The sequence below is a fragment of the Beta vulgaris genome, chromosome 2 (genome assembly GCF_026745355.1).
Source record: "Beta vulgaris subsp. vulgaris cultivar EL10 chromosome 2, EL10.2, whole genome shotgun sequence".
In the NCBI taxonomy this organism is placed as follows: domain Eukaryota; kingdom Viridiplantae; phylum Streptophyta; class Magnoliopsida; order Caryophyllales; family Amaranthaceae; genus Beta; species Beta vulgaris.
This window is the reverse complement of record NC_079203.1, coordinates 15,234,782-15,306,870: the sequence shown is the minus strand read 5'-3', so window position 1 is coordinate 15,306,870 and position 72,089 is coordinate 15,234,782. Positions and strand designations below refer to the sequence as shown.

The following is a 72,089-nucleotide window of genomic DNA, read 5'->3' as shown; positions in this document are numbered from 1 at the left end:
GGGCAATTTGCACTTGTTAGTGCAAAAGAAGTAGACTATCCGCATAAGAAAATGTGTTCATAAGTAACACAAGTGTTTTGAGTTGGCAAAAGTGTGCACAAGAGGCACAATTCTTTTTAAACTTTTGAAAAGATGAGTTCAAACTTTTGAAAGTAGATTATCCGCATAAGAAAAATTCTTTTAAGGGGGGTAGACTGTAATCCCCCCATAATTTTAAAGGATTTAAAAAATATATTTTAGTATTTATATATTTAGATTTAAACATAATTGAGTTTTAAAAGATTTGATTATTTAAAGAAGGTAGACTATTTCAAAAAGTCAAATGATATTATTTTAAGGATTTCATAAAGTTAAAAATATTTTAATTATGCATGTTTTGAAAAAGGTTTGGAATACTAATTTGATTTGAAAAAGGAGTCATATAGATGTTAGAAAAAAGACATTTCTTTTATCGAAGAAAAGGGCATTTTTATCTTTTATTACTTATTCATTTTCTCCTCCTTTTGTCTCTTACTTCTTTCGGTCCATTCTTTTTGAGACCCTTTTTACTTTAGTAGGAGGCATTGTGACAGCTACTTCTCTTATTCATCATAATGTGTCCTCTGGCTCTAGTGGCGGGGAAGTGAGCGGTCCTCCGCCTTTGGAGTCCTCCTCCAGCACAGAGTCCTTGGGCACTTACCGCAATATTATAGCGGTCGAGTCTGAGGCGCAGATCTATCAGCGGATCTAGGCGCTGAAGCGGGGACTATATTCTAATCTTCCCCCGCAGAATGAGCCGGGGGAATATGCGGGTATCGTCCGCGCCCACTTTGATCAAGCCATAACTGTAGATCATTATCTCCTTATCTTTGATAAGGAGAGATTTGATCTACAGGTATTGGAAGGCAAGGCCGTCTTGCAAGATAAGCTCTTTGAGCTTATGCTTAGTCAAGAGAATTAGGCCCGAATTTATGAAATATGCCTCCATAATCAGGGAGATATCCGAAAGGAGGCATATTCATTCCTACAAGAGAAGGTGGAACCATTTAGTGACCCGGAGGTCGCTGCTCAGAGGGATCGGATGTCCCAATCGCTCGCGAGCTTTACTCAGCAGCTGAACGAGCACGGTAGAAATTCCGAAATTTACCAGGAATTCTACCGGGAGTTTACGGATGAGAACTTCCGTCGCTCGCTCGGGTTGCCCTTACCTTAGGACCCCTCTCATCAGCTTCCTTCTAAATGATCAAATCCCATTCCATGGAATTTCATTTGTGGGACAAAACCTTACTCACATCAAAAAAAGGAAAACTCAGTTCAGAGGACACCGGGACGCTTTCCAAGTCTCTTCGGGATAGGCCAGTTTCCGATGTGTCTGTCCGAACAGTAAAGGAAAAAATCTCCATTTTTTTTATGACAAATCTGGTTCCATGGCAGTTATCTACTAACCACAAGGATATAGGGACTCTCTATTTCATCTTCGGTGCCATTGCTGGAGTGATGGGCACATGCTTTTCAGTACTGATTCGTATGGAATTAGCACGACCCGGCGACCAAATTCTTGGTGGAAATCATCAACTTTAAGGTAAAGAAGTACCAGCTGTTTCTACCTTCATTTTTAAGGTAAAGGAAAGACGCACCAGATGTTTCTACCAACACAACTTTTTTAAGGTATTTTTTCCTAGTATTTTATATCACTTGAATATGTATCTCCCATTGCTCTATGTAAAAAGTCTCACGTCAACAAGTCCAAAAAATCCATGTTTTAGCTAATGTATTTAAACCAACATTTTAGTTTCTTTGTTATAACTTAGATGTAGCCTGTGTAAAAAAAAAAAAAAAAACATATTTTCACGTTAATCCGTCATTCAAGTTTTTTCTCCATTTTTACTATAGTTCATTTTGTTCATAAACGTTTATCGCTCTTATTCCACTATATAAGTTTAAATAGTCCATTAAAATACAGTCATGTTTTAAAATAATTTTATACTCCCTCCGTCCTCTATTAGTTTACCCGTATTTCTTTTAAGGGTGTCCCTTATTAGTTTACCCTTTTTCTTTTTTTTGCTGTTAATGGGACCACAAACTTTTCATCACACATACATTCAACTTTAATGTAAAATAATAGTTTCACTTTCTTTCTATGACCCATAACATTATAATAAACTAATAGAGGACGGAGGGAGTATTTGTTTACGATCAAATGATAAAAAAGATCTGATTCTCACCAACTCAGAGTTTTTTCTTGATTTCCTTTTGCTATCATAAAACTGATAGTGTAACAAATATAACTTGTGTACACACTAGCTAAAATATGTTTTCTGTTCCGGTATGGGACAATTCACAGGGTTCTGAACCGGTAAGTCCTTGTATTCAAGCTGGGTTGGATTCCTGCAAAATAGAATAAGTGAACTAGCCTCGGGGGTTGATCCGAGGAACGCCCCTCCGATGCCTAAGTCAGTATTAGGTTTAAAGCCGGTAGCTCTCAGGTATAATGTATTGGGATTTGTGTACGTACCTTATGACTCAGATCAACGGAGTATATAGGGACTTGATTAAGCCCATCTCTTTGTTGGGCCCGGTAATCACGAGAGAGATTCCCAAGAATATTCCTTAGGATATATTCTTATCTTTTACTGAAATTATATCCTTTTAGGCCCGTAGGCGCTGCAGATATAAAATGGATCTTAGCCCAGACTCGTAAGCCCAAAAGCTATTAGACCGGTATCAATTGAACCGGTATGGAACTTAGTCAGCCCCCATACAACTAGCCCCCAAGCCGGTATGCCTATTATAGGCGTATCCGGTTTAATAGGTTGCAAACCGTTATGGGAAATGCTGAGTTACTTTTAGCAAGAGAATGTGAATCGTTGTCAGGGAATTCCAACGGTCACCTCGAGCTGCGCACCTACATTGAAAGCTCTTCGAAGAGTGATTGCTTCACAGCTGGGTGCTACTAAAACACGTGGCATGATCATGTCGGGAAGACGAAGCGTCACTTAATCTCAACCGCGACTTTTTCTATAAATACCTCTTGCGTGACCTCCGCTTCTCACTTCTTGCAATCTCTCTCTTGTGATCGCGCTCATATCGGACTTTCTCTCTCAAAAATCCTTTCGCTTCCTTGACGGCATTTGCTTGATCTCTCATTCCGGCCTCACGCTACCAGTTGATTCCGGCATATTTTCCCTTCGCGTCTTTACTTCCAGGTATTTTATCAAAACTTTTTCCGATCTTTCATACCGTCTTATTTATAATGTCATCCAACTCTGAAAATTCTGATTCCCAAGACATATCTAAGTCTCCCTCTATTATGAGTGAGAGTGATGCCGAGTCTGATAACACCTCCATTAGGTCTGTAGAGGTTACCACATCTCCCCGGGCTACTCCTACTTCTGAACATAGGGTAAATAGCCAAAATGGTTGTAGTACTTCCGGCAGGCAAGATGTGGAGCCGGCCATTCATGCCTCCCCCTTAAAGATGGTACTGGGACAAGCCGGGGCTTTAGGTCAGTATGGAACCATGAGAGGTCTAGCTGAACATTCCCCCGAATTATTTCCTTCCGGCTCGTCTCCTGTCAGGCGCTCTACCTTTGAGGTGGGTGAGACATCCCATAGACCGGTACCTAGGGAGATCCCGGCCTCCCCTGTCCACTCCGATGCTGTAGAGAGTATAGAAAGATATGTAGCCGGGACGGATGAGGAGTCTACCACCTTAGAAGCCGAGTCGGATTCTGACCGAGAGGACCCTCCCGAGATAATCCCTGAGGATTCTGATGAGGATACCCTAGCGGAACTGTACATGCCGCCCAGTGATGAGGGCTGTGCTGGTAGTGTCCAATTAGATAGCGGCTGGGCGAGGACCTGCCGGCAAAGCAAATTTCTGATTAAGGGTCCCCAATATTTTGCTTTTCCGGATGATTACAAATTAGTCCTTCCGGCTGAAGGGAGCCGTGTAACAGATTGCCCTTCCGGTCATGTGGCTATTTATGCCCACATGCTTGATTTTGGACTGCGATTTCCCTTGGATCCATTCTTCGTCAAGGTCTTTAAAGCCTGGAACATATGTTTGGCTCAGCTGACCCCTTTAGGATGGCGGAATTTAATGGCCTACGCTTGGGTTGTCCGTTTTATAAGGTTTCCGGAAACCTTGAACCTCTTCCGAAAGCTCCACTGGTTTAAGGAATGGCTCTGCCAAGGGTAAAGGGGCCGGAAGAAGAGGAAGTCCCGTGATGACGAGCTTGAGGGCCGTGGCGGATGGATGTCATTACACGAAAGCGGGTAATTGACGGTTACCCCAAACCTAGCTCCCTCAAGCTCTGGAGAGGCCGATTCTTTTGGGTGCGTGTTCCTGACGACTTCCCTTTTAAGACGTCAATGGACTAAACCCCGTTCTCGCATGGAACATATCAGGGATAGGGTTTAACCCGCCGGGAACGTGTGGCCTTTACTATTTTGCGTCGGACTCTATCCCGGCGCTGAGAGGCAAGAAGAGGGTACCAGTCCCAAGTACTGCTTCCTCACACCAGCTATGTTTTTACTAACCCGGCTTTGTCGGCTTAGGCTTCTGCCGGTCTGACCCATACGGTGTGTTTTGTTTTTGCTTTTGTTTGCTATACTTCTGCTTTAATTGCTGTTTTCTGACCGCGATCTCGTCCTCTTTGTAGGCAAGGACTTCCTGATCCGTGAGGCCCTTCACGTCGACAGATCCTACCGGCCATTAAGCAATATGCCTCCTAAGCCCGCAAGCAAGTACGTCCCCATACAAATGCCGGCTGGTGGCGGCCGAGGAGGGCGCGGTGGTCGAGGATCCGGCCGGAAGTCCGGTAACGAGGACGATGTCAGGGATACCATCCCCCTGCAGCGTCGTCAGGCGGAGGTCTTGGCCCGGAAAAGGAAACCGGAGCAGACCTCTGTGGCCGAGCCGGCGGCCAAAAGGGTTGCCTCAAAGACCGGCAAGGATAAGGAGGCTCCTGCTTCTAACGCTCCTCCTCTTTTTTCCGGTCGTGTGGCCGAGGTGGGCACCTCCTCCTTGCGGCCCAAGATCTATAAACAGCTTACCCTACCGGACATGGTTCCCGGCCTTGAGCCCTTCGCCAAGCCCAGAAAGCAGGGCTATCTGGAGCGAGACCGGATGGAGATGCCGGATATTCTGAAGAGGCGCTGGGCTCGCTCTCCGGTGAAGAACGGCGAGAAGTTCGATCCAAAGATGACCGTTTTGGACGACGAATCGCTGCTCTTGGACCGTCCTCTTGAGGGCGGGAACCTGGGATATCGTATTTTAAAAGCTACACAGCTTAAATACGATATTCCGGCGGACGAGGTTTATACGCTTGCCGCCTCGCATGCGCATAACTTGGCCCTGGTAAGATTAACAAACTTTATCCTTTCTTTTGCAAGTTTGCTATCGGTTTATTTGTTGTCTTGACCTCTTTGTTTCTTTTTGCCTTTTGCAGTCTGCCCAGTCTGGTAAGGAGCTCTGCGTTTCTATCGGTACTTTCAGACTTCTTACTTCAACGAAGTTAAGGAGAACAAGGAGCTGAAAGGTAGAATGGCCGTTAAGGAGCAAGAGCTGCTTGCGGCAGTTACCGAGAAGAATGACGCGCTGGCCGCGGAGAGCAAGGCCGATGCCACCCTTACCAAGGCGGTGGAAGACCACTCTCTGGTCCTGTTTAACAAGGATGAGGAGATTAGGCTTCTCCGGGAGCAAATTTCTGAGGCCAGAGAGCTGGAGCGCGCCACCGTTAGGGAGTACCAGAAGGGTATGGACTTCGTGAGCCGTTTACTCAACCGGTACAACGGTGGCTGGTCTGCGGCCATGAGATGCGTTCGCCATACCTTCCCGGAGCTTGACTGGTCCAAGATCGAGGAGGCGCATACCAACCTCGTCCATGGGCTACCAGTTGAAGGTGAGGACCTGGATCCCGGTGTGACTGAAGCTGACATCGCCAATGCCGACCCCAGGATTGAGTTTGAGGAAGAGCAAGAGGCCGTCAATGACGCCGCGGATATTGCCAACCCTGATGCCGATCCTACTCTAGAGGAGCCAGTGGTTGTTGTTGACGGCTCTGAGGGGGAAGAGCAGACCAAGTAGGCTCTCAGCCTTCTTCCTTGCCCTTCTTGTATTGGGTCGCTTTGTGCGTGGTGTGCTTTACGCTCTCATGCCGTCTTTCTTCTTGGGCAGCCAAACTATCTTTACCGTTCTGTAAATCCGTTCGCCTGTGATTGGTTTTTTTTTTGTTTTTCTTTTGGCAGTCACACCGTATGTGGTTGACTGCTTAGCTTCTAGGACTGTAATTTTTCATTGATTAATGAAGTACAGCTTTTTGATGAACTTTCGTATCGTCTTTTATTATTATTTTTTTATGTTTTTCCGATATATTTATCGTGGTTATTGACCGATTTCACTTTATTGATTAATTCAGCAGATCCACCAAGGTCATTTGCTGATTAATCAATAATGCTTAATTTATGTTTTATACCGGCAGACCCACGAAGGTCATTGACCGGTTTCACACTATTGATTAATTCAGCAGATCCACGAAGGTCATTGACTGATTAAACAATAGCGCTTAATTTGTGTTTTATACCGGCAGATCCACGAAGGTCATTGACCGGTTTCACACTATTGATTAATTCAGCAGATCCACGAAGGTCATTGACTGCTTAAACAATAGCGCTTAATTTATGTTTTATACCGGCAGATCCACGAAGGTCATTGACCGGTTTCACACTATTGATTAATTCAGCAGATCCACGAAGGTCATTGATTGCTTAAACAATAGCGCTTAATTTATGTTTTATACCGGCAGATCCACGAAGGTCATTGACCGGTTTCACACTATTGATTAATTCAGCAGATCCACGAAGGTCATTGACTGATTAAACAATAGTGTTTAATGGGATGGGGCAGCATTGACTGTTGTATGTGGAAGATGCTCATTTTATTAAGATAAAACGGCTCTTCTCGGTTATACCGGAATTATTGCCTACAATTAAGCTGAGTAAAATTTCCGGCACAAGCGCCTGATTATTCAATCCTACTGGCAACATTGCCCATCTTTTAACTAAACATAGTATTTCTTAAGGACACTGGCGTTCCAACTATTTTTCAACAGCTTGCCTGCCATGTCTTCGAGCCGATATGACCCTGGTACTATCTCTTCTTTGACCAAGTAAGGTCCTTCCCAATTGGCCGTAAGTTTTCCGTCCACGTGGGCTTTTCCCGTTGCTGCCGTCCGCCTGAGGACGAGGTCTCCTTTAGAGATAGGACGGCTTCGTACTCTTTTATTGTAGGCTTTGCTTATCCGGTCCTTGTATGCTGCCGACCTCAGCTCTGCAGCTAATCTGACCTCCTGTAAGAGGTCTAAGTCCTCCTTGTGTATTTGTTCATTCAAAACGGGCTCATAGTTCAGAATCCGCCAGTTGGGTAGTCCTACTTCCACCGAGATACCGCCTCTGTCCGAAAGCTAACCTGAATGGGTTTCTCCGGTGGCCTCCTTTTCGGTGGTCCTGTTGGACCACAGCACTGCTGGTACCATGTCGGCCCATGCTCCTTTCAGCTCATCCAACCTTTTCTTAGGGCATTGAGGATTTGTTTGTTAGCGGCTTCAGCTTGGCCGTTGCTTTGCGGATGGCAGACTGAAGAGTAGGCGAACTTGATGCTGTAAGGGCGCAAAAAGTCGCGTATCGGACCGCAATCGAACTGGACGCCATGATCCATCACTATTCCCATCGGGATGCCGAACCTAGTGATGATGTTCTGCCAGATAAATTTCTTTACCTGATTAGCCGTTATTTTTGCCGTTGGCTCTGCCTCTATCCATTTCGTGAAGTAGTCAATACCAACTATTAAGAATTTCCTTCCCCCGGATGCCGGCGTAAAGGGCCCTATAATGTCCATCCCCCACTGTGCGAAAGGGATTGGATTTAATATCGGCTGGAGATCATTGGCCGGCTGGTTGATTACTGGCGCGAACCTTTGACACTTATCGCATTTTTTCACGTAGGTTTGGGCATCTGTCAGCATTGTAGGCCAGTAAAACCCTGCTCGCAGTGCTTTCAGTGCTAACGCTTTACCCCCGATATGGTTCCCGCATATTCCTTCATGAATTTCCTCAATTATTTTTGTTGCTTCGTTGGCCGTGACGCACCTTAGTAAAGGTAGCGAGAACCCTTTCTTGTACAACTGTCCCTGAAAGATGCAATACCAGACAGAATCCCTTCTCAGTTTTTGTGCCGTCATCTTATCTTCCGGGAGCTCGCCTTTGAGCTTATATGCTAGTATACCTTCATACCACTCTGGTTCGGTAGCGATTGTATTAACGGATGCTGGGACAACTTCTATACTTCTGTCTACCAAGGTCTCCACCCTGACGTTCCTTTTCTTGTCGCTTAGACTGGAACTCGCCAGCTTTGATAAGGCATCTGCCGCCATGTTTTCTGCTCTCGGGACCAATTGCACTTCGAAGCTTCGTAGTCCCTTTACCATGTTCTTTACCAGATGTAGGTATTTCTGCATTACCGGTTCTCGGGCCTCATACGTTCCCTCAATTTGGCTTGAGATTAATTGCGAGTCCGTTATCATAATGACGTTTCTTGCTCCAGCCGCAATGCTCAGACTTAGTCCGGCCAGGGCTGCTTCGTACTCAGCTTCATTGTTGGAGGCCTTAAACCCGAAGCGGATGGCATGTTCAAAGATTTCTCCTTCTGGGGATGTCATGACCACTCCGACTCCGGCTCCACTCTGGGCTGCTGATCCATCCACCTCAATTTTCCACCTGCCGGCGGATTCCGCGGGTTCAGAGTAGGCTGTCTCTACTATGAAGTCTGCTAAAGCTTGGGCTTTGATCGCGGTACGCGGCCGGTATTCTATGTCGAACTCCGACAGCTCAATTGCCCATTTCAATAGTCTCCCTGTGGTGTCTAGTTTGTGGAGGGCTTTTTCCAAAGGCTGATTTGTGAGGACTTGGACAGTGTGGGAGTCAAAGTATGGTCTCAGCTTTCTTGCTGCAATCAAGACGGCATAGGCCATTTTTTCCAGCAGTTCATACCTCTGCTCTGCTCCGGCAAGTACGTGACTGACAAAGTATATGGGGCTTTGCTGCCCCTCCCGATTCACCAGTAATACCGCCGCGACCGTCTTCTCGGTCACCAACACATATAGCTGTAGTTTTTCCCCCAACTCTGGCCGAGTTATGGTGGGCAATCGCTGGAAGTGTTCTTTGACCTTTTCGAAGGCTTGCTTCTGCTCTTCTCCCCATTCAAACTTCTTATTTCCCCTGAGTATTTTGAAGAATGGCAAGGCCTTCTCTGCTGATTTTGAAACGAACCTTGTTAAGGCCGCCATCCTCCCTGTCAGCTTTTGAATGTCTCGGATGCTCTTTGGCTCCGGGAGGTCACTGATGGCTTTAATTTTGTCTGGGTTGGCATCTATCCCCCTTTCACTCACCATGAAGCCGAGGAACTTGCCGGACCGTACTCCAAACACGCACTTCTTCGGGTTTAACTTCATTTGGTGTTGCCGGAGTGTTTCGAACGTTTCTTCTAGGTCAACTATATGGTCTTCTTCAGTTAAGCTCTTGACTATACTGTCGTCCACATATACTTCTACATTTGCCTTTTTGGTGTTCGAAGATCTTGTCTACCAGCTTTTGATAGGTAGCACCGGCATTTTTGAGTCCAAACGGCATTGCTTTGTAGGCGTAAACCCCTGCGTCTGTGATGAAGGCCGCTTTATTCCTGTCGGACTCGAGCAAGCTTATCTGGTGGTACCCTGAGAAAGCATCCATGAAGCTTAACAATGCATGGCCGCTAGTTGAGTCTACTAACTGGTCAATCCTCGGCAGTGGGTAACAGTCCTTTGGGCAGGCTTTGTTGAGGTCGGTAAAGTCTACGACATGCGCCATGTCCCATTGGATTTTTTCACCATTACTACGTTTGCCAGCCACTCCGGGTAATCGCAGGGTTCAATAAAGTCTGCTGCCAGCAGCTTGTCTACTTCCACCTTAATGGCCGCGTTCTTCTCTGCTGAGAAGTTTCGCTTCTTTTGCTTTACCGGCCTTACATCCTCGTTTACGTTTAGGCGATGTACCATGAAATCCGGATCGATGCCCGGCATTTCGTCCGCCGAGAAGGCGAAAATGTCGGCATGCCCTCTTAACAGGGAAATTAAGTTGACCTTCACTTCTTCACCCAAATCAGATCCGATTTTCACTGTTCTGTCAGGTCTGTCTTCTTCCAAACTTATTTCTTCCGTTTCTCCCGCAGGGCTAGGTCTCGGCTGATCTGCCGGCCTTCCCTCGAAATTCTCCATGGATAGGTCCTTCCTGACCTTATTTTCCAGCCTTCTCCGCTTTCTTTCCGACGGTGGCGTGTCGGCCGGTCTTTTATGATCAGAGTGTTTTAGTGCGGTAAGGTAACATGCCCTCGCCGACTCTTGATTGCCTCTGATTTTCTCTGGGTTACCATCGTTAGAGGTGTAGATCATGGTAAGGTGGTATGTTGAGACCACAGCCTGGGCATCATGAATTAACGGCCTCCCAATGATGGCATTATACGCCACCGGGACGTCTACAACCAGAAATTCCACCATGAGGTCTTTCGACCTGAACCCTTCTCCTATTTTGACCGCCAGCTTTACCGTCCCTTCTGGGACAACAGATGCTCCTGTGAAGCCGATAACCGGGTAAGAGACCGGTTTCAGACATGTTTCGTCAAATCCCATCTTTTCAAATGTCTCTTTGTAGAGGATGTTGGCGGAGCTTCCGCCGTCCACTAGAACACGGTGAACCATCGCATTGGAAATTTGCAGAGATACTACCAAAGGGTCGTCGTGAGGATAGACGATTCCCTTAGCGTCCTCTGAGGTAAAAGCTACAGACGGCATAGATGGGGGTGCCGGCCATTTTCTGGCGTTGTTATAGTTCACCTGGTGTCGGACCTCTTTGAGGCTGGCTTTCGCTCCGTGAATACTACCGCCTCTAGTTGGTCCTCCACTGATGATGTGGATCTCAGTGATCCTGTCTTTTACCGGCCTTCTATTGCCATTGTCGTCCTCCCTTGGGGGAGTCTTGCGGTCGTTTCTTGATAGGTACTGGGTAAAGTAGCCTCGTCTAACGAGGTCTTCGATCCCGTCCTTAAGGTCCTTGCAATCATCTGTTTTGTGACCGTAATCATCATGAAACTCGCACCACTTGGACTTATCCCGGCCCTTGTAGTACATTTTTCGCGGCCTTTGCCACTTATCGTCCTTACTATGAAGTTCAAAAATCCGGGCCCGGGATATTGTTAGAGGAGTGTAATTGTTGTATTTATCTGGCCTCCCTTCGAACCCCTTTTTTACAGAGTTGCTTTCCTCTTTTCTGCCAGTTGACTCCGCTTTTTTATCCTTCCGGTATTTGTCATCCCGGCGATCCTTATCTTTGTCTTTCTCTTTGTCTTTTTCTATGGCCACTGGCCTTTTTGCGTTAGCTGCCTTGTCAAACTCTTCCCCTCTAATGAAGTCATTAGCCTTTCCCAGAACTTCTGTTAGGCATGTCATCTTTTTTCGGCCGAGATAACTGCGAAATGGGGTGCCTTCTTTCAACCCCGTCATTAGGGCTAGTACTGCTACTTCCTGCTGCAGTGTTGGGATGGTGACGGCTTCGGCATTGAAACCGACATAATCCCTCAAGCTTTCAGTCCCCTTGTTTAATAGACATTAACTCGCCGGTTGTTCGTTCGCGACGCTTGTTGCTGACAAAGTGTGTTACGAACATGGATGTCAGTTGCCGGAAATCGAACACAGTTGCCGGCGGAATGCTTTTAAACCAGGTCTGCCCCAAGCCGGCTAAGGTTGATGGGAACACCTTACACCATACTGAGTCAGTATCAGTGTACAACATCATATGGCCCTCATAAGCCGAGAGGTGATCCTCCGGGTCCGTCTTACCGTCATACTTACATGTCGGCATTTTCAGTTTTTCCATGGGCTCCTGTAGAATTGCAGTGGAAAAGGGGAATTCCGCAATGACACCTGCGCTCTACGCCGGTATTCACTTCGGCTTCTCGGCTGGGAGGAATGCTGCTGAACCTCAGTATCCTGCGCCTCCTCTCTTCTTCCTCCTCATTCCCTACCTGCTCTGTGGGGTCTTCGAATATGCCACCTGATCCTGGTCATGCCGGTCTCGCTCACCTTGGCGGCCCGTCCATGGAGTGCGAAGTTTTCTACCGGACTGTGGGCTCTGCTCAAGGCTCGCTTTGGCCGGGGACCGGTCGGTGGAGTTCCGCTTGCCATTGCCTGAAACATTCTGCTGCGCTTCTGAGTTGCTCTGGGGTGAACATATTCTGCAAGGTGTGGAAGATATTTGGGGAGTTTCAGGAGTTTTCCTAGTGTTCACAGGCGGTCGAGTGTGCCTAGCGGCCGGCAGCGGAGTTGAATACCCCGGGGGTGCTTGGTCAATGGGGACATTATTCTCATCGGTTTCCGGCATCCCTAATGGCTGCTTAGGATCCATAAGGGTTGTTTGGATGCAAGGGATGGCTTAGACTACAAGGTATTGTTCGCCCCCTCCTTCTAGCGCCAATTGTTCCGGTATGGGACAATTCACAGGGTTCTGAACCGGTAAGTCCTTGTATTCAAGCTGGGTTGGATTCCTGCAAAATAGAATAAGTGAACTAGCCTCGGGGGTTGATCCGAGGAACGCCCCTCCGATGCCTAAGTCAGTATTAGGTTTAAAGCCGGTAGCTCTCAGGTATAATGATTGGGATTCGTGTACGTACCTTATGACTCAGATCAACGGAGTATATTATAGGGACTTGATTAAGCCCATCTCTTTGTTGGGCCCGGTAATCACGGGAGAGATTCCCAAGAATATTCCCTTAGGATATATTCTTATCTTTTACTGAAATTATATCCTTTTAGGCCCGTAGGCGCTGCAGATATAAAATGGATCTTAGCCCAGACTCGTAAGCCCAAAAGCTATTAGACCGGTATCAATTGAACCGGTATGGAACTTAGTCAGCCCCCATACATTTTCAATAATTCAAAACATGATAACCATAGTAATATTACTTCACTGAACGAAGAAGTTATGTAAGAAGTTACACGTTATTCCTTATAGTTTGGTGCATTCCTTACATATATCTTTTATACGAAATTAAATAACTACATGATGATATGATCAAATTCGCCAGACTCTATGCGCTCAATGTCATTGACTAGTGCTTCATAATGCTCTTTGATTTGCTGAGTGGTTTTTCCAGGAAGCCTTAAAGAGATCTGTTCAAATAAGTCAGTGCGGCTGATACTCAAATCTGCTAGAGAATTCTCAAATATCTTATTTTCTTCCTTTGTCCATTCTTCCTTGTTCTGCTTCAAATGTTGTTCCGGCTGTTTTTCTAAAGCTCTTTGTGATGAGTTTTTGGAGCTTGAACTAGAATACATTGTTTGCTAATGAATTGGCAATTAATTTGGTGCTTTGGTTTTTTTAATTTGAAGGTTTATAAAACGATATGATCGTGTAAATACATTTATATATAAAAGGAGGCATGTAAATGTAAATAATTATGATAACTTATAAGGAAAGAAGTTTGTAAATATGTTACACAACAAAACGACAATAAAATATGGTATGTTTCCATATATTTACTTCATGATTTTTCTTTTCAGATTTTTTGCCGTGTTGTGACTATCAAAATCTGTATTCGTTATTTTCCCTTGATTTTTTTGAAGTGGTAAAGATAAAATTTCATTAGAACCAAACACCTCCCCCTATCTCTCTCTAAAAAAAAAATCTCAAAAGAACCCTAATTCATTTTCAAGTCGCTAAGGAATGCTATCATCATCTCTTTGATGGTGGTAACTGGTAAGCCTCAAATCCTTATTTAATTCCTTAGGGTCCATTCGATATCATTCAATTTTTGGTTTTTTTAATATAAAAGTTATATGATATAAGGAATATAATAAACTTAAAATTACTCGTACTTATACTAAACATGTCAATTTTGAAAACTGACAACCAAAAACTGGATACTACTTTTTTTGGTTTTTATGCTTTTTTTTTTTTGTTTTCATAAAAATTGAAAACGGGAAACAAAAAACGATAACGAACAAGCCCTTGATTATTAATTGTTTAGTTTTTAATAATCCTCCTCTCTTTTTATGAGAGTTTTTTTTTCCACTCTTTGGGTTTATTCTCTCCTTTAGTGGGAGTTTGGGGTATGAGTTTCTTCTCTTCCCTAATGGAAGACTAGAATTTGGTAATTGCAGTTTGCTTGGAAGTTTAATTTATTTGATTGTTCGTCTGGCAAGGAATGAAGATATAGGTTTTTATTATCACTTTAAGTATCTAAAGGATCACATAAGTATACATCAGTGGATCTTGAGCCAAACTAGTGCTCACTCACATATTGCACTGCTTCAAATGAGGTTTTTTATTAAGGCTATTGTTGATCAAATTTGCGAAATGATTAGTTCAAAGGTGTTATGTATTTGTATTGAAATTTTAGATTTCTCAGGAAATATTTTTAAGTGTCGTCTGGCTTTCTATTATCAATGAAACCCTATTTTAAATATAATTTTCTTTAATTGAAAGTCAAACGCTATCTAAAATTGATATTAGAGAAAAACAAAGCATAAACTAACTTGATCAAATAAAGTTCCTCTACGATATAAGTATGATGATTATGAGCTGGATAGGACAATGTAATATAGCCCTTGTTTGTTTGCTTAATCATGCAACCTTATATGAGAGCGTCTATCAGACATAATTTTGAGGAGAAATCTCTTTATTGAATTGTGTAGATAACATAAGAAAGTCGAATATTAATTGCAAATTTATACTACAAATCATCAATAAACTTTATCTTTTGCAACAAACCACAAAAAATCAAAAGTCAAACTTTAAACTCCTACAAGAAGAGACTATCAAGTCAAACTCTACCAGTAGAGATGAAGAACCCAATAATTCGGTAAAAAAAGAACTCTCCAATAGAGAGAGTAAAGATGATTATTATTATTAGGAAAAATTGTTTTAAGTAAGTCAACCTTTGCGTGGTATTCCCATTTTAAGTCTACCTTTTGATTATCTCTGACTGAGTTAGGCTTGTATGTCTGTATTCTTCTATTGAGTTTTAACCTATTTGTGACTTGTTTAGTAGGTTACTTATGATACGTGTTGCAATGTCCCTTCTTCTAAAACAGGCGAGGGTGCGGGTGGGAGATTATAAATGGTGAGTAGGGAAGAAAACAGAGGGGGAAAGGAAGGAGAGCTGTGCTCCGGCGAGCAGGGCAGGCGACACACAGGAGGTCCGCGGTGGAAAACTGCCCAGCTCCGGCGTCGACCTTCGAAACTCCGGCAGCGGCGGAAGACAGGTACAGCAGCAGCACAGTCGAAGCGAAGGAGCGTGCGAGCGAGGGTGGTGTTGGTGGCGTCACGTGCGTGCAGCTCCGGTGAAGGATTGCCGTGGGTTCGTCTGTCAGGGTGGTGGCGCGCCAAAAAGGTAGTGCAACATTGGTGTTGGCTCGGTGGTTACGGCGAGAGAGGGACGGTGGTGCCCGAGATAGAAAAAAAAAAAGCTTGAGTTTTTTTGTTATGATTTTGGGAATGAATTTCAGCTCAAATCAATGGGGTTTTTATAGCTGAAGTTAGGGGGACAAAATGGAGGTGGAAAGATGATGAGTGGTGGTTAACATAGAGGAGGTTAGTGTAGGGAACAAAGAGAGAAATAGGGGGAGGTGGTGGTCGGGTGTGTGTCGTGGAGTTGGGTGCTGAATCAACTTTCGTCCTTCCTCTTTCTTTCCTATTTTCTTTGGATGTCAAAATAAAATGTCAGGGTATGATCTTTTTACAAGTGTTAGATTAGTTTGGACTTCAAAATATCAACTCAAAATCATATGGTAAAAGATTTTTTTTATTATTAAATCCATAAATTATATTATAAAATTATTTATCATAATATAAATCACTTTCGCAATAATTAAAGTAAATATATTTGTTTTAGAAAGTAATCTTAACCATAATCATTCTGAAAAAATATCAGGACGTAATTACGCTAATAAACATAATTAGTAATTAATAAAACGATATTAAAGTTCGGGGTATTACACTTTACCCGTTCAGAAACCTCTTTTCCACGTAAGGGTACAGGGCTTCCCTCATCTCCACTTTCCCGTTGAACACCTTTTTATTCTTATGAAATGGATGATCTAAACCGCTCATCAATCATATCCTCATCACAAATAGGACATGCATTTTCTCCTTTAACTGTATATCCTGATAAATTCCCATAAGCCGGAAAATCATTAATTGTACAAAATATCATGGCAAGTAATGTGAAGTCAATTTTCACATACACATCGAAGATCGAAACACCTTCATCCCATAACAATTTCATATCTTGAAGAAGTGGATCAAGATACACATCTATGTCGTTTTTGGGTTGTTTAGAACCCGAAATAAGAAGCGATAGCAGAATAAATTTATGCTTCATGCATAACTACGGGGGCAGATTATAAATGGTGAGTAGAACCGACCAAGTGCTATGCTGGGTACCTAGTGTGCCAAATGGGTTCATTCCATATTTAGAAAGTCCAAGCCTAAGATTCGAGGTTCTTTACCAAATTCGGGAAACTTTCGGTCGATATTTCTCTATTGCGGAGAATCGGTAGGATGTCAAAGCATCCCGTCTTTCTTCCTCTCATCTGCATGCCACCTTAATAATTTAGCATTATTCTCATCCGAAAATAAATGCCTAAATCTAGGAATGATTCGAAGATACCAAAGAACCTTCGTCGAAGTGTCTTTCTTTCTCAATCCCTCATCATTTTCCTTTATCTTGTAGGGAGGCACTCCACACCTTTGACACTCAAGCAAATCCTTTACTCATTTAATTTTGATATAACACATGATCATTTTGACATGCGTGTATCTTCTAACAATTTGTTTTCCTCATAGGTAGAGTTGAGAATTTTATTCCCTTCAGGTAGCAATTCTTGTAAAAAAGTGAACAACTTGCTTAAACTTTTTTTTAGTCTAACTATGCTTCGATTTCATATTTAATAATGTGAGGATTCCATAATATTTAGTGAAATTCTTACAGCGCAGATATATAGGTTTGTCAGTTGCACTTCAAATACTATCATACATATGAGGACAATCACTTCCTTCATCCTCTAAATTGTGCAACATCTCATCTACCCTATCATTCTCATCATCTACCCTATCATTCTCATTATATATCATTCTCTCCTTTTTTCGATTTCAACAACGACCTCATCATCATTAGAATTAATATGCAAATCATCATAAAAGCTAGTGGAGCTCATACCCTTATCATAAAACTGTCCATGACATGCCCACCTAGTATATTTACTCTTAAAACCACTACGAATCAAATAATTCTTAATTTGATCCACGTCACGATATCCCCTAGAGTTATTGCAATCACAACAAGGACACAAGAATAAGTATGACCCATTCTGCGATTAATGTCCTAAACCAATCCTGATAAATTCATCAACCCCTTGTAGAAATGTCACCAAAATTTGATTACCATGCATTTAGTTTCGATCCATACTCATACACTAGAGACACCAAACAAGAACATAATTGATCACATTATTCAAGGCGTCATATCAAATGCAGTTATGAACATTTGAGTCCTTATCACTCCAACCTAACCTATTCTTGAGTTTCTCATCTCACTATTGAATGAACGTTTGGTTTTCAATTACAACCTAACCCTACATTTCTCCAAGTACACAATGAAAATAGTAGGTGAACTATCAACACACCCACAGAACGCTTAGGGAAATGAGCTAGATCTTTCTTAAAATCAAAATCAAACCTTCATTCACATCCTAAGTGTGATAAGACACTCAAAGAAAGTTCCAGCACGGGGATTATTCAAGACTTACTCCAAAGGAGTAAGTTGGAGTAAGCCTCGAACGGGTATTTAGGCCAATGATGCACATTACAATTAAATAACACAAATCAATCCATTCCTTAGATTTTCCTCCCCACCCCATTAAGGTATGTCCATATGTCAATTGAGAGATTAAAACAACAATCCACAAATTCATGGTTTTTCATCAAGTACCCCGAGTTTTCAAAAAATTCACGAGTTACCCTCGCACTTTTCAAAATTCACTTATTACCCCTCAATTTCATAATAATACATCCAAATGCCCTTAATAACTAATGACGGTTAGTTCCGTTAGTCATTAATCCTATTTTTTGTTTTAAATCCTAATTAACCCCTAACACTAACCCCTAACCACCAAGCAACCACCACTACCTCCCCCCACCCCGTAGCTCCCCACACCTCCCACCTCCACAGCTCCCCTCCACCTCACCATCCCCGCAGCTCCCCCACCCCTGCAACTCCCCCATGCAACCCATCCACCACCCCTTCCCACCGCCGCAGCTCTCCCACGCAGCCCCTACCTCCTACCACCATAGCCCCCCATGCAACACATCCCCCACCCCTATAGCCCCCCCATGCAACACACCCCCACCCCCACAGCCCCTCTCTCAACCCCACAACCCCCACCCCTTTTAATTTTCGCACCACCCTCTTCACCCCCTCAACCCTTTCGAGTTCCTCTGATTTTGCTTGTTAGATTTGAGAGAATGCATCGAAGGGGGTAGGGAAATTTGAGGTTTATAACAAAGCAGCCACACCTCTACTCGCACCCATAGACGGGAAAATTGTAAATTTATGCTTTGAGGCACCACAGACCAGTGGCATCTTCTAAAAGTAATAACCCTTTCGTAAATGATAGCGGTATGTTATTGAATTAAAGCTTCAACATCTACCCTTTTAGTGCATGTAAATACATAGAAGTAGGCAATTTTTTGAACTTGAATTGACCCTCTTTTGAGCCATTGAGTGTTTATAAGACCTTCGACTAACATAGGTGAAGAAGAATGTGGACCAAAGAAATGGCCTAAGACTGATGAATTCCAAATTATAAGATTTAAAGATGGTAGATCAGGACGGGGGTTAATTAAAGCCCCCACACGAAAATTTTGGAAGTTATTGTTACTTTACATGATTTACTAGAAATAAATGAAGAAACAGAGGAATCATAAGAGAATGAAGGAGTGGTTGTGTGAATGAAGCAAGTTGGAAGGAATTGCACAATAAATAACCTAAGCATAGAAGAAATGGCAGGAGACAAATGCTTAAAATTGAAAAAGTGAGTGAACCAGAAAAGGTTGGGTAGAGTCGGATCTAAGCGTTGGCTAGGTAAGCGTCCTGTAGGCGATTTGCAATTGGCCTCAGTTTGCATGAGAAACAAATGCTTGCCCTAAGAAACCCTATTGATTGCCCTAAGATATTCTTCAATTTTGAGGAGTAGGAAACACCATTAATTGGTGTAGGTGAAAAGTTCTCCCTATTGCTTGTAAATCTCTGACGAGTGCGATTGAATACTTCTTCCAATTTGCATGGGAGCAGTAATGTAATAGCCCATATTTTTAAGCAGGTTTACTTCGATGCTAATTATGTATTTTAACTTATTTATAATATTTGAGCATAGTTTAATGGAGTTTGTTAATAAAATTTAGTGTTTTAAGACAAAAGGAAAACTCTATTTTATTTTGCAAACGATTTCGTGGGAAGTTATTTCGAACTTTATTTCTGAAGTAATATTTTACTCTCCCAAGTCCATGGAGATCATGTGTCGAATTTGAAAATGATTTACTAAGAAACTCGTTAGGAATATATGAAAGGAGATAGCTATGGTACATATATTGGATTAAAGGTTATTATAAATAAAATACAAAAGCAGGAGATAATACTATATCTTAGAGTGTGTCAGCCAGGAGTTGATTACGGGAGATCGTATTAGACTCTATGGAATTTTTTAGATTCCTACATTCGGAAGTATATATATTACTTATTTTGTGAGATATTCATATTATTATTTTTAACAAGTAAAATTATAAATTATGTGCAAGTATTTCTTATATTTTGTCATTACACATTCTCCACATCTCGATTTCAAATGTCTTCCAAGATAAGCTCAACTACAAAAATACGTGTTAAGCCACCATAATGATTTTATGGTTGGATTGTGTGTACTCGGTTTTGCTGATTTTATTCTTGGAACCTGTCGTGGTGGGCGCAGCTTATGTTAGTGACTTTTGCAGAAAATGTTGAAGCTAGATCTGATGTGGTTAAAGGATCATGAGTGTTATAAGAGATAATTTTTGGATAAGCTATGTGGAGATTATATAGTTTAATTAGTCAATTTTTATGGTGTAATATTATATTATTCCGGAGATCCGATTTGATTATTATTTTAGGTAAATGTATTTATAATTAAGGATGTTGTTGAAGGGTCATAATCCCACAGGTCTAGGATCTTTTTATAGGTTATGTTTCTGCTGCGAATATATATATAAACTCGAGGTTTATTAAGTGTTAATGAGATATGTGTATATTAATCGTGATTAGCTAGCAGCTCAGAAGTGCGGGATGCTATAGTAAATAGCAAGAAAGAGAAGGAAAACTCACTTTAGTAAGAGAAGCTCTCAACGTTTAGAGAGAGAAACGAGAAATGTAGTACTATGTAGTTGTTGTTACTAGGAAGTTGTGTTTGGATAACAAATAAATACACATATATTATGATAATAATAAATAAACAAATGATCTTTCATTAATCAAAATCAGTAATTAGAAATAAACAATTAGATGAATGTTCTACTACAAAACAACAGGAGGATCTTGGGCATAATTCTAACAAGAACCAAATACTAATCCCTTCCTAAGATCCTAAATAGAGTTCTTATTTTTTCATTTATGTTTGTCCCAAATAGATTTATCATTTTCTTATTTGATATGGGTCCACCAATTAAAATATTATTTAGCTTTCACTTTTTATTATATTACTCACTTCCGCTTAAACAAGATGACTTTGTAAAGATCCTCAATAAACAATTCATGAATAGTGTACCGACTTCCATTTTTAATTCTGACTTGATACAACTAAAATTCCACTTATAATTTCTCGTTAATACTTGTGCCCAAAAGAAATGGATATTTTATTTAGGATTAGAGGGATTGATTACTATGTAAAAGAGGAACTTTTAAAGAGTATATAGAGAGTCATATAAGCATGTTAGATCATAAAATGAATTTGAAATTAATAATAGACGGTTTCAAAATGATTTTTGAAATATATCATGTGTAAGAAAAAATTTAAGTACTCCTGAAGTTTGCTACATACTTGAAGCAATAAAAATATTTATATAAAGAGCCTGAAATATACTTCCAATAAGATTAACATACCAGATGCTTATATTTATTTATTTTGGTTTAGTATTATATTACTACTTTTGAAAAAATTATACGGATCATATCAATCAATATATATTACTAAAACGCATGAAATAATATTGCAACCAACCACTTGTCAAACCCCCCCCCCCCTCCCAAAAAAAAAAGCGTTGATATGGAAACATATCATATGTGATTTAGCCTTCTATCTATGTCATTCTTATACATTAAATAAAAAAATACAAACATTATTAATGTGAAGTTTTGAATCCAAAATCAGAAATATGAAAGAATTAATCTATTCACCATTCCATTATAAAAAGGTTAACTATGATACTATGTATTTTTAGTTCAAACCAATCAAGTTACAATGTTTTAAATGCATATGAAGGAAATATTATACTTAATAATCCAATTTTTGGTTTGTCATCTAAATAGTCCCTAAGAATAATCCAATATAATTGCCTGGTCTTCCAAGCTGCTAGCGAAACACACTTAACATCCATAAACAACAGCAGCACCGATGAAACAAAGGAGATAGAAAATGAGAACAGCAACGCCGCTCACTCGCGGCGGCGAGACGAGCCGAGGCTTCGGCGAGCTTAGGTTCCGATGAGAACAACAAGGAGAGGGAGAACTGGGTTTCGGGTTTCCAGTTTTGGGGGTTGGGTTTTGGGGGTTTGTTTCACGGGAGAGAGAGAGAGAGAGAAAGGATAAGGGGTGGGTTTGGGTTTATCACCAAACCGACAAACTAAAAGGGGTTCTTCGAGTTCCAAATAAAGCAACCGGATAAATTAAAAATATGTCCCGACTTTGTTTCTCGTTTTTGCCAGATGCACTCAACTAAAGTTTAATCGCTTAAATTCAAAATAGTTCTAATAAGAATGATTTCTTAAATTTTAAATTAATAAATATATTACAAATACGACAAAAATGTCTCATTCCAAATCAAATAGAATATGAATATCTAGAACGTAATTAACTTAATAATTATTATTAGTATTTAATAAATCTTTTTTTAAAATCCAGCCTGTTACATACTACCACCCTTATCAAAAGTTTTGTCCTCGAAACTTGCAAACAATTATTTTCAGAAAACCAAAATCTCAAGCTCGCGAGACATTAAGCATCCAGCCTCCATTCTACCATCATCTTTTGTAGCTCTACTTCAACTCAATTCGCGAAATCAAGGAGCAAATAAAATCTCTACTTCGACTTGACTTGCGTGTTACATCCAATCTTTAGGGGTGTCTTATCAAAATGGTTTGAGGTGACTTGTAACCTGAACTTCACGTATTTTTTTTCCTCCTTATACTTGCTTCTCTATCCTCCTTCTTCCCCTGCCCTCCGTCGCAATAACCCCTCCTCCCCCAACCCTAATGCAAGCCCTATCCCCTACACAACCTCCTCCTTCATCGGCCCCTGATTTAACCTGGCCTCCACAACCGTCTCCAATCCCTCATTTAGGTCAGCGACCTCCCCAATGTTGTCAATAATTCAACCATTTAAGAAAAAACTAGGTGCAGGGGGTAGAGTAACTGGTGGCAGATTTTGGGTGGCTAGGGACTATTTTCGAAGTAGTGGGGGTCGATTTAGGGGTGGGAGGTAGGGATTTTCAGGATTGGTCATGGTTTTTATGGTGGGTTATGGAGGACAGAGGGAAGTAGTGGACAAGAGGAGAGAGTAAATGAGCAATGGAAAAGGAGGAGAGATAAGGGCGGTGGTGGAATAGGAGGAGGGAGAAAAAGGGTGGTTGTGGAAAGGTAGGTGAAGCAGGACAAAGGTGTTGGATATTAAGAATGGGAGCAAGAGAACGTGGGTTTGTGGTGGTCGGCGGACCCAGAAATTTCAATCTGGGGGTACATTCATACAACAAACACAAAAATAGGGGAAATAAGTTCTTATAAATTGTTCAATAATAAGTCTTACAAATCCAAAATATGCAGTCATACAACCCAAATAACAAAGAAAAACACAAGGTTGAAACTAAAATTACACTTATACCCTACGACTCTTCATATTTTGAAATCGATCAATGATATCTTCATAGGGAACTTGTAAGAACACACTCTTTTTTATAAAGTAACCAAATAATCAATTATGACCAAATTGAACAAATCAATATATCCCCAAATTGAACAATTTAATAGATCCCTAAATTCCTAAATATCTTAAAACTACATTTTCTTTCAACTTCAACAAGTCGCTCACTACTGAATAGTACTAACCAATTACATTTGAATATTCTAATAATTTAAGAATCTAAGCTAACACATATTAAGCATGAAAGTATGAAAATCGAAAATAAAAAAATGAAATGGAACTTATGGACTAGTGGCTATTGTGTCAGGAGTTTGCGTATCTACAACACTACACCCAGTGGCGGCAGGCCAGTACAGTTGCGGAGCAGAGGCAAAGCCGTGGAGGAGAGTTGAGCTCTTTAGTGTAGTGTAGTGTAGTGGAGGGAGAAAGAGAGGGCATAGAGAGATAGATGAGCGTGGAGAGAGAGAGAGAGAGAGAGAGAGAGAGATAGAACAAATAGAGGAGCTTGGAATTAGAGAGCATGGAGTGAGGGATTTGGGGGTACAGTTAAACCCCCATGTACCCTTTCTCGGTCAGCCAACGGTGGTTGGTGGCCGAGGAGAGAGAAAAGTGATGGAAGAGGGCGGGGAGAGATAAAGGTAGCGGTGAAATGGAAGGGAGAAATGGTGGTCGGTGGGGAATAAGAGAGCAAACGGGTGGAAGAGGGTGGGTTTCTTAATTAAAAGTAAAGTTAAAAAATGAATTGACCAATGAGAGTGTGACATGTAACACACTTCATCTGCTATGTCGATTACCAAGAAGTCAAGGAATATTATGAGAACACATCCCTTAAATTTTGGGTTATTCTTATTTAATCAATAGTTGGGAGTGTGAGACTGTTTAAAGAAAACCGTACAAATGTTGGATTATTAGATTCAACTTTTCCTACTATAAATATAATGTCGTTTTTTCTTTTTATTAAAAAATTTCATCATCAATGACATTTCACAATATGCAAAAGTGTCTGATCTCAACTAAAACAATAGTAGTTTTGCCAATTTAAAATTTTTATGTGATTAAGATTTTCATGTACTCGATCTTTATTAGTTTTTATCTCAATGGTAAATGTTGTACGACTCTTTTCTTAGTTAATTAATTTTTTCCAACTTTATTTTTTTTCTCCACAAAGCCAAAGATTGTTCATTAGAAAGAAAGAAAAAGGAAAAAAGAAAAAGGTGAAATAGTAGACCTATTGGTCCTATTTACTTCCATGCAGGGCTCTCCCTCCCAAATAAACATAGGATCACCAACAGACGTTTAGCAAGTAGGTCTGCTCTTCGACTTTGCTTATGTTTTCCTTCCTCTTCTGACACTCATCATAATACATACTCTTGAAGATTTACACACTTTGTAACATAAAATCAAAAACCCTTTTCTTCTTGGGTTTTTAGCTTCAAATTTTCGAAATCCCAGATCTTTCTTCCTCCTTAACACGCAACAATTTACTCTACTCTTCCAAACCCAACTCAAATTTCATCATTTTCTTCTTTTCCTACCATGATTTTCTTTGCCTTTTTCTGGGTTTCCTCTGCTCTTCTTAGAAAAAAACCCAAGAAAATCTGAAAAATTAATCCTTTTTTCTTTGGTTTTTTCTTCAAGAACCCCAAGAACACCATGAAAGATAAGCAAGAGAAGGTCTTCAATGTCAGAGCAGTTAAAGGGCATGTCAGAGGTCATCTTCTACACCTAATTTCACCTAAGAAGTCAGATAATATGCAAAAAAATCAACTGGGTACTGAAGATAATGAGCATATGAGTGATAAATTGCGAGAAATTCCCACAAATTGCTTCTGGGTTTCTTCCAAAGCGAAGCAAAAGGATCAAAGTTTCGTCTGCAAACAATGTGAGAAAGGGTTTAAGTCTCCTAGAGCTGTCTTTGGGCATATGAGGTGTCATTCCAAGAGAAAGACTGGGGATCATGTCCAGCTGTGTACGACGAATATGCCCAGAAAGAAGAGATCAATAGGGAGGTATAAGATTAATACTAGTTGCTGTTCTACTAATTCTTCTTGGTCTAATATGAAATCTTGTTCTTCTTCTCTTACTGAATTTGATGAAAAGTTAGAAGATATTGCTGCTTCTTTGTTAATGCTTGCTAATGGTGGGTTTTATTCTGTTGATCATTATGTTTCTGAGGATGATTCTGTGAAAATGGAACCTAGATTTCTGAAATGTGGGAATAAAATGGATCTTATGGGTGTTTGTAATGATGATCATGGGACTGAGGGTGTTCTAACTGCAGAACCAGGATTAAAATTTGATGTTCAGAAATGTGGGTATGATGAATATAAGGAGAAAACCCAAGAATTTCCTGGTTCTGATTGTGGACGGTTAAAGACTAAACCAGAAAATTTTGAATGTAAACCTGTTTCTGATGCTGAGCTTGAGTCTGAAATCAAGGATGGAGCTATTGGGGTTTTTCCAGCTGATTTGTTCGATAATTTGGATCCAAGTACTTGTGGTCCTACTGCTGAAGAACTGAAGAACAAGACTGTAAATGTCTTTGATCGAGTGTTTGATAGCTCGAAACCCACAGCTGGTGCTTCAGCACTCATGACTAATCCAGATTACATCAAAACTGGACCTACTGTTAGTTTAGAGCGTACTTCTGAATTGTTTGAATCTGAAATCAAGGATGAAACTAGTGGGGTCTATAAAGCAGATACAAAGGTTAATAGTTTGAATCCAACAAATTGTGATCCTCTAGTTCTAGAGAGTAAACATGAAAGAATTGGGCTAACAGATCAAGCGTTTGACAAATGTAATTCAGGAACTAGTGGACAAGCAACTGATAATTGTTGCTCAAATCAGTGCCAGAAGTACATCTGCAATATTTGCAACAAGAATTTCTCGTCTCGTCAGGCATTGGGAGGCCATCGCTTGCATTGTCCCCTAGAGAAGCGATTCTGTCATACACAAGGCAACAAGAAGACATGGAAGCACAAATGTTTGGTTTGTTGCAAAGCTTTTCCTTCAGGTCAAGCTTTGGGTGGGCATATGAGGGCTCATTTTCATGCCAATGTTCAGTGCAATAAGACAGAGTTTGTTGCTTGTGGCAAGGAAATTTCAGCAGCTACTGAGGAAGAGAAAAAGGAGTTGAGTGATGCTTATGACGATACAATTCCAGCAGCTGCCATTGAAGAAAGGAAGTTAGAGAATGAGGCTTGCTCGAACAAAATCCAACAGCTGTTCAAGGAAAAAGAAATGACCATTATACCTCAGGGCAACATACCCTTGTCTGTCTAATTCTGAAGATTGCTCTCTACCTACATTGTTTTTGTAAAGATACTCGTTAGCTGCTTACATTCTGATTGTTTACCTGGAACATTTCGTTCCTACCTGATTCTTACTTTCTCCATTAGCCTTGTTGTTCAACTAGCGTTCATTTTTTACCAAATAGATTGAGAGATATGTTGGGGGGATTCTTCTCTTTTGTAGTGAAATGTTGTTGTAACTTTGACAAGCAGCTCTATAATGTGGATGTATGAGCTACATTTTTGGTGAATTGTTTTCTGTTTCCTGTACATACCGAAATAGGTAATGTTCTTTTTGAGTTATTGCACTTGTTCCTGCAATTGCTTCTTTTCTCTATATTAGTATAGTGCAGAGTTTGCAATTGCTTCTTTTCTCTACACTTCTACCAATAGAAAACTTTGATGCAGTACATGATACTTTTGCTGGATTGCTCTATGCAGCCTTAAATAACAATTCGGTTAACTGATTTGAATAGAGATGGTTGGAATGCACCTTTGTATCATTCTGGCTTATGGTTGGCCTAGGCTTTTTGAGCCATTTTCTTTTCATAATATCTCCATAAGCATAATTCTTGTGCTCCGAGCCTGAATAAGGCAAGCGTTTTTTTTTCAATTGATAAACTATTTGAAGATCTCTACATATTTTTGATGTCAAAGCAAGAATTATGATGTTATGTATATCTTGAAAAATAAATGTATCATCTAAATTGATAAAATTTAGAAGTTGTTTCTAAAAAGGAAATATAAAAGGTGTTTTATGCATAAATCAACAATAACGGCAAGAAAAACTTACCATGCATTGAATGCATGGCAGTGGACTTCACTGTGTTCAACAATGGAATTGGTCATTCCACTGTTTTCACAACACTCCCCCTTGAATGTCCACTGATAACTCATAACAGATGTTGTCCTATTTAGATTGTTGTTAGGAAAATCCCTGTGGGAAAAATCCATAACTAGGGAAAGGAGTATAACTATAATATATCCTTATATGCTTAAAATTAACTGCCTCATTAAAAACCTTGTCAGGAAAAACCCGGTGGGATAAAAACCTGATCGAAGGGAAAAAGAGTGCAGCGCATATAATACTCCCCCTGAATCTAGCATATATCAGAAGATGACGCATTCCAATTTTTCGGACTAATTCTTCAAATTTCTTCGCCGGAAGGGATTTGGTGAATAAATCTGCAAGATTCTCACATGATTGGATTTGTCGGATGTTGATCGTCCCTTCCTTTTGGAGGTCATGAGTGAAGAAGAGCTTTGGTGATAAATGTTTAGTTCTGTCTCCTTTGATGTACCCTTCGCTTACTTGGGTGATGCATGCAGTATTGTCTTCGTAGATGATAGTTGGATTTGTTGTTATTGTTTCCATCCCACATTCTTCTTGGATATTCTTGATCATTGACCTTAGCCATACACATTCCCTTCCAGCTTCATAAAGAGCAATTAATTCTGCATGATTTGATGATGTGGCCGTCAAAGTCTGCTTCGTGGATTTCCAAGATATTGCAGTACCTCCTAATAAGTGATACATTATCCGATGATTGAGACTTAGCCTTTTGTGGGTCTGATAGGTCTGCATATCCAATGAGTGACGCATTTGGTCTCGACTGATAGAATAATCCGAGATCTTGTGTTCCTCGAAGATAACGTAATAAGTGTCTGACTCCATTCCAATGTCTCTTTGTTGGTGCATTGCTGTATCTAGCTAACAAGTTTACTGAAAAAGCTATGTCAGGTCGAGTATTGTTAGCCAAGTACATTAAAGCACCAATTGCACTTAGATATGGTACTTCAGGACCAAGAATCTCTCGTTTTCTTCTCGTGGTCTGAATGGATCATCTTTCTCATTCAGGGAACGCACTACCATTGGAGAACTTATTGGGTGGGCTTTGTCCATGAAAAAACGTTTCAGGATTTTTTCTGTATAGTTTGATTGATGGACAAAAATCCCATTTCTTAGATGTTCCATTTGCAGGCCAAGGCAAAATTTTGTCTTCCCGAGATCTTTCATCTCAAATTCTTTCATCAAGTATTTTGCAGTCGCTTCAAGTTCTCTAGGAGTTCCGATAATGTTCAAATCATCGACATATACAGCAATGATCGCGAATCCTGATTTAGATCGCTTAATGAAAACACAGGGACTGATTTGATTATTTTTGAATCCTTCTTTCAATAGGTATTCACTAAGACGATTATACCACATTCTTCCAGATTGTTTTAACCCATAGAGTGATTTTTCAATTTTATTGAGAACATCTCTTTGGGCATGCAATTTTCTGGTAGTTTTAGTCCTTCAGGAACTTTCATATAAATATCTGTGTCAAGTGAGCCATACAAATATGCGGTCACTACATCCATCAATCTCATTTGCAATCCTTTCGAAACTGATAAACTTACCAGAAATCTTAGTGTAGTTGCATCGACTACTGGAGAATATGTCTCATCATAATCAATCCCTGGCATTTGCGAGAAGCCTTGGGCTACTAATCTTGCCTTATATCTAGTAACCTCATTTTTCTCATTTCGTTTTCTCACGAATACCCATTTGTACCCAACTGGTTTTACACCTTTTGGTATTTGGGTTATTTGACCGAATACTTCACGTTTTTCAAGTGATCTCAATTCTGCTTGAATTGCCTCTTTCCATTTTGGCCAATCTTTTCTACGGCGACATTCATCAACTGTATTTGGCTCTACATCATTTTCATCGTATGTCATTTCAACCGCTATCGAGTAAGCAAAAATTTCATTCAAGACAACATCTTTTCGATTCCATTGTCTCTTTGTAGAAACATAATTAATTGAAGTTTCATTGTTGTCTAGCTTTCATGTTCCTTTTCTTCTGGAACACGTTTCTCTTATTTTTGTTTTCATCATGCTCTGTTGGGAGATTTATATTAATTTCGTTCGTTGTCTCCCCTTGCCTTTTCATTTTTCTCGGTTTTAAATCTTTAGAACCGGGTGGTCTGCCACGTTTTCGACGTGCTATTGACTCATTTTCAATTGCCTTATTGTCATTAGGAATTTCAATCCGTTCCGGAGCATTCGCAGCAGGTACATGTGACTTTGTCACTTTCTTAGAATCTGTGAATGCATCTGGCAATTGGTTTGCAATACTTTGCAGATGAACAATTTTCTTGACTTCTTGTTCACATGAATTTGTTCTCGGGTCCAGAAACGACATTTGCGATGCGTTCCATGTAATTTCCGATTTTATATTTTGTGGGTCCACTTTCTCTCCCCCTAAGGATGGGAATACCGACTCATTAAAATGACAGTCGGCAAATCGAGCCGTAAATAGATCACCAGTTGTTGGCTCTAAATATTTGATAATTGATGGAGATTCAAATCCAACATATATTCCCATCCTTCTTTGTGGACCCATTTTAGTACGTTGGGGCGGAGCAATAGGTACATGTACAGCGCACCCAAAAATTCTCAAATGTGAGATATTCGGTTCTCGACCAGATACTAATTGTAATGGTGAGAATTTGTGATAGGCTGTCGGCCTTAATCTTATCAATGTTGCCGCATGTAATATAGCATGACCCCAAGTAGTAGATGGCAATTTTGACCTCATTATTAATGGTCTTGCAATTAATTGTAGTCTTTTGATTAATGATTCAGCAAGACCATTTTGTGTATGTACATGAGGTACAGGGTGCTCAACAATAATCCCAATAGACATGCAATAGTCATTAAATGTTTGGGATGTAAATTCCCCAGCATTGTCTAATCTTATTTTCTTTATTGTATGATCTGGGAATTGAGTTCTTAATCGAATTATTTGAGCCAAAAGTTTTGCAAATGCAACATTTCTGCTTGACAGAAGGCTCACATGTGACCATCGAGTAGAGGCATCAATTAATACCATGAAATAACGAAATGGTCCACATGCAGGATGAATAGGCCCACAAATATCTCCTTGAATTCTTTCTAAAAACATTGGAGATTCAGTGGCAATCTTATTTATAGATGGCTGATTATCAATTTGCCAAGTGAGCATGCAGAGCATGTTAATTTCCGAGGAATTTTGACATTCTTTATAGAGTGTCCATTTGAGTTTTCAATGATTCTATGCATCATTCCTGTGCCAGGATGGCCTAATCGGTCATGCCATAGAGTAAATGATTTCTATTATATAACTTATGGTTAAATATCATATTAATTTCAATCGAACGTATATCTATGCGATATAGTCCCGAGGAAATTGCCGGCAATTTTTATAGATGTATTTCTTGCCGTATTTCTCTGCCGTTAGGCATATGAATTCCTCTTTGTTCACCTCATTGTTTCCAAATGGTAACCATTCTGACGTACATCTTTGAAACTTATGAGGTTCCTTCGAGATTTACTCGAATATAATGCGTCATTAATTATCAATTTTGTCCCATTTGGAAATATAATGCAAGCTTTTCCAGAGCCTTCAATTAGCTTGGCTGTCCCAGAAATTGTACTAACATTTGCTTGGAATATTGTAAGTTTTGAAAAATACTCTTTATTTTTCAATATGGTGTGTGTTGTCCCACTGTCCAGGAGACATTGTTCTTTAGTTCCAACTTCTGATGAATTCATATCTTCATAAATAATAAATACGATGATTAGTATAAGAAAAATAGTATTTTATTAATAATAAGGAACAAATACATGAAAGTGGATATTGAAGCAGTTAAATAAACTAAGCACATTAATCGATTGTGATCTAAACAAACTTATTTTCATCTTCAGCATCATCCATAAAAAAATCTGAAACATCAAGGCTGGGCATGGATGTAGTGGCTTCATTAACAAAGTTTGCTTCAGCATTTTTTCCTTTGTTTTTTATTGAAGCTTGATATAGATCTACCAAATGTTTGGCAGTACGACATGTGCGGCCCCAGTGCCCAGTCATGCCACATCTATGGCAAGTATCATTTCCTTTATAGGAGTCTGCCTCTGATTTCCAGATGATTGTCCCCAATTTTTATCAGAATGTTTAAAATTATTATTTCTTGGGGAAAATCGGCCTCTTCCACGTCCACGCCCTCGGCCACGGTAATTACCACGTCCTCTCCCACGACCGTTGTAATTACCGCGTCCACCACTATGTATAGCATTTGCTTCTGGTGGATTAGAGCTTTCTATGCATTTATCTCATGAGTGGCTGAAGACCCCGTAGGTCTAAGATTATGATTTTTCAGCAAAAGATCATTATTTTGTTCAGCCACAAGTAGTACTGAGATTAGCTCAGAGTACTTTTTGAAAGCTCTGAACCTGTATTGTTCTGCCAATATGATATTAGAGGCGTGGAAAGTGGAGAGCGTTTTGTTTATCATTTGCTCTTCTGTGATGGGATGATCACAATATCTTAACAATGATACAATTCTAAACAATGTTGAATTGTAATCACTGACCGTTTTAAAATCCTGGAACCTCAGATTGGTCCAGTCATAATGTGCCTTTGGGAGAAGCACATTTTTGTGATGCCCATATCTTTCATTTAGGCTATCCCATAGTTCTTTTGGATCATCCACAAGTAGATATTCACTTTTTAAACTTTCATGTAAATGATGTCTTAGGAGGACTAAGGCTTTTGCCTTTTCTTGTACAGTCGCAATTTTAACTGATGCGGCTGTTGTAGTTGCATCCCCTTGTTGGGTTGTCACATCTTTAATTGTATGTTCCAGGCCTTTAAATTCATTTGGGCGTCCACCGTCCATTCTAAAAACTTTTGCCCAGATAGATCTAGTATGTTAAATTGTCTTTTCACTAGATCTCCCATTCTTTTGACTACAAATAGGTAAATATTTGAAATTAGTAATGATGATAAATCACATATATATATTATCTCCCCCTGATTTATATCATTATTATTATAGATAAATAATACAAACAAAAAAAAACTAAAAATAGCGTACAACAATAATGAAGCTAAGCAAAAAAAAACAAGAAAATACCAAAAATAGAAACAAAATACAACAAGTGAATAAACAAAAAAATTCCTAAAATGCACTTAAAGACAAAAAAAAAATTGATATTCATGTGCATTTTTCGCCATTCTTCCGAGGGAAAATTTTTTTTTTGTCTCCTATTTATGATTAGGAGATATATCATTAATGCCATGAGGAGGAAAAAGAAACCGGCTATAAGAAATAAGTAGAGTTTTATTTTCCTAAAATCCTCTTCAAAAGAGGAAGATGAGGGTGGAGGACGGTTGTCGTCGGCGTTAAACATGGTGGCCGGAAGGTTGAGGAAGAAGGAAAAAAAATTTGTGGGTTTAGAGAAAAAAAATCGGAAGAAGATAAGGGATATGTGGTGAAAATGGGGATGGTAATCCGCTTTTATAGAGGGTTATCCCTAACTGTGCAGTTCATATACAGTTAAAAAAATACAACGCAATAAAATTCTAATATTGACAAATATATATTAGAGCATGCTAGTAAATTGGTAATATAATATATGTAACTATAAATGCAAAAAAAGTAGAAGATTAGAGACAATAATATATAATAATGTTCTGAATGCTTGTTCCCTGCATACATACGACATTATTGCACATATAAGACATAATAATGCTATCACTTCACTAGGCCGTCCATATAGGTGGCAATAAAAAAAATTAACCTGTCCATATAGGCGGTTTAAGAGCAGATAAAATAAAATAACGTAAATAAAATGTCCTTGCCCTCCATGAAGGTGGCGTTAAAATTATTTGTTTTCTGCGTTAGTAGTATGGTGACGTTTACTACTAGTTTCTTCCTGTTCATCTCTATCTCTTTTATTCTGGCGGAGGTTGATTTTCAGCTGGTTGTATAGGAGGGTTATTATTGGTGTTGGGAACAGGGGTTTGTGGTTTTCTCTGGTATGAGTATTTGTACCGTTGTTACGGTTACTGGGTCGGGGCTGTATTACAGTTCCCCTCGCTGGGTTGGTAGTGAATGGCACATTGTTTCGCTCTATCCAAAAATAAATACCCGAGACAGAGACATTGTGTAAAACAATGTTAATCCCGTTACTTTGTTGGTCCATGTTCGGTAGTAAAGGGTTGGGCTTGGAGAAAAATTTAAACTTAAAAATAAAATGGATGTAAAGATACCTTTTAAAAAAATTTCCGGTAGAACACTCGTGCTGATAACGTGTTGTGAGAAAAGATATATAGAGAGAATGTTATTGAAAGAAATTTATCAGAAGAGTATTGTATATCAGTTCAGTGTATTCACTTCTTACAAATGGTAGTATTTATAGGCACAAATCTTACTGTGTATTTTGCATAAATCAACAATAACGGCAAGAAAAACTTACCATGCATTGAATGCATGGCAGTGGACTTCACTGTGTTCAACAGTGGAATTGGTCATTCCACTTTTTTCACAACAGTAAGTTTTTTATTGGCTTATATGTAGTGGAGGCCAAAAATAATGAGAGTATTTGTGTGTTTTTTTTCTTTTTTTACAAAATTAGAACTAATTACATCACATAATCAATCACCAATAGCCTTAATAAAAGCTTCAACTAAAACAATACAATCTGTGAGTTAGCACTTATTCGGCTTAAGATCCGCTAACACATAGTCGATTGGGGTGAGAATATTTATGTGATCCTCTAGATGCTTAGAGATTATGAAACCCTAGATCTTCATTCCTCGCCAGACGAACAATAAAAAAAATCTTCCAACCAAACTTCAATCACCAAATTCTAATCTTTCATAAGGGAAGAGAAGAAAGTCAGATTCCAAACTCTCACTAAAGGAGAGAACAAACTCAAAAATTGGAGAAAAAAACTCCCGTAAAAAAGAAGAAGGAGAACTATTAAAAATTAAACAATTAAAACTTAAAGAATTAAAGAAGGGTGCGGGGCTTACCACCATCAAAGAGATGATGATGGCAACCCCTTGCGATTGGACAAAGGAGTTAGAGTTTTTTTGAGCAAAAGAGAAAAAGACCATACCACATTACTTAACTCCTTATGAAAACTTCAAGACCTCAATGAGAGTGATTTTTAAATTGAATTTCAAATGAATATTTAAAATCAATTTAAGTTTAAATTTCACGTTTCAATTTTGAGTTCCAATGCAACATTTATTAATTTCAAGGCCACACTTTTTTGCGCGTTTGACAATGTATTTCCCGGACCTTAAAAATCTTTTATTGCATGTTACTTAAAGTTATAACGATTGAATATTGATAAAGTACTCATTGAAACGATAAAAAAAAGGCCCCACAGTAACTATATTTTTTCTGATATATTGAGAAACTTTTTGAACACTCTCTCTAATTGTGAATAGCGTAAAAATCCTAAGTGAGTAAAGTTAAAATATACAAAGCGAGTAACTACTACCTCCGTTTCCTAAAGATCTTCCTTGTTACTGTTCCTACAGATACCAAGGAAGATCCATTTTTGTGGACTATGGGGTGTGGGGTGGGTAAAGTAGGAGAGAGAAAGAGGTGGATAAATAAACAAATAAAAAGGGGTTAAAATAGGAGAGACAAATGGAGTAAAATTGAATTAATAATGTAATGGTGGACCATATGATAGGGACATGAAAAGATAAAAATGGAAAAAAATTCCAAATAAGGAATAAAGTAAAAGATGGAAGATCTTTTGAAAACACACTTAAACGGAAAGATGGGAGATCTTTAGGAAACGGAGGGAGTATTATAGTAAGTGCAAAGAGAAGACAATGGACGAGTGAGGCCGTGTTCTTTTGGACTTATTTTCAGTTTATTTTAGTTTAGTTCAGTTCAATTCAGTTCAATGTTGTTATTGTTGTTGTTATTATTATTATTATTGTTGTATTATTATTATTATTATTATTATTATTATTATTATTGTTATTATTATTATTATTGTTATTATTGTCATTATTATTATTATTGTTATTATTATTACTATTATTGTTGTTATTATTATTATTATTGTTGTTGTTATTATTATTATTATTATTATTATTATTATTATTATTATTATTATTATTATTATTATTATTATTATTATTATTATTATTATTATTATTACTACTACTACTAGTACTATTTTTTTTTTGGAAATTCAAAATTGTTATTGATAACCAAAAAAAAGGAATACAAACACCAATTCTCCAAACTTCAGAGTAAGAAAGCATCAGTATCCAAACTTACCCACCTTCTAGGAAGGGTTGTAAGAGTAGACCCTTCATGTGCTTCTTTGAACAAACAACTAAGCCTAGCCAACAATACAACAAAGGGACAACAACTAAATTTATCTACACAGTTGGGTTTTCATGGAACCAGGAATTCTACAAGCTACATTGAATAAAATTAAATCCATTGTCTGATCAGGGAGCTTGTGATTGCCTTCAAACACTTGATGGTTCCTTTGAAGCCAAATATTGTAAATTGCTTCTGCAAGAGCATGCCATACAACTGGTTCCTATTGCTCTTCCTTCTGCACTTACTTGCTGCTATAGAAATTTCGTCTAAGAAAGCCATAGGTCTTCTTGATATGCCCAAGAGATTCAAACACTGCATCCAGATATCAGATGAGAAGGGGCAGTTGAAAAATAAGTGTTGTATATCTTCTTCTGCATCATTGCGTAAAACACATGTGGTATCACTGATCATGTTCCATTGGGCTAGCCTACTTTTGGTAGCAAGTCTGTTAAGCACAGCCAACCAAGTAATAAATAAGCTTTTTGGAGAAGCTTTGTTGTTGCAAAGCAGCCTCTTCCATCTAACCTGAGTAATTGGTTCTCTAATAGCTTTATAACATTTGCTAATAGAGAACTTGCCATTGTTTTCATAATCATGAATTTTAGCACCATTATCAAAGTATGTTCTGCAATTCATGACTTTCTTTAGAACCCAAGACATACCAACAGTGATTCTCATGGTCCAAATGTTGTTACTCTTAATATAATAAGAGTGAATCCATTGAATCCACATCTTGTCTTGCTTCAAAGCAATAGCCCAAAATTGTTTAGCTATAGCTGCTTTGTTCCAGTTTTCAAGATTAGTAAAGTTAAGCCCTCCTCCAGTTTTAGGAAATCAAGTCTGCTCCCAGGATACTAGAGTCTTTCTTGAAAGAGAATCTTTACCTGTCCAAAGGAAGGACCTGCAATGGCTTTGGATTTCTTTTATAATTTTCTTAGGAAGGATGAAGATTTGACACCAAAACACTTGCATACTCAGTAACACAGATTGCAGCAATTGAGCTCTGCCAGCATAAGAGAGAAGCTTAGCAACCCAGACTTTAGTTCTAGCCATAATCTTCTCAATCAAAGGTTTACAAGTAAGATATGATAGCTTCTTTGTGGATAAAAGGACACCAAGGTATCTGAAGGGAAAATCTCCCTTAGGAATCTTCACTAAGTCTTCAATTTCCCTTATAGTGTCATTCATAACTCCCCCTATGTAGATGTTGCTTTTCTGCAGATTAGCCTCAAGATCTGAAGCTTTTGAGAACTTAGTGAAGGCATTCATAAGTTCAGTTATAGAATCAAGGTCTCCTCTACAAAACATCAACAAATCATCAACAAACATCATATGAGTAATAGAAAACCTAGAGCATTTAGGATGAAAGTGAAACTTATGATTTCCTTTCAAAGTACTTAGACATCTAGATAGGTATTCCATACCAATAGCAAATAAGAAGGGAGAGAGAGGGTCTCCCTGTCTGAGGCCTTTTTTTGCATGAAAGGGGGTGCAAGGTTTGCCATTAAGCAAAATAGAATAGGAAACTGTAGAAACACAGGCCATTATCCACTGAATAAATACCTGAGGGAATCCCAACTCAACAAGCATACTGTGAAGGAAAGGCCACTCTATGGAGTCATAAGCCTTTTTGAGATCTACCTTTATTGTACATCTTGGCGATATACCCTTCCTAGTATAGCCCTTGATGAGATCAGTAGCAAGAAGTATATTGTCAGTAATGCTCCTTCCTGGAATGAAACCTGCCTGAGCAGTATCCACAATATCACCAATAACATCATGAAGCCTGTGAGTCAGAATTTTAGCAATGATTTTATAAATCATAGTGCAGCAAGCAATGGGTCTAAAGTCACTAGAATAAGTGGGAGTAGTGACTTTAGGCACCAAAGTAATAGAAGCTATGTTTATATTGTCTTCCATGTGCCCTGTTTCAAAAAAATTTAAGACAGCAACATAGATATCAGGCTTAATATAATGCCATGTTTCTCTAAAAAAGAGCCCATTAAACCCATCAAGCCCAGGGGCTTTGTTACCATCAATGCTAAACAAAGCCTTATCAATTTCAGAGAGAGTAACAGGAGCACAGAAGCTTTGTCTAGCAACAGTACTAAGTGTAGGCCCCTTCCTAATAATAGGAAGATCAATGCTGGGAAGTTCTTGATTACACTTTCCCATCAGGTTACTATAAAAGAGATTCAATTTAGACTGAATCTCTTGAGCTTTCTCCAGCTTAGCACCATTTAAAGAATAAAGAACATCAATAGAATTCCTAGCATATCTTTCCTTCATAGCTGCAAAAAAGACTTTGCTATTAGTTACCCCTGATTGTAGCCAATTTATTTTGGACTTCTGTTTAAGGATGCTTTCTTCAATTTGTAACCACTTCCTGAGACACTGGATGTGATGTTGCTCTTGATCATGCAGGCTAGAGTTGAATTGATCCTCCTGAATTTGGGATTAAATCATATCTAACTGCCTCCTAGCCTCTTCAATTTTCTCTGTGATATTATCATAATGATTGAGCTGCAATGATTTCAACTATCTACTGACATTCTTCAATTTAGTCCAGATATCATCCAGAGTATTAGCAGCTCCAGTCAGCCTCCAAGCTGTTGAAACAATTTCATGAAACTGTGGGTGCTTCACAAGGTGGTTAAAAAACTTAAAAGGTCTAACCCCATGAAAGGTGCCTTGATTTAAACTAATCAAGAGAGGATTATGATATGAAATAGACTGATTTTTCACCTCTACAGAAGTATGAGTATGATTAGTCAACCATAAAGCATAGCATAAACATCTATCAATTCTGCTATAAATTCTTTCATCCCCATGTCTCTTATTAGACCAAGTAAAAAATTCTCCAATCCCCTTTACTTCAAGCAGAGAGGTGTTGTCAAGAAGATGACAAAAGTCATAGGTCTCAGCATTAGATATAGGAACTCCATTAATCCTATCCTCACTGCTTAAAATAGAGTTAAAGTCTCCCATGACTATCCAATCAATCAGGGTAGTATTATCCAAGCTAAGAAGGATGTTCCAAAGAGGTTTCCTATCATCAATGCTATGTAGAGCATAAACAGCAGAGAACATCATTTTATAGCTAGTGTTTTTATCTGTCACCATAGTGTGAATGTTCTGATCAGACTTAAGAACAACCTCAACAGTAATCAAGTTAGGATTCCAAGCCATCCATATCATACCTCTAGGACTATAAGTGTAATTATCAATTTACTTCCAATATCTCCCAAATTTCTTCTGAATTTTATCTTTATTATTAAGTCTTACTCTTGTTTCAGTTATAGCAAATCAAGCAATTTTATTTCTAGTAATAAAAGAGATTACCTCCTTTACCTTGAGAGGGTCATTCAGCCCTCTGACATTCCAAGTGCAAGCAACTATCATGATAAATAAGGCTTTTCACCCGCTATTTCATCATTGTTTTCCTCTTCTGGTTCTTCACCTTGTTCCTCAAGAAGGAATTCTTCATTACTGTCAGAGCATGGAACAATAACCCTCTTCCCTTTGTTCTTCCTAGTCACCATCTTCCATTGATGAACAATTGGTTGTACAGGTGTAGTAATTGCACTAAGAGGGTTAGATGAGCCCTTTTCCACCACTGCAGCTGGTTGGCTTTGTCTTTCTCCAACAACTGTGTCCCCAGGAATAGGATCAACAGTGATGACTTCTGTGGGTATAGTATTTGTTTGCTTGGGAACCCATTTCTGCACCACTTTTGGTTTGTTTTGTTGTGGCTTGAACTGTTTCTCTCCACAATTATGTCCAATTTTTTGACATTTCTGACAAAACGGAGGCCACCAATCATATCTTACATCCTGCTTTATGATCTTGCCATTAGCATCTTCCACCATAATGGACTGTGTCTTTTCCTTAGTGACATCAATTTCCACCAAGATACGAGCAAAAGAGATACGCATTTGCTTTGAAGTGGATTCATCAGCATACAGTGGTATCCCTAGTAGACTACCAATTCTACTGAGAGAGTCAGGGCTCCAACAGTTTAATGGAAGGTTAGGCAACTTGACCCATATTGGAATAATTTTTAAAACTTCCTCCTTAAAGCTGAAGTCTGGTGTCCAAGGTTTTACAATCATAGGTCGACTGTAAAAACTATGAGGTCCAGCATAAGAACTTCATCGCGGTCATCAATTGACTCAAATTTCACCACAAAGAAAACATCATCGTGTAAGAAAATTTGTGGTTTTGAAACAAAGTTCCAGTCTTGCTCAATAAATCTCATCAAAGCACCTATAGTAGGAGTATTACCCACTATGTATACTACTAAAGAAGTAGCCCAGATTTTTGTAAGTTTATCAGTTTCAGATTTATCTAAACAAGCAACTGCAACCCCATCTTTGATTGTTGGTGCTACAAAGTTTAATGTAGTACCTTTAGACGTAAGCCTGCTACTTTTGAACAAAGTATTCCATGTAGAATCAGTCTCTCTGATAGGTTGTTCAGGTGGTGGTTGTTCAGGTGGCTCTTCAATCTCTGTCACAATAGTTCGAGGTTCTCTTAGAGGCGTTATAATCGCTGTTTGAATCGCATTCAAAGCTGTTTGTAACTCCGGTGAAGCAGTGCTAGCATTAGATTGTGGTTGAATATCCTTTGTTTTACTCTCTGGAACAACAGATGAAGGTTCAGATGGAGTTTTCTTCTTCCTAGCCATGGCAAAAACTAGTTGAAACCCTAACCAAGAATCGCCATGGTAGAGAGAAAAAAAAACTAACCGTTAGACTTCGAGCTTTCACCCAATCACTCAATTGTATTTAGTTACTAGTACTACTACTACTACTATTATTATTATTATTATTATTATTATTATTATTATTATTATTATTATTATTATTATTATTATTATTATTATTTTATATTATTATTATTATTATTATTATTATTATTATTATTATTATTATTATTATTATTATTATTATTATTATTATTATTGATGTTATTATTATTGCTACTATTACTATTTCTATTACTATTAATACTATTATTATTACTATTATTATTATTACTATTATTAATTATTATTAACATATTATTATTACATTGTTAATTATAATATTATTATTAATTATTATAAGTTATTAAAATATTATTATCAATTATTATCAATAATTATTAGTAGTATTATTATAAACTATTATTATAATATTATTAATTAATAATAATTATTATTATTACAGTAATTATTATTATTATCATAATTATTGATATAAATATTTATTATTATATTATTATTATTTACTAATTATTTATATTATAATTATTTATATTAATATTAATATTAAAAATTATTATGATTTTTTTTAGTTATTATTGTTATTATTATTGTTAATATTAAGTATTATAATTATCATTATTTTATTATTACTATTATTTTTATTATTACTAATATTATTATTATTATTTCATCTTAGTTTGATTCAGTTCAGTTTAATTCATTTTAGTTCAATTCAGTTCAGATTCTCCCAGTGCAAAAGAACGAGGTTTGTATTAGCTAGTGTGTGATGTCTATGGATAATATTGTGTTAAAGTCAATTGAAATGGACTTGATGGTAGAATATAGACTTGGATTTATGTAATTATATGTTAAAACTAGACCAATATTTTAATAATGGTTGTGGTACGTTAAATTTTCCAATAAAAATTGTCATCCCTTATTTTCCAATTTAACTCGATCTTTCATAATATGAGGTTTGCATATGAGGCTTTATAAGCTTCTACAGCTAAGTCATTTATAAAAAAATTAAGGGGTGTTTGATTCGTTAAAAGAAAATGGAAAGGGTATTAAAAAGGTTTACAAGCAGAATGGAAAAGGTTCTCTTTGATTAAAAATGTTGTTTGATTAGGAATAAGAACGGAAAACTATTACTGTTATTATTTATACTATCTTTAATATTATTATGATTGTACGGTGTAGAGGGATGTGGGGCATTCCCAAACCTTGGGGGTGGTGGGGAATCAATCTAACGGGAATTGAGGTAATTCTAAACTGAAAAAGGGCTACAGGGTTTGAAAAAAAGCACTAACCAAACACTCACAAAGGGAAAGAAGGAACTCCATTCCCTTTCCCTTTCTTGAAACCCCCTAACTAAACTCCCCCTAAAGCCATCTCCAAACCCTAAAAGAATTCTCTTTCGCTTCTCTCTACCTTTCGGCCTAAACACAACTAAGTCTCCAGTGCCACCTAAGGATGGGCTTGGACCCATGACCCAACTCAAACCCGGCTGGACTCGATCTATTTTTAAGGCTCTGGGACTAAAAAGTTGAGACACATTGGGTCTAGGTCGGATCTGGGTCTAGTTGTTAAAATTCAGATCTAAGTCCGGGCCTCGTGAATTCAGACCCAGACCTGACCCAGACCCGCTCGATAGACCCATTTTTATTTTTACATATTAAATATATATACTACAATACAAATATATAAAGCAGTAATAAAACCTTTTACCAATACAAGTCAACTTGTTATATATGTTTTAATTTTAAATGTTTGTTAAAGAATTAAACTATTATTTTATTCTTTTATCTTTTTAATAACTAAAAAAACGGGTATACAAAATTCGTAGGTTAAAAAAGATAATCAAAACCTCTAATAAGTTGAGATCCATTTTGGATCCAAGAACCGTCAGACCCATTGTATCTAGCTAAAGGTGCAGAAGCAAGTTTGGGTCAAAATCCAATAAATTTGTGGGTCTGGGTCTAGCAGGACCAGACCCAAACCGACCTATGTCCACCCGCTACCCAACTGGCTCGCTAGTTGCCTGCCAACCGCGCTGCTCTACCACTCGCCAGCGAGCCTGTCCCGCTTCTCTTTTAATTGGTGGTGTACGTCAGGTTACTCCCCCGCCGAGTTCATCCTGTGTCTCCCTCCCATTCCCCTGTTAGCTTCTCCTATGTCTCCCCTGTTAGTTAGTCGTGCCGCCGCCGATTTTTGTCGTCTCCGATCCCACACCCCTGCTCGTCCTCCTTCCCTGGTTTGTCGTCCCTTTTCCCAGCTTCGTTCTTCACCCCTCTCCCCAACTTTCCTGGTTACGTGTGTCTGTTCTTCAACCCCCCCCCCCCTCCCCAGCTTCCCTAGCGTCACGTGTTCCACTCCCCGTCCCCCTAGTTCAGTGTTTGGTGGTTTCTAAGTTTAGGCATCCCATCCCCGTTCCTTGATTCTCAATTTTCGAGGATTTTTAGGTCCTAGTTTCCCCTTCCCTGCTTCCCTGCTCTAATGTCAAGATGGTTAGGTCTTAGTCTCCCCTTCCTCGTCCCTCTGGTTTTAGGAGCGAGTTTAGTCTGAGTATCCCCTTCACCGTTCCTCGCTAGTGTTCGTTGTTGTCAGCTTTCTAGTTTTCCCTTCCCTGCTCTAGTGTCAAGGTGGTTGGGTCTTAGTCTCCCCTTTTTCGTCCCTCCATTTTAAGGAGCTTTCCCTTCATCGTTCCCCGCTAGTGTTCGTTGTTGTTAGTTTGGTTTGATTGCCAAGGAAACATTCGTTAGGTAGGTGAAGATTACGTAAATTTTATGAGTCTAGTGGTTGTTTGTTAAGTTTCTTTTGTTTATGTTATCTGTTTTAACTTTAGTTTAGGCTTATCAAGTTCTAATTATGCATCTATAAGGGTTCGAGTGTTGGGTAAGATGAGAAGAGATTGTCATATTATCTCTATCTAGTTCGATCTTCTGGTTTAGAGATTGCTAGATTGGATCTTGGGATCCATAGTTTGGGTGAATTTCTTCGTTATTATTCACCCCCAATTAATGTGATGAATTTTGGAGTCATCACAGTTCAAAAATGCATCTTGTGTGAGGTACTCCAATTTATTTTGGGGCAAGTTTCGACCTCCACGCATTTTGAGCTTAGTCTCGTGAGACTAAACTCTGGAAGCCCTCACATAAGGGTCAGAAGTCACTAAAGGACGTAACTTCTTTGTTACTTCGATTGGCGTCTACTAGATGAGTTACGGCAATCCATTTCTGAAAATCATCTCGGTTTTGTATCTTAATAGGTTCCCTCTCATATCGGGTTTTCTTCAAGACATTCAGCCCAACCTTACTTACCTTACCTATCTTTGCTCGTGACAAGTTTAACTTGGACTGAATTTGTAATAGTTTGTTGTTGTTCCATAGAGTATGTAAGAGCAAATAAAGCTCCTTTAATTTTGTTTTCTTTCATTCTATGTGCTTGTATTAACATCAGGATGTACCTTCTTTCTTAAATAAACGCAAGTTTTCTCGTTGTTTAGAAATATTACAACTGAGTCAGTTTTTATAGTGAGTACTCATTGCATTATTGGCTTGTCTACATCATCAAATGCACGATACGTTGTGCTCAAATTTGCAAGGTCCATCAACGCCTCTTCTTTCCTTAAGCAATTTGACTTGTATGGACCTGGTTCACAATAAAATTAGTGTGTACCAGGCTCACACACGTGAATCAGAACACACAATGCTATAATACACAGAAACTCACCATATCACAAATAGATACACTATATAAGAGAGAAATACATTATATCACAAACAAATATGTGAAAGTATTGGGTCAGACCGTCTGACCATAAGTTATGGTCGGACGAGCCCAACCCAATACTAAAATTTCTCGCTCCTCCTCTCTTCTTCAACTCCAATGATTCTTCTCCTTCTTCCTCTCACATCTCTCCTTTAATGGTTGCTCTCATTGCCGTCCTCGTTGCCGCCTTACTCCTCCTCTTTTACTTCACCGTCATCTCCAAACTCTGCAACAATATTTAATGATCAGATCTTCCCAAATTTTATGTATCACTGGTACTTCTAGAGACGAAATCAAGCGACTTCAAGATCAATTACATCGTCACGGTCTGTGCGGTTTTCTCGGCAAGATTGGATGATTAGTTCATCAATGGTGGTGCTTAAGTCAAGAATGGATTAGTATTCAGCCTCAAATCTATATATGGGTCGATGCTTGCTAAATCGATTGATTAATGAGTTGAATATTATTGTTGTTGTTGATGTGCTGAGATTGTTATCAGCATTGATTTTTAATTCACTTTGAAATGATAGTATTTTTAATGGAGGTAAGTTACTTCATTTGGAGGTAAGTTACTTTCATTTCGAGGTAAGTTACTTTCATTTAGAGGTAACTTACTTTCATTTGGAGGTAAGTCACTTTCATTTAGAGGTAACTTACTTTCATTTAGAGGTAACTTACATCCAACTGAAAAAAAATTAAAACCAACTGAAAAAAAATTGAAACCAACTGAAAAAAATTGAAACCAACTGAATTTTTTTTTGTAACCAACTGAAAAAAATTAGAAACTAACTGAAAAACATTAACTAAATGATGACCAACTGAAAAAAAATGAAGACTAACTGAAAAAAAAATTAAGACTAACTGAAAAAAATGAAGACTAACTGAAAAAAAATAAAGACTAACTGAAAAAAATGAAGACTAACTGAAAAAAAAAATAAAGACTAATTGAAAAAAATTAAGACTAACTGAAAAAAATTAAGACTAACTGATGTGGTCCGACCAGTTGTATTGTGTCAGACGAGTTTGACACAATACCTTCTCAACAAATATACTATAGCACAAAGAAACACTATCACTGATAAACACCATAACACTATAGCACAAAGAAAGACACTATACTATATACAAACACACTATACCGAAAACTAACAATATTATCCTAATCTTTTATAACAAGTTAAATTGTACAATCAGCTATAATACATAGAAACACACTATATCACAAACAGATACACACTATATCACAAACAGATACACTATATCAGAAAGAGACACTATATCACAAACAAACACACTGTAGCACAAAGAAACACTATCACAAATAAACATACTATAACACAGAGAAACACGCTATACCACAAGTAAACACACTATATTGAAACTGATAATATAATCCTATTCTTCTATAACATGTTCAATTGTACAATCAACTATATCAAAAAAACTAAAAAACTGAGTAAGAACTTTAAGAGAGAGAAAATGAACCAATAATGAAAGAGAAACCAAAAAGACAAAGATAGCTGAGAAGAGAGAACAAAATTTACAGTCACATGCATTTTTAAAGCCAAACAACTAGTTTGTCAATTGAGAGAATGTTAGTGAGAGAGAGAGAGAACACCACAAAAAAACCACACCACCAAAACCAGCCCTCACAGCAGAAAAGAGTGAACCTCCACGCCGGCATCGCTCCGCGCCACCTCAGGTAAGGCTCAACCCAAATGTTTTGAATCAAGGAGTCCCAGTTCCCCCTAAACCTCCTCCTAACTTGCCATCTAAATCCTTCGCCGCAACCGTAAACCATGAAATCTCCCACCATCCTCGACCCATCCTTTTACCATATGCAACACTTCCACCCCATCCCAACATCCTGGCAAATGGTCAGAATGTGTTTATCCCTCTCTCCAAAGAGGAATATGAAGACTTAAGTAAGCCATGGTGCATGGCTATAATATGCAAAGTAATTGGCAAATATTTCTCGCGTGAATTCCTGCAGACCCAACTCTTGAAGTTATGGCAACTTTCTAAGGGGCAAGAATTAATTGCATTAGGCAAGGGCTGTTATGCTGTTGACTGTAAATCGACAGAAAAATGCATGAAGATAATGAGTTCAGGGCCATGGATGCTTCAAGGGTACCATATCTGGACCCAAAATTGGGAAGCGGGTTTTAGACCCTCACAAGCCAAATTACAGAAGGGTATCGTTTGGGTTAACTTACCTGAACTACCCCTTGAATTTTACAAAAATGATCTACTTACAAAGATTGGAAATTCCATTGGGCAGACAATTAAAATAGACACCAAAATCATTAGAAGGTGGTAATAAAAGGTTCGCGAAATTATGCGTCCTAGTAGATGCAGCAAACCACCACCTAAAGGTGCATGGATTGGAAAGAGTTATCAAAGTTTAGATTATGATGAGGGCCATTGGTACTGTGGGTCTTCTAAAGTATTTGGACATGCTCATAATTCATGTCAAAAGCATGAAACAACCATGGAAGAACCCATTAAAGGAAGTAACAAGGGTCAGTGGGTGGCCATTGATGGAAAACAGAAAAGAAAAGAGGAAGAAGATGAAAGAAGGGTGGGAGCCAAAAAGCTCCAGCGTAGCGCGTCCCAAGGCCGTTGGATTCCCAAAGTAAACCTTCCCAAAAAAGACTGCTTGGGTCAAATCATTAAAAAGCAACAACAGGTGTCAAATAGTAAAATAGATGTTTCCCAAAAGCAAACATAAAATGTCAACCAATTTGAAGCTCTAGAATTTCTGCAAGAAGATTTGGAGGATTGCTCAGAATCCTTAACCCATCTGCAAACGAAACATGGCACCTCTAGCCTAACACCTATTCAATCTGCTACACCCCCCCTCACCATATAAACCTCTCACCTAATTATAAAAACAAGCCATTCCCAGAAAATATAAACCAAAATCCAAAACAACCAGAAAAAAACACAAACACCTCCCATAGCAAAAAATGATGGATCCCAACTGGGTAGAATTCGATCCCCAGTCCCCACCACCAGTATCACCATCCTTAAGCCCCATAGCTCTATCACCAGAATAAGGGGCGAGGCACCCGTGAACTTTGTGAGGCCAGCCTTGCCTCTGCTCTCGTACACGTCTCCACTCTTTGTGGACTATATAGTGTCCAAGGGGGGGCAGGAGATAGTAGAATTACCCCTGACCGAAGTAAAGAAACTCAATCTGAACCCGAAGGAGGTCGCCCAGGAGTACAAGGATCTACTCATGTATGTATCGGGAGCCGGGTTCTCTCCAGCTCACCTCCCGCAATTCCAAGACGTAGGTCACTTACCGGAAGTAGCCCAGACATTCCTGAAGTGGGTGCTCATGAGAGAGGGAGAAGTCGACGGAGAGGACAGAGAATTACTTCACAACCTCGGTCCTTGGTTAGACCCACAAATTCTGCTCCCTCACCACCGAAACAAAGTAATACTGAGGTTACACCCTCTAACGTTCAAAGCATGCAACAACACAAATGCACTACTTCTGGCAAACATCCTCCCAATGCTGAAACAAATGAAAATATGGGTGAATTGGGAAGAGGTAAAAGGCAGAAATGGCCTCCGGGAAGCCGAAGTGTATCTAAAACCGCTAAGGGATGTGTGGGTGTATCCGGAGACAGACGAAGCAATAGTCCCATGGATAATGGAAGACAACGAGGAAGTAAGGAGGCTCAAGAGGCAGCCACACCTTCCATATGACATGTCAATAGTCATGTGGAATGTAAGGGGGATTAACCGCCCCTCCTTTAAACCCAATGCGCGCCTTATCATCCAAACCATCACCCAGACCTTTTCATCCTTGTGGAAACCCAAGTTTCGCGTCAGAATACGGATGCATGATCACAGACTTGGGATTTGATTCATCACATTTGGTTGAGCCGACCGGACGTGTGGGAGGTATTCTTCTCCTCTGGAAATCGGATAGAATTAAAATCCATATCCTAGGAGAAAACTACCAAGGAGTGTATGCTCTGGTGGAGGTAAGTAATTCAATCTCCTTTGTACTTACAGCAATATATGCAAGTCCTAAATTTCAATAGTAAAAATTTTATGGGATGATCTAAATGCTTTTGCGGCAGGGCTTAACCAACCATGGCTTCTATTGGGTGACTTTAATGAAGTCACAAACTCACTAGAAAAATTTGGGGGGCGGGTTGTGAATAGAAAAAGGGTGGATTTATTTGTGGAGACTATGCAAAAATGTAATCTCATAGATTTAGGATACCATGGCTCTAAATTTACGTGGAGTAATAAGAGGAAGACTAACCCAATACTTGAACGACTTGACCGTGGTTGGGCTAATGATGCTTGGATAACCGCCTTCCCCAATGCCAACTTATGGCATCTACCTCGAGTAACATCAGACCATTGTCCCATTTTGCTAAATCTTGATAAACCTCCTCCTAATTATGGGCCGAAACCCTTCAAATTCGAGCCTATGTGGCTCAAACACCCAACTTTCCATTCCACTGTTTCATTAGCCTGGAAAAACGAGAGAGGAGAGGATATAGGGGATAGACTATCTAGAATGTGTTAAAGAGTCGCTAGTTTTATGGAATAGATCAACTTTTGGTGATGTGTTCTATAGGAAAAGAAGGGCATTAAGTAGGTTAAAAGGTGTTCAGGAGGCTTTACATAGAAATCCTAGGTCTAACTTTCTCCAAAATCTTGAGCAGGAACTTGAAAATGAATTGACTGAGATTTTAGATCAAGAAGAGTGGCTATGGTTCATGAAAAGCAGATTAAACTGGATCACAGAGGGTAAAAGAAATACAACTTACTTCCATAAACATGTTGTTATACACCGTAGCACTAATAAAATAATGACCATTCGTAATGAGGTTGGGGAATCCCTGGATAACCCTCTCTTAATTGCTAATCATATTAGAAGTGCATTCCTTAAACTCTATACAACTGAACACACTTATTGTCCTCGGAGGGATTACCAGTCTGATCATTCGGTCAGTGTAGCTATGGAACCGACCCTAGAGGAAATAGAACAAGCACTTTTTGCAATGAAATCTACAAAAGCGCTTGGCCCAGATGGGTTCCACCCAATTTTTTTCCAAAGTAAATGGAGTCTTGTGAAAAATGAAATGTGTGTAGATATCCAAAAGTGGTTTAAAAATCAACAAGTCCCCGAGACTTTGTGTCATGCTCTAATTTGTGTAATCCCAAAACAACCATGCCCTGAAACGGTGAGACATCTACGACCTATTAGCCTTTGTAACACCATTTATAAACTTGTTACTAAAATTATAGTTAATAGGCTTAAACCCCTTATCGCTCACTGGATCTCGATGAACCAAAATAGTTTCATAAAGAGTAGGGGACCTGAAGTAAACTTGGTAGTAGCTGCAGAAGTACTTCACTCTATGAAAAAAAAAGAAGGGAAAATGGGGGTGGTTTGCTCTAAAAGTTGACCTTGACAAAGCTTATGATAGAATGGAGTGGGGTTTCATCAAAAATTGTCTTGAATTTCACAATCTTGATACCCATTCTGTCAACTTAATTATGGACTGTATTTCAAAAGCTTCATCGTCAGTTCTTGTTAATGGTCAAAAAACTGAAAATTTTTCACATATTAGAGGCTTAAGACAAGGAAACCCAATGTCACCGTACATTTTTAATATATGCCTTGAGTACTTGACTTCCCTAATAAACCATGCTTGTGAGGGGGAAAAATGGACCCCCTTCTGGGTGGGGAAAGATAAAGTGCCTGTGTCCCACTTATTATTCGCTGATGACCTACTTCTTTTTGGAAAAGTGGATGAACAAACAGCTTTCTAGGTTAGGGATGTTCTAGAAAACTTTAGTAAGGAGTCGGGTCAAAAAATTAATGTACAAAGCCGCCTTATCTTCTCCCCGAACACACCTTTAGACGTCAAAGAACTCTTCCAGGAAACAATAAATGTAACAGAGTCATGTAATCTTGGGCTATACTTGGGTCTACCCATTTCACATAAACGTCCAAATAGGAGGGAAGTGCAATTCATAGTTGATAAAGTTCGCAAAAGATTAGCCTCCTGGAAAGCAAACTTCCTCTCGAGGGCGGGGAGGTTAGTACTCATCTCCTCCACTCTTAACACAATACCTAATTATTACATGCAAGCAAATTTCCTACCCATGACTACACTAGAGGACTTAGATAAGGCTTGCAATAATTTCCTATGGGGGAAAAGGAGGGAAAGCAACTACACCTAGTTTCCAAGAGAGTGCACGTTTCTTCCTAAAAACAAAGGGGGCCTGGGCATGAGAGACCATAAAACTTTAAATAAAATTCTCATGGCTAAGTTGGGGTGGCGAATGTGTCAGGGGCCACAAAATCTTGCAAGAGAGTGCATCACATCAAAATATATTCGTGAGAGAGGCATTACAAAATTCCAACATGGGTCTCAAATATGGCAAAGCATAGGGAAAGGTTGGGAGTTATTAGAAGCTAGTTGTATTTGGAACCTAGGTGACGGCAAGGATGCTTCATTTTGGCTAGATAATTGGCTAGGGAGTGGCAATGTAAGAAGCCTAATGTTCGGCCCTCTAAATAAAGATGAGAAGCACTTGTGTGTTAGGGAAGTATGGAACAATGGAGAGTGGAATGGGGTGGATACCTTCGAATTGCCGCAGGAAATAATTGAAAGATTGAAAAGCTTGTGTTGGACCCCATCGAATGAAAGGGATGCGCCCTTCTCATCTCTTGTTATGCAAAATATTTTTTCTTTAAAAAAAGCGTACAACCTAGCGATTTCTAAAAGAACAAGCAAGTAATGACCTTTCTTGGATATGGCAAGGCAATTACCCACCGAAATTAAAACTCTTCTTATGGCTTTGTTGGTTAGATAGGTTACCAACTAATAAAATGCTCTGGATTAGGAAAATTCGACCATCTCCAAAGTGTACTTTATGTCAAGTAGAAGAGGAAAGTGTCCTCCATATCCTTAGAAAGTGTAGCTATGCAAAGGAAGTGTGGGATATCACTAACATAGAACCTAACCTTCGTATGGGTCATGTAGAAGAGTGGATAGAAAAGAATACTCAAGCCCAGTTCATGTTTAGGAACATCCCCTGGCCTACTCTTTTTCCGTTTGTGTGCAATGAACTTTGGATAGCAAGAAACAAAAAAAATCTTCGAAGATAAACCCATCCCAAGTCCAAGCCAGATCATTAAAAAAACGGTTATTCTCTCCCTTGAATTTATATCCTCTGCCTTCATTACACAAAAATCACAGAAATCCCCCCCCCCCCGGTTACTCCAAGCATCATACCCCATGAGTGCTATATATGTTGATGCATCTTTTGTAGGCTGTCAGTCCCTGCAGGTATAGGAGGTTGTTGTTGTAACCATGATGATAAGTGGGTAGAGGGCTTCCAAAAGCAAATTTACGTAGCGGATGTATTAATGGCGGAGCTCATGGGTATCATGGAAGGGCTCTACATGGCAAAAATAAACCGTGTTGATTATGTTTTACTCTACTCGGACAGCTCACAAGCTATAAAATTGCTCTCACAGGATATTATCCATAATGACCTATATTGTAATGTCTTGAAAAAATGTAGGGAATGCACTCGGGAGTTCAAGGATATCCAGTTCGTATTCGTGAGGCGTGAACTCAACAAAGTGGCGGACTATCTTGTGCGCGGGAGTAGGAAGCAGATGATGCCCCATAATGTAGTTAGGATTATTCCCCAAATCCCTAATGATTGCACGGAACTTATATTATCAGATCGATGTAGGCTTTCTAGCCAAAACTATGTTTAAGTTTTAATATTATGCATGATTCACCTAAAAAAAAAAAAAGCTGAGAAGAGAGAAAGACAAAATAGTAGAAGTTGTAATCATTACAACCTACATAACATCTATGTGGTAGACACTAATTAGTGTGCATGTGATTCATACGAGCTTTTTTTATTTATTAAGATCTCAGGTTCAGTCAACTTTGATCCCGTTGATGGGCTCAACCTACTAAGAGCAACTCCAATGGTAGAGCAAAATGAAAGTTGGCTTAGAGTGCCACATAGATTTTTCTAACTAACTCAATTTTAAGCCAAAACTCCAATAATGGTTAGCCAATATACTTGTTGCTTGAGTAGGTCCCACTTGAAGTAAGATAGTTTTTTTTTTATTAATTACGATCTCAGGTTCAGTCAACTTTGATCCCATTGATGGACTCAACCTACTAACTACTACAATGTCATTTACCACAAATTAATCTGAGAGATAGCACTACAAAATGGTTAATTATCTTTACGCTCTTCATTCCCCTGTATTAGTCTATTCGTTAAGGATTTATTATCCATCATCAAGGGATTAACCCCCACTAGGCACTTTTTAAGGGTCAGGTTCCTAGATATACCTATAAAAGGTATCAGTTGAGGAGAGTAGTTCTCCTTATCTACGTAAAAGAACCATCGAGTGACAGGATGGAAACAATTCATTTGGGCAACGGATTATTTCCCTAAATTTATCAGAAGTTCACAACAGAATACAAACTTTTACATGTGCAAGCTATTACTAGATGCCGACAGAACTTTATTCAAACAGAAGACCTCTATAGATGAACTGAGGCACTTTCAGAAGTCCTATTGTGATGATTACACTAGTTAGTGGTCACTAGAAGCTCGTATGTCGTATCTGGTGAAGTTCATGGAAGTTTAACCGGATGTATGTTCCATATGTCCTTAGCATATTCATGGATTGTTCTGTCACTACTAAACTTGAATGATCCAGCAGTATTTAAGATCGACATTCTTGTCCATTTCTGCACATTGCAATAAACAGAGATCAGGAAGAATATCAGACTTCTATAGATTATTATGACATATTATCACAGAGCATACTTTCCACGAGGACCATTTGATCTCAATAAATAACTACAGAAGTATTCTAGTTATTTTTACATTGTTAACTCAACAATAAAGCTTGTTAATGATTAGGGACGATGTCAATTCAGTCTAAATCCTATCCAATCTGAATGCAAATAAAAATCGATCTGAATCCTAGAGGAAGTTGTACTTATAACTCGAACCTGGATTCGATTACTACCATAGAGTAAAACAACATGTCAATTGGAGAACTATGTATGCACTATCAAAATCAAGCAAGTATAATGATAAGTGTGTGCTAAAACTCCAATTTTGGTGATCTTAAGTGAGAAAATAGTTCGAATCCAAATCAAATCAGAGACAATTCAATGAAGCATATTCCAATCCAAGAAAAAGAAAAAAGGTGAGTGCGAGTAGATGTGGGTCAAACATGGAGTGTGGAACCGAAGCTATTCCTATCTATGATAAATAACATAGAACTCCTTACCTTCTCATCTCTGTATGCCTCATCAACTTCTTCTTGGCATTCTATATAACTAGGGAAGTCTTTCCCCACAAGGAAATAATCACCACGACCGAATCCTTCATCTCCCTCCAAAGACGCTAGCAGCTCGTCGTAATTTTGTGAACCAAAGACACCACTTCTAACATAATCCATGACTTCTTCAAAACGTGGATCCGGCACAAACTAGAAATAGAAATTGAAAGCATCAGAAATAGATGAATAGACATAAGCTGCTTAAAGACCTTGAGAATCAGTTACAGAATAACAGTAAGAAAGACGAATCCTATTGCATCATTGGTTCTAAGATGAGGAGATTTAAGCATTAATATCAATCAACTTCATTCTTCAGGTAGCTCTTTCTTCATCTAGTACTAGATGTTTAAGTAATATGTGGCAACCATTGTATACCATCAGTAATTTCAGCTGAGACCAATTCGAACTCCAGAGAAGTGAAAAGGAGGGTGAGTGCTACTATGACTATGTGGTTGATCCAGAGTGAACTCATGTTATTGATCTGAATAATATTCCAACAAATCACTAACCATGTACTGGAGAAGATAATACTATCAACATCAAAGCAGTTAGCAGTTTGTGTTGAAGGGAACAAGTAACAAAATCTGGGGGCAGGGGGTTATCATGGATGAGAACTTAGCAAGGGACCATACCTTTCCCTCGGCCCTTTCCTTCCTTAACCCAGCAATCTCATGTGCTTGAGCACCAAATAGAAAGAAATTATCTTGTCCAACTTCTTCTCTAATCTCAACATTAGCACCATCCAGGGTCCCGATTAAAATGCATCCATTCATTGCAAACTTCATATTGCTAGTTCCACTGGCCTCCATCCCAGCAGTGCTGCAGGGAAGAGAAATTAAGAGAATGATCAACTATATTTTTCTAACTGGCAATTGAACATCAACTGCAGATTCAACGTATCTCTGCAACCTTATTTAACACGGTCCAATCCAAGTAGAAACTGTTTTCTGAATAACCAGCTTGCTTCCTCTAGGTGTGATGTGTTAATAATGTTTGTTAAAAAAAATTCACATTAATGTATCCTTTTCTAAAAATTTCAATTAAATTAAGTGGCACAAGTAATTTTAAACATTGAGTTTTATTCAGTGGACTGTGGAAGTTGGCAGTATGTTTTGGGAAAAGACACTAAGTGAAGGATTTATCACCCATAAGTTGTGTTATATTAAGGTAGACATGGTAAATACATGCTCAGTAAAAGGAAGTATTTTCTCAGGCATAATTACTTTTTCATAAGCACCTATATATGATTAAGGAGTTTTAAAGTTCATGCATAATAATCTCTATTCATTTCTTCAATGTTCAGTGCCTTTATTCACACAAGTTCCCATAATCTAGTAAAGTTAGTGGCATTTTACTACAGACCATGTTCAATCCCAGCAGACAAATTTTCATGAACCTTTCATAAGTGTGGGAAGATCATCATAAGTAGACAATATCGAATCAGGGGTTCCATATTTATATTTTGGTATCACATTCAACATTTAGCATGTCTTTTTTTTATATGATTTTTTTAGTGTTGTGATTTTTTCTTTGATTTATGAGCACGCTTTCCAACATGAAGCAGAAATATATGAAGCTGCAAATCCAAAGTCGAAGAGAAAAATTCAGTAGCTCATGTGTATGACAACAAAGTAGTAATTTTTATTTATTTTAAACAATCTGTTACTCGAATGCAAAGCATGCTGAACCAGGAAAGTCATGGAAGTCAGCTTATTTTCTCAGCATTGCTTGTCAGTGATCAACAAATTCTTGCACGTCATCAGTCTTAGCATGATTGCACAACTACAGGGCGAATTGGCTTAATTTAGTAGTAAGGCAAAAAGGTGATGCCAGCGTCTGAAGGGAGAGAAGGGAGGCATAGGATCTGTGGACGACCACTAGAAATAATATCTTGACTCATGCAGTCGACCATCCTTTTGGGATTAAGGCTTTGGTATTGTTGTTTTAGGATCTTTCTTAGCAGCGTTATGACAATTGCGATTTTTCTATTAGCAATTCATGAATCTCCTTGGATATTGAGATGCATTCTGATGACAACAATGGGAGTTAAGACTTAAAGAGACAGTAGTTCACTGATTAAAGCACAGAGAAAGGCTGGTTACAGATTACAAGTCAATCAAGAAAGTAGAAGGGAAGAAAGTAAAATTGGGAGAAGATTGGCTTCTTTCCCAAGACAGTAGCTGATTGTTGTTGCTGCCATGTATGGCTTGTCTTGATCGTGAATGGTGATTGCCTTATTAAGTTCACAGAAAATAGATGAGGCATGTGCTTTACAAGCTAAAATCTAAGTAACCCCAGAATGTACGACTTCAGTATAGTATGCAAGGTAAATCATTGGCATGAACCTACTCACATACCAAAGAAAAAGGGAAAATCTCGCCCCTCATAACACAACTCCCACATTGATGTCACATGAAAAAGAGCATTGGAACGGAAAAAAAGACCTCGGAAAAGATTTAGGTACTAAAATTACACCTCAATAAAATCTTATATTTTGGCTATAACATGGAAACTGTGGTTCTGAACTTCTGTTTCACTTGATGTTTTACATATAATATTGTGATTAGTCTTGGCAATCGCTTGGTGAAAGATGATTGATAAATATAACACAAATACACCATCTCTGGCTTCATTTTGATCTCAAAATCTGTGGGGCCCACTTGCAACCCCCATTTGGAGATGTTCACTATATGGGCTAATTTTGTTCACTGAATGGACTAAATAAAACAGAAAAGAAAATGACCGATTAAGATATTGCATACAATGATTTCCGTTACCTTATATGCTCTGAAAGCTCACTTGCAGGGATCAATAACTCAGCCACACTAACATTGTAATCAGGGACAAACACAACCTGAAGGTAAAATTCAAGAGCAATCGATATAACTTTCTGATAAGGAAGACGGAAGAGAAAAAGATACAGCTAGAAAAAAGATCTAGCAAATACAAACTGCAAGGTTCTCTAGTCCGCATGAAGATTGATACTCCCTCCACTTTTTAAAAGAACTTGTTCCACTTTGACTTTACTATTCACATATATCACTTTGACCTTAGTACCTTACTATACAGATTATCACATATATCCTTTATTCATTTTCACCCTATTATTTTAAATAATATATAAAAACAAATCTTAATATATAGATAGAAAGTCTTGTCGAAATTGCCTTACAATAAACTTATGGTAAGACCATCTCACTTTTCACCCTGAAAGGGAAAATCTTTAGGCTAAAGGGGTCACTTCTTTTTTCTTTGAATGGTAAAAAGGTCATTTTTTAAAAAAAAATTAGGGGTTACTTTTAGATAAGTGGTCACCTATTACCATAGAGGGTACTTCTACTATAAGTGACCCTTCTCTGGAAAAAAGTGACCCTCGTCTTACAAATGAAATAATACAAGACAGTCTTTTAAGGGAATTTGTATTAGATAGAATCTTATGTGCTTTGTCTTAATGAATATTTTCAAAATATCAAATTCTTATAATTTCACTAATAGAGAGTCTAAGATATAAAGGTTCGAATTCGAAGTTGTGCATTGAGAAACGTGAAAATTCAAAGTGGAACAAGTAAAAATATGAAAAATAAAACAAAAGTAATGGGGGTATTTGACACAAGTAATGACATGACACAAAATAGTGTTCAATTAGCTCTCCACAAAAATTTCAGACTTGATAAAATGAAAGGTTAAATAATTACAAAAACATCGAGCATACTTTTTTAATCAGATCATGGTATCCAAAAATGATTAGTTGAACCATCATTTTACATGAACAGGGTTTATAAGATCTTGCAGTCTCATAGAATTTAGAATTCAGATTAGTACTGTATGAATGGATTTGAAAGCTTAAAGTTTCACCAACAAAGCTGCACCATAGGGAGATTCTACATTCAATATTAGTAGTTAGAAAGAAACAACTAACTTATTGCCCATTATTGTTTCTTATTTACCCATTGTCAAAGAAAAAAAAAAGCTTAACGCCCGCCCCCTAAGCCATTATAAACACATTGTGAGCTTTAGTAAGCAAACATGCTGCAAAAATTCAATACAGTTTCAAGGCATAAGAGGAAGTTTCTCACAAAAAATTCTCATAAGGGCTTTTCAGTTTTCAGTGCCTCCAGTTACAGTATTTGTTTCCCTATTCCTAGCCCCACCAACAAATATAAAAAGTAAACATTAAAGAAAATCAAAAGCTGGAGCAAATGATGCACCTATGAAACTTTAGTAAGATTCAGGATATTATGTTAAACAGCTTCTGCAAAGTGCAAGGAAAACTAGCACAAACAACACTTGCCAGTGATTTATAGTACAGAGAGCACAAACACATACCTTCAGTAGATCACCGATTTCAGGATCATGGTTTATTGTAGCTCCTACATCGGTAATAAACTTCACTATTCTTTTAGCCTGCACATATGTTGAGAAAGCTTTTCCTCCAAATATACACACTCTTGGAACATATTTGGCTTTCCTATCTACAGCACTCATTTCTTTCATTTTTTTGTAGCGGTATACAATTCCAAATATATTCATAAGCTGTCGCTTGTACTCATGAATACGCTTGATCTGGAAAGTCAGTGATTGCATTAGTTATGAGAGCGAGGAGAAGCACAAAACTCAGTGCAGAAACCAAAACAGAAGCCGGTCAATGACCAATGCTTATAAGTATAGTTTTAAATCGAAAAATCGATAACAAAACAAAAAGATGGAAGAAGTAGCAATAACTTCACAGAGTATAGGACTTGTGAACTTCTAATATTAACTTATTTACAGAGCTGTAAGGAGAGGTAGGACAATTGTCAAATGGAGACAGTAGATTCTCGAGCAAACTCCAAATCAGGACATTAGCCACGAATTTCCACCTCTCATCGGCACATCCAAGTTCTGACCATGAACATCATAATTTGGAAAGATTACCTGAATATCAAACATTGCATCCGGGCTGACTGTGTAACCTGTTCTGTCTTTGATAAGGGAAACGACCTTTAGTTTGTTGTTCCTTTTTACTGCCATCCATTCATTATGAAGATCTTTGTTATCTGCAAACTGCAATTAAGGGCCCAATATGTTGATAACGTAGAGTCAGTAACTTAGTATAAAATGCAGGTGTTTGCAACAGAAGAAAGCGAATGAAAGCAAAGGGCAAAACACTAATAGATACAAAAGCATAGTGTAAATATCTTCAGCTAGGTGAAGAGAGCTGACTAACTTACTATTAGAGAGTTTGTCATTTTTAGATTACAACGTATAGTTGCATTCCTTGTGCAAGAGTGTCAATGTCTTGTTTAGAGTGAAGTAATAGACCAATTTAAGCACATCAAATTGCGAAAGCCAATGAAGAAATAGGTTTGCAAACAGTGATGCAGCTTGAACTATAAAATGTAAGTGAATTAATAAACAGGTCATTACCTTTCGCAATTCTGCAAGTTTCTCAGTGTTCAGAACCCAGTCTTCAGTCCCGATCCATTTTGTTAAGATACTGCTTAATTCTGGATTGCAAAACCTGATCCATCTTCTTGGGGTCACCCCATTTGTTTTATTCTGAAATTTCTCTGGCCACAACTGAAAGAACTCGAACCTTAAGAGATTGATGATAGACAATCCTAATTACATAAAAAAAAAAAAGGGTTCACAATTTTAAACCAAACTACCAATATACCTCATAGAAGTCACGAAATACTTGTTCCTTTACTATTTGACTATGTATCTCAGCAACCCCATTTACTGCATGACCCGCTACAACACATAGATTAGCCATTCGAACCATCTTTGATGGTTCTGGAACTGGATCTACCACTGCCTTCTTCTCTTTAACATCTTCCTCACCTTCATCTTCAGCAACCAGTCCGTCTTGTTCATCAAGAATTCTACTTTCTTCAACCAGATCATCTTTGATGGTTTTGGAACTGGCTTTATAACTTTTTTCCTTGATCAAACATGCAACAGAACTTGGAAGATCGAAATTCTCCAGTATTCTCATCAATTTCAATTTTTTCATCAGCAATTCAGGATCATCAGTACCATATTCAGAGATGATTGTATTAACTAGCTGTAAGTAGTTGATAGGTTGTATTAGAAAGGGAAGTTACTGGCCAATAAAAAAAGGTAAGTAAATGTGATTACCTCCTCGTCTATTTTCTCTATAATCTCAACATGTCGAGGAAGCAAGGATTGCATAAGTTCAAAACTCCATTTCTCCAATGCCTCCGGCAAAACAGTATGATTTGTATATGCAACAGTTCTATCAATGAGACATCAGAATATAAGTTGTGAGCACACAATATAATAATCAACCCTCAAATCAAGCAGCACAAAGAATCAGTTGTATCCATAGTGCGTTAGGGAAATATTACAAAAATAAAAAACCACTAAAGAAAATAATGTATTTGAACCAAGTAGAGAAAAAGTAGCGTGGACAAGAAAGAAGCAGACTGCCCAAATGCTATTCAGAGACAAACCATCTTGAGCAAGATTAGTTTCAATCATTAGTTACTAAAAGAGAATTTACGAAAAGAAAAGATTCAGGAATATTTCCAAGCTGAGAACGTTCTTAGTCTAGCAGTTTGCAAAAGCAAGCACAGGACCGACAGGGACAAACAATATATAGTTTAGACACAGGTCGATAATATGGCTAATGGATCTAACTTAGGGTGCGTTCTATTCAACTTATTGGCCCTGAACTTATTGGACCTTATCTGAACTGAACTTATTGAACCTGAACTGAACTTATTGGAACTTATTAAACCTGATTGGACCTAATTCAACTTATTGGACCTGATTGAACCTGATTGGAACTTATTGGAACTTATTGACCTTATTGAAACTTATCAGACCTTATTGGCCCTGATTGAAACTTATTAGACCTTATTGGACCTGATTGAAACTTATTAGACCTTATTGGACCTGATTGAAACTTATTTTACCTTATTAGACAAAAAAATTGACTACTAGTAATATAAATATTACCCCTAACGTAAATACTACCCCTCAAAATTTATTATAAAGTAATAATTAATAAAATTCATCCTTTAAAAAAATAATTATTATTAATTATCTCTTACGATAATTAATTTAACAAAAAAAAATTTACTATTTATATATTTAACATGTTATCTCTAGTTATTTAAAGACGAATTGCAAAATATTGTAATTATAATAATTATTATTATTGTTAACCTTAATTATTTGACCATGATTATAATATTATTTAATAGCAATATGAATAATCAAATAATAGACAATAATACAAGTATAATACTATACATTGTGGTACTTTAATAAAAAAATTCTAATAATAACATAATCAACTAATAGTAATATGAATAATAAAATAATAGACATAATAAAAATAAATAATAAAATAATAGATATAATACAAATAAATAATAAAATAATAGACACTAATACAAGTATAATACTATATAATCATTGTGGTACTTTAATTAAAATTCTAATAATAACATAATCAGCTAATAGTGATATGAAATTATGAATAACAAAAAATGGACAATAATACAAATGTTTATTAAACATTGACTATTTGGACCTTATTGGACCTTATTAGACCTGATTGGAACTTATTGGACCTTATTAGACCTGATTGGAACTTATTGCACCTGATTGGAACTTATTGCACCTGATTGGAACTTATTGGACCTTATTAGACCTTATTGGAACTTATTGCCCTTACTAGACCTTATTGCAACTTATCTGAACTTATCTGAACTCATCTGAACTTATTGGACCTGAAACTTAATTTTTTAAGTTGAACCGAACGCACCCTTAATTGTCATAGCTTGATGTCGCACTTAGAATTAATTCTTTCTAACTTCCTACATAATGCCAAGATCCTTTTAAGGAGCTTTTGTACAGATTTTCACAGCCAAAATATGTCAGATTCCAGAACTGGATTAACAATGCTTCAGCTACCTATTAACGGTGCAGCACTGAGTACAAGACAGAGATTCAAGTTGTGCTTTTCTGTGAAGGATGTCTGGATGTGCACTAAATTTGAATATGAGATGGTCATGTAGCCTGTAGGCATCATCTGGAGGGTGATCGATTCACTAGCTGCAAGGCTCCCCTGTGGCCTAGAACCTCATCTGGAGACCAAAAGCTGTAGATGTTCATCTTATTTGCATCAAGTAGGAGCTTTTATTGGGTGATATACACAGCATGTTGCCATCACAGCTGACAACCTCCAAGCCAACTGGGTAAATCACGTCTATCTTGAAGACACTGTTAGTGATCTTTTATGTTAGCAGAAAGTGTTAGTTAGGGTCTGGAAGCATAAATTTGGGGTAAAAAATGCTTCCAGAAATGATTACGTTACACGTTTATTAGTTTAATAATTAATAGTAAACATATAAACATAAGCCCACATAAGAGTATACTGTTTCCAGTGGATATCCTTGGCTCTCCACTTCTCCTGGCAAGTGGACTTGCATCCTGGGTTCGTCATAGACTGAAGGCCCAAAAGCACTGATTCGTACACTTGCTGGGACATTTGAACTACTGAAAACCAAGTACAGCTTGGCGTCCTGCAGGCCACTGATGATATGTGACCATTAAGCGGCCATGAATCCGGGACAACTAATCAGTTAGTGTTCTCTAATGAATATAATAGAGTTGCTAGGATTATGTGAAGAATGGGTTGCAGGTGAGTTCCAGAGCTCATTCTCTGAACAGATGAAGCAGGTGGTTGTACAAGATACAAAGCTAAATATGCAAGAATAACTATATGCAGGACTTGCTTGGCTCATCAATTAATTATGCAAAGCTAGGGATGATGCGAGGATGAGATAATAAGGTGCTGAAACCTAATTTTCTGATTTAGAAAATTGCGAGTTTAAAAACAAATATGGAAATGGAGATTCTTCCTAAGAAAGCTTGTATCTTTTTTCTCTCTTGATCCCAACATTTTCATTGACTTCATTCTGTCTCTATCTACTTCCAAATGTTTTATTCTACTTTTATTACTACTCATCTCTATGTCATAACCATGTAAAGCAAATTAAGGGATGGAGGGACTAGGGAGTACTAAAATTATACTCCCTCAACCCCTAAATTTGGCACAACTGGTTGGGTCAACTTTCAGAAATTAAGTTAATACAGCATACCTCTTACATGAAAAAATTTACATCTCCAAGATATCAAATTAGTATTTCTCTGAAATGTTCTGTTTAGGGTATAATTAAGGATAATATAGGAAAATATAATGTATAGCTTACAAAATTTAGAATATGGTCTAATATTTAGGATGGGAAAATAATTTCTAATGGCCCAACTTCGTGCCTCAATTGTGCCCTTCTTTGGTTCTCCATCAGTGAGACTACTTACTAAAAGTCGGTGATCATAGCCACCATTTTATGTCAAATACAATTTTTCAGTTTCCATTAGTTCCAAACAAGTGGAAGTACCAACACAGGCTGCAATACTTCAACTCTCTTTCCATTTGATGACTGCAGAGGCCCGGCATGCAGAGATTAGTATTGTTAACAGTGATTATTATAACCTGTCGCATGACTACTGTCTAACTGCTACTAAACAAAAGAGAGAAAAAAGAGGCATCTCTATCGTGTCATCCATTTATAATTGACCCACCAAACAGAAGGCAGAAGGAAGTACCTTTGGGTAATATTCCAAGCTTCCTTCCAGCTAAGTCCTTTCACATCTATCAATATCCTCATTAACTCTGGTATACACAATGTTGGATGAGTGTCGTTCATCTGCACAGCCACCTTCTCTGGAAAGTCTTCCCACTTTACATGTTCACCCGATCTCCTTTCAAATTGTGAAATGATGTCTTGCAAAGAAGCCGAGCATAGGGTGTATTGTTGCTTCAGACGAAGGATCTTTCCTTTCACTGAATCATCCCCAGGGTATAGAATGCTACAGATCTTATTCAAAGAGAAACGAGTAAATATAGCATTTCATAAAACAGAAATCAGAAAATGAAGCCAAGAAGTTCAATCCAGAATAAAATACTTTGCCTTAACTACTTTAAATGGAGCCCCGTGAAGAAGGCTGGGAACGTAAACATGTCCTATGTCCTTACCTAGCTGATTTATGACCCTTCCACAAGAACATTGCTTTCAAATACAAAGTCTATATCGAGTGAAAAAAAAAAAACTACGTAGTCAAAAGTGAAATGGCCTGCTGCATGCCAACAGAAATACACTTCTTGATGACAAAGGCAGGCAAGACTGTAGTTATTCATGATAAAATAATAGTTAACGTGTCAGATATTTACTTTGGTAAATATATTGTATAACAATAAATTCCTAGTTACATTTGGTCAATATATTATGAAACAATAGATTCCTATTAGGTTTTATCTTATCTCTGCTATAAATGATGCAATTTACAGCACACCCTATTCGACATATACAATATTTACGGAAGTACACATATGTACCAAAGCAAATAATTGACATCTTTACAATTATTTTTATGTTTTAGTATTGGCAACTTCTGTTCGTGGAAATGCTATGTTATATTACTAAAGGAAGGAAGATGTGATTAAAAGAAAAAAGGACCAAGTAGATAACATGTTATACATATTATGTGATTCTCATCACATGAAGACAGATCATTTTGGGAATACAAATGTAATATTCAAAATGTATCATAGTAATAACCAACCATTTCTGCATTTGCACGAGCATCATTGGCTTTGGAGTGTTCCCCGGCATTAAAAGCAGATAGGTCAAATTCTTCAGATGGCACTGTAGTAGACCACAGGCGAAGATTGTTAGTAGTTTTAGTTTGATACCCAGGAATCGGAACATCATAGGCAACGGCCTTGATATCTTCTCCCCCAGTCCAATGACTTTTGCCATCAGATCCGGTGACCACCTTTCCATAAAATTTTATCGAATAGGACACATCATTTCTCACAATTTCCCATGGATTAGCAATCTGCATTAAGATGTATCAGTTGAATCATGAATATGGAATTGACATTCATAAAAATTAACATCATAAGAAATTTCAAACAAAAATGTAGATACAATACCTCAAGCCAATTCTCAGCAACTTCTTCTTGACCATCCTTGGTGATCTTTTGCTTGAATAACCCATACTTGTATCTTAGACCATAACCCCATGCAGGGTAATTTAATGTAGCTAGAGAGTCAAGAAAGCAGGAAGCAAGCCTCCCGAGACCCCCATTTCCAAGTGCAGCATCTGGTTCCTGTTATAAAGCAAACAATACATACAATCAGCAGCAAGTCAGAAAATGAAGGCTATAGCATAACCAATATTTATCTTGTCATTACGAGACACTCAACTCTGTAATATGGTTTTTAAAATGAAGTCACAATGACTCAATTGTTTGTCATAGACCAGTATGAGATGTAATTCAAACATGTTACAGCTTGAATCATGGAACCTATTGCACATCACATATAGTTTCATCACAACACAAAAATTCAGAAAAGCTTGGTCAAATTTGAATATCAATAAGGCATATGTTTTTTAATTCTATATAGTTAATTAGTCAAACCAACAGTTTGCTGCTACAGCCAATAGCAACAGCACTTTGATTCAACATGCATATTTTTCATTTTCCTGCCTTTACACAAGAAATTCTTTGATGAAGTGAGTAATAGGCTCTAATTGTTCATTGATCATTGTTTAAGAATTCTTGTTTCAACATTTTGTACCATCCAATTTGACCCAAGATTTCAATTCCTCTAAGTAATGGCTGTGTAATCTACTGCTGATGCCGCGTAAATTGCATTCTAACAAACGTTGGCTCAGGATATACAGGCAGATTTGAGCCGCAAGCAACACAAAGCTGCTGAAATTCTGTTAGATAACAAGTCAGCAATTGCTAATTTCCTATTCCCAAAGGTTCAGTTTGTTTCAGCAAGACAAAGCACATGAAGGTCAAGTTTTATGCACCTAGAAAGGCTGCACAAGAAAAGAGAAGCTTGTTCATTGTCTATCAGAGTTTCAGCTCACAGACATTTAAACAAAGGCTTTAGCAAAAGGCAGATTTGAGTTCCTCAGATTCAAGCTTGGTGTGAAGGCAAAAAGTCTGGAAAAGAGTTGAAACATAAGCCTTTTTCCTACCATCTTGAGCTACTTAGATGCTGGATTGATTTCATACAATTCTATGTGTCCAGCAGTTAGGAAGATGAAAGGTTGAGAACTAATCTTCTAGAATTAGCAAGATTCCTCTGAAGATCCTAACTTCCTGTGGTGTAGCTCTAGAATAATCTGTCTAAGCTATAAATAAGCGTCTGGAACTCAATTTCATGTGTGCTAACGTAAAAATCAGAAAACCAGGATCAAAAACAATTTCCATCCTACTCTTTCTTCCAATTCAACCTCCCTCATATCCTACACTCTACAGATGTCAAAGCTAGACCGATCATAAATAGGAGTTTGTCAAGATGGACAGGAAAGTGCCTCTGACATGGACACATGGTTTCCATTTCTGGAAAAAGAAGCTAATCCAATATCAAAGTCAGAACAACACAAAACCACCAAGAACAGCAATACGACTGAAAAAGCATCGTCTGAAATTGAAATATAAACAGACCTGACAAGCTACAGCTTCCAGATCATGTCCAAGCTTCTTTAAAGCATCGCCATAAGCATCAGTGAGTTCTAAATTCCCAATTGCATTTAGCAATGCTCTGCCCTACAAGAACATGCAACATTTCCTTTATTTTCAAATTCCCATAGGCAATAGACGGTCGCTGGGCAGATTTTTACTATATGACACAACCAACCAGAAAAAGACCAGTAAGAAAACCTGGAGAAATTCCATGGACAAATAATAAGCTTGCTTCATGTTCATCTTCTCATAAAAGTCATAAGTAGCATTCCAATTAATAATAAGTGAATCTCTAACACTTTGTGCAGCTGCAAAGAAAGCCGCGGGACAAGAAAACTCATTGGGAGCAAATAACGGAGTGAACTCTGCATGGTATTTGATACTTGAGGCTATTGAAGCAGAATCTGGTCTCAACGTATTCAAAAGGCTTGGAATCCCTGAAACAGGAGTATGAGACAAAGATGTAAACACAAGAAAGATTGAGTCAAGCACTTAAGAACTTGCTAGTTTCTACTATTGTCATAAATTCATAACTGTCACTACTTGATACTCCAAATGGGTATAGACTTTAGGACACTTCAAATTTTGGCTAAAACGGGAAAATTATATATACGCATATAACAAAGAAAGCAGCTGGGCGGACATGAGAGTATGCGGGTGTGCATGTGTGCGTATGTATGCATGTGCAAGTCAGTGTAGCCTAGGTGTAAGAGTGTGTATATGTGTTAGGACTTAGGATGAGTTGTATAAGCAAGTGCTTTTTTATAGAAGTCATAAAACATAAGAAAAAAAAGGTGATCATAATGAACTTTTTGTGGTCTTTTTCAACCAAGATTATAATCTTTTAATAAGATGATGATAGATGGTGATGGTAGATCAGTATATTGATATTAGATAGGTCAAGATATATAAGCTCTTAAAGACAAAGATGCTAAATAATACCTTAAATACATTTTAATCACCAATTGTTAGGTGTGATCAACAAGGGAACCGGATATACAACTCTAAGACACGGAAATTACGCTTTCTTATTAGTTTAATTTCGCCCCTCTAGGATCACCGGGTTAACACGAAACAACTAATGAGATATAATAGAGAAAACAATTCACAAGATGATCTTCTATATGAATCAACAAGAACTTTGTGTTTAGAGTTTGTGAAGAACACTCAAGAGAAATTAGCAAAGTTTCTCTCAAGCAAAGCAAGAAAATTTAGAATATGAAAAACTGATTTCTTCTATTCTCTCTTATAAGAATTACAAAGGTCATATATAAATATCACCTTCATAGATTAGAGTTGTTATTGTCATAACACCCCCTTTAATCACTGATTAAGAACCTTTAATCCTCATATTAAGAATCCCAATAGTCATTAAACGGATAACGTTCACAATACAACGGTTATAAACCATTCACACACCTTTTCACGTCCCAAAACAGAACACCCGTCGCGACTCGCGATACAGATCGCGAGTCGCGACAAAGCACTGCTCGCGACCCGTCACACCTGTCGCGACCCGCAACCAACCTTCTGTTTTGCTTGGTTTTTCCACGTGAATTTGCGTTTTTGCGTACTCTAATCTTAACATACTAGACCTCCTCTTCTTCTAATATATGATCATATGAGCTTGTAAACCCATTACACTATACAACACCAATTTCCACACTCATTCCCACTTTATAATCCCCACGCAGAAAATGTCACTCACAACACACCCCAAAAGTTCAATAAGGAGAGAAAAAGAGATATTTGTATCACAAATCAAAAAAAATTGCTCTTCTACATGTTTCAACTTTCGAGTGGCCAACAAATGAATTTATAGTAGATGTCAACTAGCTTAATATGCTAGTTAGTAATTGATCGAATCTTTGTTGACATCACTGCCTAGATACGCCCAGTTCATAGCACTTATAGACGGTACATTGTTGTTATACACTGATTGGTAGTATATTTTCATAACTAACATTTATAAGTTATGTTGAGATAATGATAATTTTTTTTGTTTCAATATACAACCTTTCCATTTTGATATAATATGGATATTAATATACAATACTAGTTGTACTTAGTTTGTTGATCTAAACAAGATTTGTTTATATCCACCACGAACTTGGCAAAGCTGCATCACTGCCTATGCAAGAAATGCCTAGTTCAGACTTTGAAATCAATATGAACCCCTTTCGTTTATAGCATTTTTTGATCGCATATTTAACAACAAACTTCTTCCGTTTCTTTCTGTTTCTTAATACATGCAACATTGGCAAATGACACATAAACCAAGGAGGAGGAGAGAGAGTGAAACATGAGTCATGCACTTATATGATAAAATAAAGCTTTATTTGTATAAGAATTTGCCAATAATAGAAATGTTGCAAGTATTATGAAACATCCAAGAAGGAATATGTTGCGTGTGTTAAGAAACGGAAGTAATAGTATACTAATCATATACTTGTGCAGTATATTGAATCACAAATGTAGCACATAAACATGAAATTATCGCTATAATCTATTAGCACTATTAAGACAACTACATGTTTACTTTCAATATCCAACATTCATGAATGAAATAGACCATGTCATACACCAAATAAATAGTAGTATATAAGTAAAACTCCCAACGCAAATTACTGTTCTTCCATTTCACAAGCTACATTCTTTTGCAGACAATTCCACTACAACCCACATACTTAAAACAAAAGAAACGCACCAAATCTCTATCATATAAGTGAACTCTTGAAGGGTTTGACATCCACCGAAAATACATTAAATCCCTTTACTTTTTATAAATTACCGATTTAAAGTTTAATATTAATATACTATGACAAGTAACTATAAAACATTTAAAGTACATGTTTTTATATGCAATGTGTGCATTTAAATATAATTAAGTAATATGCAAACACATTAATAAAAACAAACCTTGGTCGGTGATATTTTCCTCCAATTTCTGCTTCGAATCACTGAAAACATTCTGAACTATAAAACATTTTTTCGTAATCATAGGTTTTTTAAAAGAAGAAAGAAACAACTTCTTCGAATTTCGGCCATTTCTGAAGCTGGAGTTCATAACTCGTGAAATTGAATAGCAACAGCAGTAATGCTCTGGTCTACTGGAAGGTTTTAACAATGGCAATGTCGCCATTATTGAAATTATTCGCTCAACTCAGTGATTTTTGCAGTTTTGGCACTGAGTTGTTTTTCTATACTTATGTTCTAAAAATGCGTTCTCAATAGATGTGAATGATGTGTGTAGATATTAAAGAAAGATGATAGCGACTTGGGAATCCGTGATAGTTCATCTTGCAGAGGTGGATCCCACCCACGAGATATAATTTCTCTTCTCAATGTCATTTTTGGATCGTTACTTTTGGTGAAAAAAGATTGTCCTTGTTTCATGTACACTCACTCAGTCACTCACTCTTGTCTCCAAATTGATTTCAAAATAGCAAAAATAGAATTTAATAATCTCACATTTGCCACTCCTAAAAACAATCCAACCTTTTTGAAATCTAGGAACAATCCCATCTTGTACCCCTATCTTCTTAAAATATACTTCCTCCATTTCTTAATAACTGCAACATAGAGAAAGTGGGAGAATACCAAGGAATGTAGAGAGAGAAAGTTGGGACCACAATAAAGTAAAGTAATTCAAGTGATGAAATAAAAAAGTTGTGATCCCCTCTTGCTTTTGGTGGCATATTTGTAATAATATTGAACTTTTTTTACCATTTTGAGCTTGGTTGCACTTATTGTGACTATTCCAAATAAGGGAAATGTTGCACTTATTAAGAAATGGATGTAGTACTTTTTTTTAGGTAACTTGAAGAAAAGGTTAACCCTTTTCTTTTCCCTCCTTTTTCTCACTTAACTCTGTCTTCTTGAAGGAGTTAACTGACTTAACTCCATTACTCCTTCAACTTAAAATTTCGACAGAAAAATTGAGGGAAAATCATACTGAAAATCGTTGTAGGTGGGAATTTTTTCAGAAGAATTGCGGCATTTAGTGTGTTTGAGGTAAGTTTGTGAACTCTAATTTCTCTGTGTTGAATTATTGAACCCTAATTTGCGAAAAAAACCCCTTTTTTATTATCAAGCTGTTATGGATAGTGTTAGTCTTAAATTATGTCATGGTGGTTCATTTAAGAAAAGGAAAAATGATGTTTGGGTGTATATGGGTGGTATGTGTAGGACATTTGCAGTTGACCCAGATGAATTATGTTGGTTTTATCTAAAAGAATTAATTGCTAAATGTGGTGAATATACTGATTTGTACAAGATTTATTATTTGATGCCTGGTCTTGATTTTGTGTCTGGATTGAGGAGTGTGTATGATGACAATGAAGTGAGAACAATGGGTGAGCTTATTTTGAAAAGTAAAGTAGATGCATTGACTTGTATGTTGTTCATGATGGGAATGAACTTGGCTTTTTAACCCCAGTCCAACACTCACAAACTGGATCCACAACCCAGCCCATGACTAGTCCAATTGCCAAACAAACTGAGCCCAAAAGGCCCAAAAAACTGACTCCAAGAAGGTCAGCAGTATCAACCCAAGAATCTTGTCTGATATCAAACAAGATGCTTGAAGTGGTCCCTAAAAATACTGTCTCTGCACATGTCCCCACCCCCACACCCAAAAAGCATAAAAAACAAATCACATCAGCATCTAAATCTTGCAGTTAACCTTATAACCCTACCATTTCCAACCCTATTATCTCAGAAGCCCATACTGAAGCTAAACAACACCAAAAACAACCCAGAAACACATCCGAGGATAACTTTGTGAGATCTAGTGTTCTTGAGGATTATGACTGGGAAGATAACAGACCTGACAGCCCAATTCCCTTAAGTAAGTTGTTGTATGATGCAGACCATAGTGGTGATGAGGGGGTGAGGACAGTGAGGGTGAGGGCAGTGAGGGTGAGTTAAGTAGGGGTGGGGAACAAAGTTACCCAGATTTTCAGTTGGATGAAACTAAACAACCTGATGAAGATGAGGATGGGAAACCTGATGAAGATGAGGATGGGGAACCTGATGAAGAAGAAGATTTGGACTATTTGATAGAGCCTCTGGTTCAAGATGGGCTTGATACAAGTGATGACAAACAGAGGGTCGCTAGGGATAGAGTAAAAGGTTTTAATTGTGGTATTGTAGAACTTGCACATAAACTGCAAGTAGAGGCTGCTCAGGGGGAACTTGCTACACAAAGGAGGGAAGAAGAGTCAACTTTAGATGTTAGGCAGAAGGGGAATAATGTCTCTGAGTATGAGGACTCTGAGGAAGAAATACATACACCTCCACCAAGTGATGATATTCTTTGAAAATCTAGCTTTACCATGATGATATTCTATCAAGACATGGAGGAGAAGGAGGTTGCTGACTTTGTTAAGTCTAGTTTTCTTCTTTTTTTTCAAACACAAAAAATTTCTCCTAACAAAACAAGCCAAACTATTATCATGAGCCCATTGTGTGATAAGCAACATAACCACATTATATTATACTTGTATGATACAAACATGGGTCCCTATACATACAGTTAATCTTTAATATGAGTGTCAATTACATTGACTATACTAGAGTATGAGATCATAATGATGATATTGGTGTTAGTTGAGCATAAAGCAATTTCTTAGTTTTCTATAGACTGTATTGGAAGATGTTGAACTTGTATCAGGTTTAAGAGTTTAAAGTATAATAGGTGGTAATGGTTGATAAATGTAACACCCCGATAATTCTCTCTTTCTAGAAAATACTTTTATAACGAATCTAGAGAATTACCCAGGCATTATCGCCCGTGTGAAAACGTTTCGGCTTACTCAGAATTTTGCAGCGGAAAACAATTACTAAAATAAAATCAACTTTATTAAACTTATGAACT

The 72,089-nt window shown here is 37.9% G+C and overlaps 5 protein-coding genes across 5 annotated transcripts; 1 reads left to right on the top strand and 4 right to left on the bottom strand.

The window, feature by feature from the left end:
* Window positions 1-7,534: 7,534 nt before the first annotated feature.
* Window positions 7,535-9,490, bottom strand: LOC130590453 (uncharacterized). The gene has a single exon (XM_057392890.1). It carries the CDS (start codon window positions 9,488-9,490, stop codon window positions 7,535-7,537), a length of 1,956 nt encoding a protein of 651 aa, XP_057248873.1.
* Window positions 9,491-24,567: 15,077 nt separating this feature from the next.
* LOC104906182 (hypothetical protein) lies at window positions 24,568-26,982 on the top strand. The gene has a single exon (XM_010694901.3). The coding sequence runs from the start codon at window positions 24,940-24,942 to the stop codon at window positions 26,569-26,571; it is 1,632 nt and encodes a 543-aa protein (XP_010693203.2). The 5' UTR covers window positions 24,568-24,939; the 3' UTR covers window positions 26,572-26,982.
* An 8,878-nt stretch (window positions 26,983-35,860) lies between these two features.
* On the bottom strand, window positions 35,861-36,430 carry LOC125494715 (uncharacterized). Its single transcript, XM_048638436.1, has one exon. It carries the CDS (start codon window positions 36,428-36,430, stop codon window positions 35,861-35,863), a length of 570 nt encoding a protein of 189 aa, XP_048494393.1.
* A 2,720-nt stretch (window positions 36,431-39,150) lies between these two features.
* On the bottom strand, window positions 39,151-39,864 carry LOC104906181 (uncharacterized). The gene has a single exon (XM_010694900.1). It carries the CDS (start codon window positions 39,862-39,864, stop codon window positions 39,151-39,153), a length of 714 nt encoding a protein of 237 aa, XP_010693202.1.
* A 12,856-nt stretch (window positions 39,865-52,720) lies between these two features.
* Window positions 52,721-69,456, bottom strand: LOC104906164 (alpha-1,4 glucan phosphorylase L isozyme, chloroplastic/amyloplastic). Its single transcript, XM_010694880.4, has 15 exons — window positions 69,131-69,456; window positions 66,410-66,648; window positions 66,194-66,295; window positions 64,661-64,837; window positions 64,288-64,563; window positions 63,271-63,542; window positions 59,767-59,884; window positions 59,303-59,692; window positions 59,053-59,205; window positions 58,561-58,689; window positions 57,973-58,209; window positions 56,424-56,500; window positions 54,279-54,465; window positions 53,596-53,796; window positions 52,721-53,044 (listed from the first exon to the last, which is right to left on the bottom strand). The coding sequence occupies exons 1-15, from the start codon at window positions 69,351-69,353 to the stop codon at window positions 52,928-52,930; spliced, it is 2,898 nt and encodes a 965-aa protein (XP_010693182.1). The 5' UTR covers window positions 69,354-69,456; the 3' UTR covers window positions 52,721-52,927.
* Between the last annotated feature and the right edge of the window lie 2,633 nt (window positions 69,457-72,089).

Coding starts and splice junctions, on each gene's coding strand:
- LOC104906182 (XM_010694901.3), top strand. CDS start 24,940: ATGAAAGATAAGCAAGAGAAGGTCTTCAATGTCAGAGCAGTTAAAGGG.
- LOC104906164 (XM_010694880.4), bottom strand. CDS start 69,353: ATGGCGACATTGCCATTGTTAAAACCTTCCAGTAGACCAGAGCATTAC. Junction 58,210..58,560: donor ATGCAATGTTTGATATTCAG/GTAATCTTTCCA, acceptor CTGACTTTCCAG/ATCAAGCGTATTCATGAGTA. Junction 53,797..54,278: donor AGGAAAGGGCCGAGGGAAAG/GTATGGTCCCTT, acceptor TTCTATTTCTAG/TTTGTGCCGGATCCACGTTT.
- LOC130590453 (XM_057392890.1), bottom strand. CDS start 9,490: ATGAAGTTAAACCCGAAGAAGTGCGTGTTTGGAGTACGGTCCGGCAAG.
- LOC125494715 (XM_048638436.1), bottom strand. CDS start 36,430: ATGAGAATCACTGTTGGTATGTCTTGGGTTCTAAAGAAAGTCATGAAT.
- LOC104906181 (XM_010694900.1), bottom strand. CDS start 39,864: ATGATTGTAAAACCTTGGACACCAGACTTCAGCTTTAAGGAGGAAGTT.